General features: G+C 44.6%; 1 protein-coding gene and 2 long non-coding RNA genes across 5 annotated transcripts; 2 read left to right on the plus strand and 1 right to left on the minus strand.

Moving 5' to 3' along the window:
- Positions 1–3,416: 3,416 nt before the first annotated feature.
- LOC307202966 (tropomodulin-3) lies at positions 3,417–53,873 on the minus strand. 2 transcript variants are annotated; one of them, XM_079953444.1, is made up of 10 exons: positions 53,779–53,873; positions 38,446–38,651; positions 36,055–36,211; positions 24,811–24,933; positions 24,322–24,411; positions 21,228–21,358; positions 20,190–20,297; positions 18,819–18,962; positions 13,655–13,799; positions 3,417–7,797 (listed from the first exon to the last, which is right to left on the minus strand). In XM_079953444.1, the coding sequence occupies exons 2-10, from the start codon at positions 38,569–38,571 to the stop codon at positions 7,763–7,765; spliced, it is 1,059 nt and encodes a 352-aa protein (XP_079809570.1). In that variant the 5' UTR covers positions 38,572–38,651; positions 53,779–53,873; the 3' UTR covers positions 3,417–7,762. The 2 variants fall into 2 exon arrangements, with proteins under 2 accessions (XP_079809570.1, XP_079809571.1); XM_079953445.1 differs by lacking the exon at positions 53,779–53,873 and adding an exon at positions 50,795–50,816.
- LOC307203043 lies at positions 21,978–38,451 on the plus strand. Of its 2 annotated transcripts, XR_013833097.1 has the most exons (4): positions 21,978–23,319; positions 23,687–23,768; positions 35,131–35,328; positions 38,358–38,451. It is a non-coding gene; the product is annotated as an uncharacterized lncRNA (long non-coding RNA). The 2 variants fall into 2 exon arrangements; XR_013833098.1 differs by lacking the exon at positions 38,358–38,451 and having other exon boundaries at positions 35,131–35,417.
- LOC307202722 lies at positions 39,058–39,794 on the plus strand. The gene is made up of 2 exons (XR_013832977.1): positions 39,058–39,470; positions 39,680–39,794. It is a non-coding gene; the product is annotated as an uncharacterized lncRNA (long non-coding RNA).
- Positions 53,874–65,887: the final 12,014 nt, after the last annotated feature.

The raw sequence follows: 65,887 nt of genomic DNA on the forward strand, positions 1-65,887 counted from the left end.
CCCTTGGACAAAACAAAGACACCAACCAGGATAACTTGGAGCAAAACAGCAGCCTGTAGGCTTGGCCTTTATTAAACTGTTGCAACAGGGTATTCCCCTCACGTGCAGGAGAGAGGAAAGACCCAGAAGAATAGTGTGCAAAGTCTTATAAAAACTTTTGAAATTCCCCTCCTCTAGGTCTAGCCCACCCCCAGAAACATCATGCATACATTACAGAAAGGAGGGGTTGAGGGAGGAGTTGGTGGTAACTTGAGTGTCTTGTCACCTGGCTGGTTCCTCCTTTCCCCCCTCCCCCTGAGTCACTTCCAGGAATTTCCAGGAGACAAAGGGGAGTTTGCAGTTTCCTGCCCCCTGAGGGAAGATCTGATCAGTGTCCTTTGTTTCAGTCCATGTTGAATCCACTCCCATATGCAGGTTCTTTGTGATCTTGATTGTCTTCTGTCTGGGACCATCAGGGTTGGCATAGCAACTGGGCAGGGCACCTGTGTATGTGCTGGGATGCTGAAGGGATTATGGCTGCCCTGTATCAAACCTGCCCCATTTTGTAGTCCTTCCTTCATGGAGTAAAATAAAAGTGGAACAGTGCAAATCCAATGTATGATTGATTTTCTATTTTTCTATGAATTTATAACAGAAATGTGGCGTGTGTGTGTGTGTGTGTGTGAAGTTTATACAAACAGAATGATTGGGGTGGGGGGGTTCCTGCAACAGTCATGCTGGCCACATGAACCGGAAGCTGTACGCCGGCTCCCTCGGCCAATAAAGCGACATGAGCGCCGCAAACCCAGAGTCAGTCACGACTGGACCTAATGGTCAGGGGTCCCTTTACTCTTTCCTTTACCTAGGTCTATAAATTACCATACAGCATATATTCAACACAAAAAACAGCGGCAATTTGTTGTTGACAAAGGACAGCTGGACATATAAAGGGCCCCATTACCTTCGGTAGCTTAGGGCCTCATCAAACCTAAATCCAGCCCTGTCTGTGCTACCTGAGAACGTGTGAAATATAATTGTTTAATTGCACACTGCACTGGAGAAATGCCTGGGTGTGTATTGCTGAAGCATTTAACATTGGAAAATTCCACTACAGTATACCAAGCTAGAAGAGAGCTCTCTGGGATCTAGCTGGGGTGATCCTTAACTGTAGTTGTTCTCTGCTAGCTTTCATGTGGTGTTTAATTTTAGATTATGTGAAGATATTGCAAATCTGTGGCTTGAAGGCAGTTGCCTATTAGCCTTTCTCTGGACACCACAGAGACAAGGATGTGATAATGAAGCCTCTCAAGAGAGGGTTGCCATCTGTACAGAATTTTCCAGACATATATGGAATACTGCTGTCTCTAGCATTGTCCAGGTGCAAATTTGTAGTTATCTGGGAAAATATGTATGGCAGCCCATGTCGGCAGTGCCAATTTTCCATAAACAACTTTGGGCAAAGCTCAACAACTTTTCTGTCTGGATTTTCACTCTTTGAAATATGGCAACCCTATCTCAAGGAGCTGGATGCAGGCTAATGCAAGCTAAGGGAGAGAGATTTGATTTTTACTCTGATCGTAATTATGTTATGTATATTTAAGAAGAACATATGCTCGAATATGCATTTGCCTTATACAACTTTTAGGACGCATCATTTGTTTTTGTACCTGTTTTTTTAAGAAGTCCTGGTTAGTAAAGCTTTGAATCGTAATTATTTGTTGTTTAGTCGTTTAGTCGTGTCCGACTCTTCGTGACCCCATGGACCAGAGCACGCCACAATTTTTTTCTTCCAAGAGGACTCAGCTTTTATGCATCCATGCTGCACAATATTAATACTTGCAATAGAACCACGCTGCTAGATCAAGCCAATGGCCCATCTATTCCAACATCCTACTATCATGGTGCCAACCAGAAGCCTACAGGCAGCTCACAAGCATGGCCAGCAGGCAAGCACCACCTGTGGTTCCCAGCAACTCAGGGCCTATTCAGAGCTTTATTGCCATTATTATTTATTAAATTTCTATAACGCCCTTCATCTGAGGATCACGGGGTGGTTTATAATATAAAAACACAAAAATATGTAACACAGTAGCAGAGAGCATTAACTCCACTCCCTGCCCCAGTTTAAAAGGCCATACAGTGGTGCCTCGCAAGACGAAAATAATCCGTTCTGCGAGTCTCTTCATCTAGCGGTTTTTTCGTCTTGCGAAGCAAGCCCATTAGCGGCTTAGCGGATTAGCGCTATTAGCGGCTTAGAAAAAGGGGGGGGGGAGTCGGAAAAACTCACAAGACATTTTTGTCTTGCGAAGCAAGCCCATAGGGAAATTCGTCTTGCGAAGTGCCTCCAAAACGGAAAACCCTTTCGTCTAGCGGGTTTTTCGTCTTGCGAGGCATTCGTCTTGCGGGGCACCACTGTATTTCTTCTATTAGTCTTTCTATTAGTCAAAAGTCTGGGAGAAGACCAACAGATGTCTCCAACATCTGGAGGGCAACATGTTGACTGCCCCTACCCTGATGCCTTAAAAACATCTGACCAGTCCTACCATCTTCCCTCTTGTCTGATAGCCCAATGCTACTCACGTGCTTGGTAGCTGTGAATGCAGCCCCATGGAGAAAAAGGAAAGGAAAGCATTGATAGCTGGTTAGAGCATGGCGCTGATAATGTCAAGGTTGTAGGTTTGATCCCAAATGAGACAACTGCATATTCCGGCATTTCAGGGTGTTGGACTTGATGATCCTCAAGGTCCGTTCAAATTCTATGATAAAGAGGGAGTGTATGTCTTCTTTCTGCATGGTGAGGAAGGGGAGTCCCAATGGTTGGTTATGAAAGTTTTCTCTGACTTTATAGATGCCAAATATCTCCCTTAGCAATTTAATAACAAAGCGGTAATGGGGTTGGAATGCAAGATGATCCAAAAGGTCCATGTGCTTCTTTTTTGACCCATCCAATCCCCAACTGAACCAAGTTGGTCACCAGAGTGACATGTACACGAAGCATTTCAGGGTGAGAAAACCACTGCAGTGACTACCGTATTTTTTGCTTTATAAGACTCACTTTTTCCCTCCTAAAAAGGGGGAAATGTGTGTGCGTCTTATGGAGCGAACGCAGGATGCGCAGCTATCCCAGAAGCCAGAACAGCAAGAGGGATTGCTGCTTTCACTGCACAGCGATCCCTCTTGCTGTTCTGGCTTCTGGGATTCAGAATATTTTTTTTCTTGTTTTCCTCCTCCAAAAACTAGGTGAGTCTTATGGTCTGGTGTGTCTTACAGAGTGAAAAATGCGGTACTTGGGAAACACAAAGATGCAGACCATGGACCTCAATTTCTTTCTTTCTTCCTTACTTGGACCTCAGTTTCTGATATAAAGGAATGCCTTCCAAATCACATGAAACAATAAACATACTTAAAGCGGGAGAAAAACCACCTTGTAATAATACTTTGAAAAAATCATTTGGATATTTTTATTACAATAACAGCAGCATACAGCGCTGGCATTCCTATATATTCCCATTCATGTTTTTCCACCCACAGAAACTTTGCCCAAAGATTCGAGAAAGTTTATAGCTTACAAACAGTATTATCTGTATCAAAAATAGTAAGAGAAGATAACATTTGTAAACAGTATTAAGTGGAAACACATTATTTTGTCATATAGTATGAAAACATTCTGTTCAAGATAAGTGGAGCCTAAAGCCAAGGGTTGTTTGTTGTTATTGTTTTTAAAAAAGGGTAAGTGCATATATTTTCAAACATAAAGCAGTCTCTCACCTCAGCAAGAACGATTAGACTAAAAATGCACAAAACCTTCACCTTTTCGGGAAATGGCCCAGTTCTACAGTCATTTCTGAACCATCCTTGCATGTAGACTTTCATGATATGTGCCCTTAACAGTAAGCTTAGTGACCCGGAATGAAGTATGAAAAGTCAGACAATTGCACTGTATTATAGTGCGCAACTCAGAAAGCTTTATGTTCCAAGGAGTAGAAACAGGAATGCATACAGAACTAGAAAGAGTTAAAGTATCCTCAGAAGTCCTATCTCAAAAGGACAATTTGATGGCTTAGAGAAGGTTCCCTGCCTCTTTTCTCTACTCATAGAGAAGATTGCTTGGCATTAAAAGGATGCCTGCTTCTACTCCACTAGGACAATGATCACTGGACTCTCTCAGGCTAGCTACCAGCTCACACAGACCTCTAAATTTAGGTGCTGCTAAATGCTCATATCACCATAATACTGATGGTTCATCTGGGCCAGGGGGAGCCAACGTGATTCTCTCCAGGTGCTTCTTAACTCCTGCCACCTCCAGCTAGGTTGGTCAATGGTCATCTTGGGTGGTCAACAGCCATCAATGGGAGGTGCTGCCCAAAGCATCTACAGGGCACCCCACTGACTGCTCCTGGTCTGAAGCACAAGAGAGCTTCACACTTTACTGCCTTCCTTCATCTTTAATTGAACATTTTCTGATGGTCATCGAGGCACTAATGAACTCTGCACCTGATCTGACAAACCAGCTCAGTTAGTAATACAGAACCCTCCCTGTAACAGAGAAACATTTACTCTGTGTGTGTGTGTGTATGTGTGTTTTGACAACTTTTATATTGTATTAGGCACTACATAAATTGAAAACCATCCACGCCACAACACCTCTGGATCCTAATATGATGTAGGCAAACTCCCATGCAAACCCTATTGAATTGAATGGAGGTCATGCAGTAGCAGTGCTTTCTGCACCCCATCCCTCGAGTTTCAGACAGTGCAATACTGTACAAGTATTTATTATGTTTTGGTCAACTTAGTATAGCACCACTTGTTGAAAAACACCCGTGGAGCATTCCTGCCCAAGCACTGTGGCTCGTGTGAGCCAAGTACCCAAGTAAGTAGAGGGCTGCAGTCTCAATATGCAGACGATTTGAGTTCATTCTTTAAGGGGGAGGGGAACACCTCTTTAAAAAGCCTGCCAGTTTGCAATCTCAACTCTCTTATAAAAAGCCATTCTTGTTTTGTGGCTCTCCATATGTCTGAAGCAGGCTGTTTCGGAAGCCCCCCCCAAAACTAAACTGGGTGTATCAGCCGCCTGGCAGGCTGTAAACCTGACAGGCATTTTGTCAAAAGACAAAAAAATAAGGGGGAGATAAAGCTACTTAATCTTTGATTTTTCACCACAAATCTACACTATCTTCTTAATAGGTGCATTGTATTTACACACTGAAACTTTAAAAATGCATATTTTTATATGGAGGCAACCAGCTTCTCTCTTCCCCCCTCCATTTTTTTCTTGTTGTTGGGACTGTTTTAAAGCTTTGCAAGTGAGAAAAGAGATTTGGATTTGTTTCCCAAAATTGTTTTTAAAAATGCACATTTCTGTTTTACACACCTAAGTGCCAACAGAAACAAACATATTAATATGGTTTCTTTAACGCAGTCTTTTCATACAATGCAAAAACGAACAAAAAACCCCACCTCTGCCCTATAGCACCCTCCAGATAGCATGTACTACAGCTCCCATCAGCCCTTCAGTATTGTGGATGATGGGAGTTTTAGTCCTAACATCTGGAAGACACCTGTTTTAGGATGACTGCCCTACAGAAACACACTTTGGTATTCTCAGTGCACTGACTCGGAAAAACATATCACTGATTTCAACACAACTTCCTTTAAGGTAAAATGTTTGCAGTTATGGTCCATATTCAAAGAGACAATGATGTGAAAAATAGCACATCAGTCCTGCAACTTTAATCAAAATGCTTTCATCCTGGCCTGATGCTCTGCTCTGTGCTGTTTAGTTTTGCACTCAACAAATCAAAGAGCCAAAAGATGTCAGAAAAATGAAGGAAAAACAAGATTGAACCTGGCCAGAGTTGTTTCCAAGTTTTGCTGAAGATAGAACCCTGAATTAAAAAATGAACCTGGAGTATACTCTGTGAATCCTATTCCATATACTACTACTGCTTGTGCTCCATTGACTTTTATCATGGTTTGCACAGGAGAAGCCTGACGGGTTGTGTCCAATATGTATGATTATTCCCTGTACCACATGAAACTGGAGATGTAAGTCAGCAGCAGGCATTAACATAGTGGCATTAAAACGGTCCTTATTTCACAGTGGGAACCAAGCTCAGGTCACAAAACCATCCTGTTAGTTGTAGCTGTTGTAAGGTTAAAAGTATGTGTTGTTATTAACAGATGTTTGAAAACTGTGGGTTTTCCTTGCCAGCTGCACCAGAACTGTGAAAGAATACAAAATTTCCTATGCATATGATGGATGTAGCAGAGTAAGGGCTGGAGCCAGGGTTTGGGGGGGGGGGGCTTAGTAAAATACCACTTGGTATTTTAAGTCAGCGAACCCCTAGTGGCAAGGTTGGACAACTGAGAAGCAGCTATTAAAAAATCCCCACAGCATCTCAGAGCAGTCAATGTATTGCCCCACAGCATCGTGGGAAACTAAAAGTGGTGGCGCCCAACTGGAAGCCATTTTAATTCCTCACGATGCCCAAGTGATGCTCTGTTGGCTGCCCTAGGGCATTATGGGTAATTTAAAATGGTGGCCCATGGGAGGCAAAGTGGGTCCTGCTGAGGTGCTCAGAGGCTGCAAGGCCGCAGCAGCTGTCTGGGGGTGCTGGTAAGTACAGAAAGCCTTAAGTTTCTAAAAACCTGCCATGTCACACTGGTCAGAACCCACAGCCAAAGAGCGTAAAACCTGGTTGCCATGTGTTTTGGCCTATACAAAACAGCATACCAGTGGACTGCTACTTGATACTGTGCTGTGACTCAGCAGCCGTTTGTGTAGGTTTGGCATGCTGCCACTGAAGAGTGTGTGTGTGTGTCTGTGTACACATGCGCGCGCACACACATATATAAACTCACACAGAGAGAGAGATTCCAAGGAATATAACTCAACACGACGCGGATGAAACAAAAACACCAAAAGGTCCATAAATACATCCAGTTCAGACATAACAGAACAAAGGTGCCGAAACGTCTTGTTCTGTAAGTTGACAGAAAAGGAAGCCAACCGAACACCAGATATTGCAAAGGCTGTGGGCTTAAAATATCAATCGCCATTTCTGTCGGCTTCACTTACCTCCAGTGAGGTAAGAGAGTAGAAGCAGCCCTTAAAAGTGGGATAATAATCTCTTATAAAAAGAAGTTTCAAGCTTAAATCTCCATATCAAGAAAGCATTCTACACGGTCAAAGCACGTTAAGAACCGGAGGAGTAACTGCAGCAGCAGTGATTTATCCGCATCACATACAAAGTTGAAGTAAGTGGTCAAAGTCCTTTGTTTTTTCTTGGAAGGGTCTCTTTCTCTCACCCACCCCCACCCCACCCGAAACATTTGTTTTCTAAAAATATGGAGTCCGTATTTTAAATAAGGACTCTGGGTTTCCTGCCTGAAAACTTGCTCCCTGTGGGTTTAAAACTGTTTGCCGATCCTTGACTGCATGTCACGAAGATACTCCGCAGATGCTAGAATTGGTACTTATCTTTGTGGAAGACACACACCCAAGTTCTGAAATGAAAGGCTGTTCAAGAACTGATCTTGGGCAGATGTAGTTACAAGGCTTTGAACATACATGTGTTGGATATCACGCATACAAATATACATTTACAACACAGACACACAAAAACAGAACACCCGACAACAGGAGGAATGGCGATTCCAGTCTTTTCCCTTCTACCCAGGTAAGAAGTAATCTTGAGGTTGCCGAAGAAACCATCTCAGCAGATGCACCTGGAGGAGCTCCAAATTCTCCATGCCACACACATCTGGCAGCCGCTCAGGTTTATTGATGGTCTCCTTCCACTCTTCTTTTGCGAACTGTGCCCACAGAGGTGGGGGAAGAGAAACAAGACATGAGACAACGCTGGTGTAAGGCTATCATGTTTCAGTTACTGGAATGACGTCTATTAACAGCCAAGAACTAGGAGGACTAATTGCAGCATCTGCCATGCACATTAAAAATGGTGGCCATGACTGAATTCTCCTACCCTTTAGCGATCTTTAAAAATTTCCTTTGTTTACTATGGGTTGGATCCAAAGTTCCCTTGAGTGAGCACAAAAGCACTTTTGCTTACACAACTAGTCCCCATTTCACATTCCATCCATCCATCCCTCTCTCTCTCCCAGTGCGCTGCTCCAGGCCACATCCTATGTCATTCCAAAGCATCCATGACTGATGGATGGTCCATTCTCACCATCCAGCAAGCCAAATTTTAAAAGCCCCAGCGAACCTGAAGAACAGCTTGTAATGTGGCAGTGGGTATGCGATGTGGTTAACAAAACCAAACCACATCTGTGCTGCAGTGCATTGGGACTGCGGAGCTGTTGCTGCAATTACTCTTCCTGTGCCTTTTGCCTGCATAGCAAAGATACCTGATGTTATTCAGCACTTTTTAAAACGGGTCTGGAGTCTTTGCTGTACCGGCACAACTACAGAAGCACAGCACCAAAACACAATTCTTAGCAAGCAGGTCATGTTGACCTGAATTGGTAAGAGATTAAAAACACAGCATATTATGGAACAGTTCAAGGAGGTCTTCTACAGCAAACCTTGTTTTGTTCTTTCAAACCAGGCAGGGAAATATTCATTCCAAAACAGTTAATTTGATAAGCCAAAGATTTAACTGGTCAATTCTGCACACACAATTCTCTGGCCTTTTTGTTAGGTTAAGAAAACACGTTAGTCCATCAAGTCAACAGTGGAGAGAGTCCAAACAGTCTTGTAAATATTTTCAGAAGGTTACTGAACATGTATATTAAGCAAGGAGGGGGGGGGGAATGTATCAGCCCTGTATTCTGAAAGGAAACAGTTATTCAAAACTTCTAAGTTTAAATGCACCGAAAACTCATTTTTTGTAAGAATCGGTAACTAAGAAGCTCACTCCATTGGCGCAGGCAGACCGAGGCTTTGAAGAATCCAATTTGCTTTTTCTAGAACCCTCTGGAGTGTAAAACAGCAGCTCAAAGGCACAGACGCACTTATTAATTTAATGAAAATTATATACCACATAAGACATTAACTACATATCTGTGCCTTTTAACTGCAGCTGCTAGTTTGATTCCACAACGTGCAGGCCTAGGGAAAGCAGAAGAAGGTAAAGAGTTGTTGAAGCCTGCTTATACTAGGATCCTCCTGGAGATCCTGCACAGGCAATTCACGTTTTTAAAAGGCCCTTCACTTTAACCAATGCAGAACTCAATGGAGCAGTTGATCCCAGTTGGTTTGCGCAGCTGATTGGTGGAGGCAGCAAGCCTCCTTTACCAATGCACAATTGCGAGTGATGTCATGGGACATCAGGAGAGAGCATTTGTGGGAAACAGCCTCACAGGCCAAAGTGGGACCTGTGCTGGGTTCAGTTAGGTTTGTGGAACAAATGTCTCCCCCGCCCCCGACTTAAAGGCAATGATAAACCATTATCATTGTGTAGCTGGGCCCAAAGAACTAAGGAACAAGGAGCCTCTGAGCACATGGCCCAGTACGTTTTTTAATTTGGTACTGGAAATGAGCCCACAGTCCTTTCACCCAGTGGCGTAGCGTGGGTTGTCAGTACCCGGGGCAAGGCAAGTAATTTGCGCCTCCTAACCCATGGATTTGCGCCCCTTAACCCTAACCCCCAGATGTTGCGCCCGGTGCGGCCGGCCCCCCCCTGCACCCCCCACGCTACGCCACTGCTTTCACCTCAACATCTGATGCCCCTCTCCACCTTTCTTCACTGCAGCGTCTGAACTGGGAAAGAACAAAATGCCCAAAAGATTAGATTATTGGAACACGTTCCACTTCGGAGACGACTTGGAAACCTCCACTGGTCCAGAATGCAGCGGCCAGATAGATTACTGCCAGCAGTTCTGTTCAGATCTTACCTAACGTGTTTTAATACAAGTGCACTGGTTGCCGAGTTTATTTCCAGGTGTTAGTGTTTAAAGCCCTAAACGACTCAGGCCCCCAAATACCTGAAAGACTGCCTCATCTCCTACAGACCGCTTTGGGTGTTAAGATTGACAAAGGAGACCCTATTTTTTTCCCATCCTCAGAAGCTTGGGGCGGAGGCAGCTCGGAAGACGGCCTTCTCCGTGGCAGCCCCAAGGTTGTGAAATTCTCTCCCAAAAAGAGTGCCCCAGGCTTCTCCATTGTACAGCTTTCAGTAAATACCAAACAGGCACTTTCACCCTGGCTTTTGACATATATTTAGGACCCACCTCAATCTGTGCTTGCAAGATGGTTTGAACTGTTTTTAACTTTCTGTTTTAATTGCTGTAACCTGCCCTAAGACCTTAGAGTGAAGGGTGGGTAATAACTACATAATAACAACGTATTTTTGGTGGTGAATATAACATGAATTATGGGAATTACACTAGAACTTAGTCCAATGTTGATTTTATATAACTGGGTCAAAGAGGGTATCCTAAAGGAAGTGAAATCTTTTAATAATAAATTATTTTTTTATATCTTTAAAAGACAGCTGAAGGCAGCCCTGTTTAGGGAGGTTTTTAATATTTAACTCTGTATTGTTTTTAACACTTGATTGGAAGCCGCCCAGAGTGGCTGGGGAAACTCAGCCAGATGGGCGGGGTATAAATAATAAATTATTATTAAATTACAGTGGTGCCTCGCAAGACGAAATTAATTCGTTCCGCGAGCTGCTTCGTCTTGAGATTTTTTCGTCTTACGGAGCGCGGATTCCCCGGGTGTTAACGGCTTTAAGAAAAAGGAAGCAAACGCGCAAGACGTTTTCGTCTTGAGAAGCAAGCCCATAGGGAAATTCGTCTTGCGAAGCACCTTGAAAAACGGAAAACCCTTTCATCTAGCGAGTTTTTCGTCTTGCGAGGCATTCGTCTTGTGGGGCACCACTGTATTATTATTATCAACAACCTTGTTAACAGCAGCACCCAAACGTGTTGACATGCAAGTGGAAAAGTCCACTTGTTACATTTATTTTGTATTTTTCTTTATTCCTCACTCTATGCTTTTGAGCCCAACCAGCTCTGAGCCTGTTCTTTAAAAACAGCGACCCATTATGACACTAGATATTGCAACCCATTGCTGCATGAAACTGCCTCAAGAACAGAATTGTACAGGATTTCATTTATGCCTCCCTAATTAATCATGCTATTAGAAAGGAATTCCAGAGCCTCCACGAAATGAAAAAAAGCATGCAGAAGAGTGTGAGGGAAACATGGAGTAACAGTGCGCACACGAAGAGCTGTTAGGAGACACATACAGAGACAAGGAGAGGTTTTAAGAGAGTTTCTCTTGCAGTGTTCAGTACCCAATTGGGTGTTTGCAATAACCTGTCTCAGAAGCTTCAGGGCTGAAGGGATGAAAGGGCATTTGATGACATTTTTACTCCTATGCGCCAGACTAGGAAAGCAAAATAAAAAAATAAAAAAGCAAGATATAAATAGATGAGAAAAGATAAGACCATCCAACAATGACATATCACAGCTGGAATTTGGGGCAGTGATGGAAAACAGGAAAGTTTAAAATGTGCTGAGCGGCTTTTTGAAAATGAAAGTAAGAAGAGGTCAAGTTATATTTCCTTAAAAGCCTAGATTCTTTTCCTGCAGTGTTGAGGACACCTTTTGCCCTCCATCCCACAGGTACTTTGCATGTACAGTGGTACCTCTGGTTACATACGCTTCAGGTTACATACGCTTCAGGTTACAGACTCCGCTAACCCAGAAATAGTACCTCGGGTGAAGAACTTTGCTTCAGGATGAGAACAGAAATCGTGCTCCGGTGGCGCGGCAGCAGCAGGAGGCCCCACTAGCTAAAGTGGTGCTTCAGGTTAAGAACAGATTCAGGTTAAGAACGGACCTCCGGAATGAATTGAGTACTTAACCCGAGGTACCACTGTACTCTTTCTTAGTAGCTGTTCAAGCAACTCTTAAGCTCAGTCAGTAGAGCATGAGACACTTCATCTCAGTACAGGGTCATGGCTTTGAGTCCCACATTGGGCAAAAAGATTCTTGCATTGCAAAATGCCCTCAGCCAGGTCTCTACCCAACCACCTTCCTATTTACAAACAGCTGGTCAGTTCCGCCTTAGCCTCAGTGCTGCCCTTTGTAGAACTCAACGGGGAAGAGGATGGGGCCAAAACTAGAATGGGGCTGGCTCTCCCTGTCAGTGGCTCAAGCACAACAGACTGTTTGGCCTTTGGCCCTGCCACTCCCAATGGGCAACATCTACTATCAAGGACACTTGTGATTAAACCTGCTTGCTTTCCTCCCCATTCCCTCCAATTCCTCTTCCCTTGGGTTTGTTATAAGTCTCAGGGGAGCCACTCTGGAAAACTTTACAGTTAAATAGCAGCATTTTGTGGGAGGGGGCATTACTTGTTTAGTTCTGTTTTATTATATACAGTGGTACTTCGGTTCTCGAACATAATCCATTCCGGAAAACTGTTTGACTTCCGTAATGTTCAAAAACCAAGGCGCAAAGGGCAGTCTGTAAATTGCATTGAGAAAATTGAAAACAACCAACCCTGGAAGTCAAATACAACAATAATATTTTGTTCGTACAGTAACAAACAGCATTTAAGGCTACATGTAGATAATTCTCACTACATGATTGAAATTTTTTTTTTGTATTATTTTATGCTCTTCTTGTGCTCGTTGTACAAGTAACAAGAACTGTATTATTGTTTGCTAACTGTATTTCTTTTGTTAACTAATAAAGCATTATTTTTTTAAAAAAGAGAGAAAATCGAAAAACACGCAGTAGAAGCCGTTCGACTTCTGAGGTGCGTTTGAAAACGGAAGCATTTACTTCCGGGTTTTCGGTGTTCAGGTTCCGAAACGTTTGTCAACGTTTTGTGTTCTTATTTTGTATTTTTCTGTTGTGAACTGCCTTGGGATCTTTGGATGAAGGGCAGAATATATTGTTGTTGTTGTTGTTGTTGAAGGGCAGAATATATTGTTGTTGTTGTTGTTATCCCTTAACTAAGTAAATCAATGTGGTTGGCCATGATGAGAAACTAGATGCAGGATTCAATAGGCCAGAGGTGGAGAACATTTTGCAGGCAGAAGGCAACATTCCTCAGCAGGCAACCTTCTGAGGACTACACACGAGTAGTATGTGGTGTCCTGAGGCAACTGAAGGATGGAGCAATGCACGTGACTCTTAACCTTTGTTTGGCAGGTTATATTCCAATTACAGTGGTACCTCGGGTTAAGTACTTAATTCGTCTGGAGGTCTGTTCTTAACCTGTAACTGCTTAACCTGAAGCACCACTTTAGCTAATGGGGCCTCCTGCTGCTGCCGCGCCACCAGACCATGATTTCTGTTCTCATCCTGAAGCAAAGTTCTTAATCTGAAGCACTATTTCTGGATTAGCGGAGTCTGTAACCTGAAGCGTATGTAACCCCAGGTACCACTGTATACAAATCCAGCAGTTTCACACCCACCTTCATCCAGGAAAGTAAGAGGCATGATCAGAGTTGAAGGACACTTTCCAGTCAGGCAAAAGCATGAGGAGGCAAGATAAGAGCAACCTAGAGGGCCGCATTTAGTTTGAGGTTCCCCACTCCTGAGACAGGCCTTAGGCCTGATCCAACAAGGCTCTTGAAGAGGAATGTTTTCCTTACAGGCACATTCTTAAAAAAATTATGCCAAGTAGCTGCCACCACGCTCAGTTGTGACAGAGGCCTGCTCACTCTGCGGCAGAAAACGCCTTACCCAAATCGTTGTTTTTCGTAATTGCATCCGCTCCTCTGGCTCGCGGTCCCTGCTGAGTGAAGTGATATCCGAACTTGAGGATCTTTGTGTTCTCCTCGAGCATCTTCACAATCTCCGTTTCTACAGGGGTTCCCAACTGCTGCCTCTGGTGGAATCAGCAAAGCATTAGAAATTTAGCAAACATCGGTCCAGGGTTGTCCAAAATAAAGTCTCCTAAGCACCTTGGGATTTTTAGATCAGTACAGTGGTGCCCCGCAAGACGAATGCCTCGCAAGACGAAAAACCCGCTAGACGAAAGGGTTTTCTGTTTTTCGAGGCACTTCGCAAGATGAATTTCCCTATGGGCTTGCTTCGCAAGACGAAAACGTCTTGCGAGTCTTTTCCCTCCCCCCCCCCTTTTTCTAAGCCGCTAATAGCCGCTTAGCCGCTAAGAGCCGCTTAGCCGCTAAGAGCGCTAATCCGCTAATAGGGATGCTTCGCAAGACAAAAAAACCGCTAGACGAAGAGACTCGCGGAACAGATTATTTTCGTCTTGCGAGGCCCCACTGTAGTGGGAACACTGAGATGGGTGATTTGACCATAAAAGGGTCAGTTAAGAGGAGTTATGTTTCGAATTCAGAAACTATTAAACTTTCAGGCACCAAATTAAACCTCAAGGCCAATCATCTTTTGCTTTCACTAAGAGTCAGATACGGTAAAAATAAAATTATTATTATCATTATTAATGCTTTGATCCTGCACTGGCAGCCTCACAACTGACAGTTAAGAGCTGTTTGGCAGTCAAACAGACTCCCACAAGAGATGGTAGACTCTCCTTCCTAGAAGGTTTTTAAGCAGAGGTTGGCTGGCCATCTGTCATGGATGCATTAGCTGAGATTCCTGGATTACAAGGGTTTGGACTAGATGACCCTTGGGTCCCTTCCAATTCTATCATTCTATGAACTGACACTGCTTGGGAATTTTAAGAAACTAATAAAAACTCCAGTGATTTTAAGAAGTCAGTGCCATTTTGAAAGGCTCGATCTGTCATCTTGATTCAGAATGGTGCTCAGTTTTATCCAAACATAGATGAAAACCAGCTTTCAGAAACCATCATGCGTATTTGGTTACAGTATCTTTAAAAGGTAAAGGTAAAGGTACCCCTGCCCGTACGGGCCAGTCTTGACAGACTCTGGGGTTGTGCGCCCATCTCACTTAAGAGGCCAGGGGCCAGCGCTGTCCGGAGACACTTCCGGGTCACGTGGCCAGCGTGACAAAGCTGCATCTGGCGAGCCAGAGCCGCACACGGAAACGCCGTTTACCTTCCCGCTGATAAGCGGTCCCTATTTATCTACTTGCACCCGGAGGTGCTTTCGAACTGCTAGGTTGGCAGGCGCTGGGACCGAGCAGCGGGAGTGCACCCCGCCGCAGGGATTCGAACCGCCGACCTTTCGATCGGCAAGCCCTAGGCGCTGAGGCTTTAACCCACAGCGCCACCTGCGTCCCATAACAGTATCTTTAGAGGTGTCCAAATGCACAGAGAGAAGACCAGACAAACCATTTTGTAAAATGTAAGATATAAGAGCATATCTAATTAGTTTTTTAAAAATTGTAAGCACAGGACAGATATGGACTATGTGTGTGCAGAGATTGCAAACTGCATGTTAAAAACAATAACCACAACATCCCTATCTCAACTGTCAAAACTAATTTGTTTAATAACTAGTATGTAAGTAGTAGCTAATGTTTTGGTTTTTTAAAAACAGCTATTTTTAGTCTCAGCAATTAAAGTTACAGGGCAATTACTGTCATTGGAAGGTGGCTGTTCAAGACCAACACAGAACTAAGCGAGGGAGAGTTAAATTCATGCTGTAGATTAAAAAAATGTTACAGGTAGGTAGCCGTGTTGGTCTGCTGTAGTCGAAACAAAATAAAAAAAATTCCTTCCAGTAGCACCTTAGAGACCAACTACCGTATTTTTTGCACCATAACACTCACTTTTTTCCTCCTAAAAAGTAAGGGGAAATGTCTGTGCGTGTTATGGAGGGAATGCCTACGGGTGGAATGCCTACGGATTTTCCTCCTCTAAAAACTACGTGCATGTTATGGTCGGGTGCGTGTTATAGAGCGAAAAATACAGTAAGTTTGATCTTGGTATGAGCTTTCGTGTGCATGCACGAAGAATCTGAATAAGTGTGTATGCACATGAAAGCTCATACCAATAACAAACTTAGTTGGTCTCTAAGGTGCTACTGGAAGGAATTTTTTAATTTAAAAAATGCTTCAGGAAAGGATTGATTACTCCAAAGGCATCACTCCTCTGAAGAATAAATTTGCCTAATTTGTCCCACTACAACATTCAGGCTGAAAGGAGACATTTTAAATGTGTAATGCAGCCAACAGACCCTCTCTTTCTTTCTTTTTTTAATTTCTCTTTATTAATTTTCATACACAAATATGTACAGAAAATAGATTCTTCACGGAAAAAAATAATAATAAGAACAACATAACTTAATTATAAGAAAACAAAAACAAAACAAAACAAAACAAAGACAAACATGTAAGTTATTGACTTCCCTCCACCTCAGTTTTGGGTTATGTAATACATTTTCCCCCGCAGTTTTTCTTTAAAACTTTTGTATGTCGAAGGGTTATATTAAGCCTACTGTGATCTTTGGATTTTTAAAATCTACTTCAATATAGGTTATGAATTTATTCCATTCTTTAATAAACTTTGTTTCTTTCTGGTCTCTAATTTTTTGTGTTAATTTTGCCAATCCTGAATATTCAAATAATTTACTTTGCCAATCTCTTACTGTTGGGATATTGGTTGATTTCCAATTTTGGGCAATTAAAATTCTAGCAGCTGTTGTTGCGTACTGGAATAAGGTCTGGTCCTCTTTCTTAATTTCATTGCCAATCATTCCCAGAAGAAAATTTTCAGGTTTTTTAACAAAAGTATATTTAAACATTTTTTTTCAGTTTATTATAAATGAGCTCCCAGAAGTTCTTGATTTTTTCACAAGTCCACCACATGTGGTAAAAACTACCTTCCTTGTTTTTACACCTCCAGCACATTTTATCTCCATTCTTACAGATTTTTCCTAATTTTACAGGGGTGATGTACCATCTGTACATCATTTTTTCCATGTTTTCTCTTAAGGCAACACAAGCAGTGAACTTCATATCTTTATTCCAGAGCTTAATCCAACTATCGTATTCCAAATTATATCCCAGATCTATTGCCCATTTCACCATAACTTCTTTTATTTCCTCGTCCTTAGTATCCCATTCTAATAGTTGATTATACATTTTTGATAAGAGTTTTGAATTTCCTTCCAGTATTTCTATCTGGAATCTTGATTTTTTTTTTTGTTTATCCCAATCTTTTTATCTTCTGTCCACAGTGCATTAATTTGATGGAATTGTAACCAACTCGTTAATTTATCTCCTTCATACGTTTTGATCTGCCAACCTTTTTCTGTTCTCACCAATAAATCTTCATATGTCCATCTCTTACCTTCTATGTTTGTTTTTTTAATTGTTAAAATATCTTTTGGTGACAACTACCAGGGAGTTTTCCTTTCAAGAAGATTTTTATTTCTTTCCCAAACCTCTAGCAGAGGTCCTCTAATGATGTGACTGGAGAATTCTTTATGTACTTTTGCTTTATTATGCCACAAATATGCGTGCCAACCGAATCTGGTGTTAAAGCCTTCTAAATCAAGTAGGTCAGTGTTTTTTATTACAATCCATTCTTTAATCCAACAGAGGCATGAGGCCTCATAATACAGTTTCAAATTCGGTACCGCAAAACCTCCTCTTTCTCTTCTATCTGTAAGCAATTTAAATTTAATTCTAGGCCTTTTCCCCTGCCAAATGAATTTAGATAAAATTTTCTGCCAATCTTTAAATACTTTGTTTCCTCTTATCACCGGAATATTTTGAAATAGAAATAACAACTTTGGAAGTATATTCTTCTTAATTGCGGCCATTCTTCCTGACCATGATAATTTTATTCTGTTCCATATATCTAAATCTTTTTTAATTTCTTTCCAGGTTGTTTCATAATTGTTCATCATTAAATTTATGTTCTTCATAGTTAGCCAAATTCCCAGGTATTTTACTTTTTTTACCGCTTTAATTCCAATTTTAGCCTCTAGCTGGTTTTTCATAACTTCTTCCATGTTCTTCGTCATCATTTTAGTTTTTGATTTGTTTAACTTAAAACCCGATAACTTTCCAAATTCTTCTAACAATTCTATTACCTTATGGACACTTTTTTTTGTGGATCTTCTAATGATACCATCAGATCATCAGCGTATGCTTTCAGTTTGTATTCTTTTTTTCCAATTTTAATTCCACGTATTTCTGGAGTTGTTCTTATCTTATTTGCTATAATTTCTAATATCATTATAAATAAAAGAGGTGATAGAGGGCACCCCTGTCTCGTACCCTTTGAAATTTTGAAATAATCAGTTAAATCATTATTAATAATCAATTTTGCTTTCTGGCTTGAGTAAATAGCTTTTATCCCTTCCAGGAAGGCGCCCTCTATCCCTACTGTTTCTAGACATCTTACAAGGAATTGCCCAGATACATTATCGAAGGCCTTTTCGGCGTCAATAAAAATTAGTGCCGCAGGTATTTCATTCTTGGCCTCTAGATATTCAATGATGTTAATTATATGTCTTATGTTGTCTTTTAATTGTCTATTGGGTAAGAATCCGACTTGATCTGTATGGATAAGGTTTCTTAAACATTTCTTAAGACGGTTGGCCATTACTTCCGCAAATAATTTATAATCATTATTTAATAATGATATTGGTCTGTAGTTTTTCATATCTAATTTATCTGTGTCAGGCTTAGATATTAATGTAATATAGGCTTCCTTCCATGAGTCTGGTATCTTTCCGCCACTTAAGATGTTATTCGCTACTTCGCACAGCACCGGGCCCTCACTTTCAATCTCTTAGCCCTCTGAGTGTTCGGCAGAAGGCCTGAATGCAGAATCCATGCAGTTACAGCTTCCACCAAACAGTGTCATTTGAGAGGTGGACCAATAACTCAACCTTCAGCCTCACCCCCACCAAACTAGATTTATTTATTTTTCACAACAAAGCTTTGGATCCTGGCTAGCTTGCACTTTGACAGTTAACTTTGCATAAGAAGCAGCTGAAGTTACCTGGTTATCAATCTTTATTTCGGTCAGGGTTTCGTTCTCCTTGAGTGCTTCAACCAATGCCAATATGCCCACACCGGTGATGAAGTTGGATTCAATGTTTAGACTCTTCAGTGTTTTGTTCACCCTCAACATATCGGCAAAAGCCTTGAAATACAAAGAGGTGTCAATGATAGCAGCCCATATGGAAAACCAAAGCAGAGTGTGACCATGTCAGGCATGAATGAAAGCCTACACCATAACGGTCAATACCCAAAAGGCGATGAAGGTGACGGTGTCCTGGTTCAAGACTTCCCTCCCACCTACACCTTACAATGCTTTCAGTCTTGCCTCATCCTGCAAACCTGGCTAAATTCTACAGTGCAACGGTATCGCCTAGGCTTCAGAAACTACCGGAATGCCAATCAGAGCCCACCAGACCCTATAAAAACCCAAACATCCAAGTCAATTTCTCAGTTTGAACAACTCATTATTGTGAAAAGCTGCTGAAGAGATTAGTCTTGTTTCATCTCCCCCTCATTATCATTTTATCATTTTTAATTTGTATACCACCTTTCTAACAATACTCAAGGTGGTTTACAAGCTGAAGAAACAAAAAATGTACATCTTATAACAATCTAATGCAATACAAAAATGTGATAATAAAACATAACTTTAAAATAGGCAACCTCCATCAAAAAAGTAACATTCAACAATCATTAGAATAGTATAAAATAATAATATCAACATATAAAAGTTAAACAGAAATCCACTCAACAGTTACAATAATATCTAAACTATAATCAATAAAACAACCCTCTCGTGCCCCTGACCCTTCTGACTATGTCCTCTGGTTCTTGCACCAGAATGAGACCCCTAGTGTCAGCCTTAGTCTGAGCTTATTCAAGGCACGACAGGTTTTGAAAGCATCTCTCCCTCATGCACCACCTTTTAAGGTAAAGGTAAAGGTACCCCTGCCCGTACGGGCCAGTCTTGACAGACTCTGGGGTTGTGCGCCCATCTCACTTAAGAGGCCAGGGGCCAGCGCTGTCCGGAGACACTTCCGGGTCACGTGGCCAGCGTGACATCGCTGCTCTGGTGAGCCAGAGCCGCACACGGAAACGCCGTTTACCTTCCCGCTGGTAAGCGGTCCCTATTTATCTACTTGCACCCGGAGGTGCTTTCGAACTGCTAGGTTGGCAGGCGCTGGGACCGAGCAGCGGGAGCGCACCCCGCCGCAGGGATTCGAACCGCCGACCTTTCGATCGGCAAGTCCTAGGCGCTGAGGCTTTAACCCACAGCGCCACCTGCGTCCCTTTTACCTTAACTCAATTGTTTTGAGTACCTCGTGTCAAGACAACACCCTATATTAGCGAACCCTGGAATCTCACTTACGACAGCAACAGGATCGTTGCTCCGAGTAGCCGCAAGGCTGAAGCTCTTCACGTAAGTATTTGTTTCCAATGCCTTGGCAAATTCTTTCAGTGTTGGAATGGGGATGTTCTTCAATCAAAATTAAAAGAGAATAAGACACAATTAATATTATGATGGCAGTTCCCTCCTTCCTTCAACTTGGGAGCAGTGGGGGCCTCGGTATATTTTCATGAGGGAGGAAAACGAGGGGAGAGGGTGGCAGAAAGAGAGATCTGCACTAAACATTTAAAGCAGTATCATACCACTTTAAACAGTCATGGCTTCCAGCAAGTCATCTTGGGAGCTGTAGTTTTGTTAAGGGTGCTGAGAGTTGTTAGGGGGTTTCTTTTCCTTTCAAAGAGCTAAAATTCCCAAAGTGGTTCACAGTGAATCCAGGGAACTCTGGGAACAGGGGTTTCCTAACAACTCTCAGCAAGGACAGCATGTGTCACTATAAATATCCACAGATCAAAAAAACCAAAATAAAAACAATACAGTTGTACCTCAGATCCCGAATGCCCTGGAACTTGTACGCTTTGGCTCCCAAATGTAGCAAACCAGGAAGTGATTGTTCCAGTTTGCGAATGTTCTTTTGGAACCCAAACATCCGACGAGGATTCCACAGCTTCTGATTGGTTGCAGGAACTTCCTGCAGCCAATCAGAAGCCGCAATTTGGTTTTCGAACGTTTTGGAAGTCAAACAGATTTCCGGAACGGATTCCGTTCGACTTCCAAGGTACGACTGTAATTAAATAACAATTTGCATTGTAGTAAGTTAAGCGCACTATTTGCCATCATAAAACACTGGAGCCACACTGCCATGGACACAGAAATTCCGGTCATTTTGAAAGCTACATTTCTGGACTCCAGGACCAGGCACCTGTACCCCACTAGATGCTGTTGGACTCTCATCAGCCTTGGCCAACGTGTTTGAGTCAGGGATCATGGGAGCTGTAGTCCAGCAACATCTGGAGGGCCACTGGTTTTCCATCCCTGCTGTTCTCTGTATGCTTCAGTTACCTTTATGTTGTTCAAGTTGACTTCAACAAGGCGCGAATCGTTGTCTTTAATCCTTTGCAAACTCTCCTCTACGTTTGTGGGATTTGGTGGCTCATTGAAGACGGGCATGATCTTTTCGCCTTTGACCACATCTGAATCGGGAGACAGGGAATGTGAGAAACACGAACATTGAATTTTTCAATCACACACCCCAAACGGCGCTGGTACTAGTTTTAAAATGCAGGTTCAGGTGTTGCAACATTTTTCTGTCACAGCAAAATGTCAACTACCATCAACAAAATTCCACAGGGAGAATTCCGTAGTATGGAAACACAGGGATAAACCAAAGTACACAACCCATATCTTGAGTTCTTTAAAAAATATATTGCCCATGCCAATGCAGTGCAGAAGGAAACTCAATTCTATTCCAATTCAATTGTAAAAAAAACTAATGGCTAAAATGTTTTGATTTGAAAGACAGTTGCATTGATCTTTTAGTTTACTCCTTGATGGTATCTGATGGGTGCTTATTTTTATATGTTTTATTACAAATATTGTGTGTGTGTTTTAATTTTCCTTCTCTGATTATTTGCAGGAGGTTATTGAGTTGTTCTTGTTTTTATTTTAATTATGTATTTTGTGTTTTTATATTGTGATTTTATCCTGTGAACCGCCCGCCCTGAGACCTGTGGGTATAGGGCGGTATATAATTTTTAATAATAATAATGGAAACCCTTCACTGGAAAACGAAATTCATAACAATGCCCCACCGCTTCCTCAAGATGTCATGTGTTACTGATATTGGGAGAACTTTAAATGAAAAATCTGGAATGATAAAAAGATAAATTACACGTTGTATCCCAATAAATTGTACTTGGAGTAGACCAGCTGAAATTAGGGGGGTCTGGTCTGAATGAGTCCGATACAACCATACAAACAAATTGTTACATCCCTTTATGTGTATTGTGTTGGACCGCCAATGGGCCTGGCGCTCCCCAAAAATCCTTCCTCCAGCAGAAAGGATCCTGAGCAGAGTTCCCTGGGAAGAAGGACTGACTGTTAAATCACACTGAGTTCCATTGCATTGTGGTGGGGAAGCCATGTCTATTTAAAGTGGTATGACACTGCTTTAAATGTATAGTGTTTGGGGGGGAGGGGTGATTGAAAAAAACGCAGTGCTGGTGTGGACTTTTAAAGCCCTAAATGGTCTCAGCCCAGTATACCTGAAGGAGCGTCTCCACCCCCATCGTTCTGCCCAGACACTGAGATCTAGCATGCAGGGCCTTCTGGTGGTTCCCTCATTGCGAGAAGTGAGGTTGCAGGGAACCAGGCAGAGGGCCTTCTCGGTAGTGGCACCCGCCCTGTGGAACGTCCTCCCATCAGATGTCAAGCAATTAAAACAACTATCTAACTTTTAGAAGACATGTGAAGGCTGCCTTGTTTAGGGAAGTTTTTAATGTTTGATGTTTTATTCCAGGCTTTCTCAACCTCAGCCCTCCAGATGTTTTGAGACTACAATTCCCATCATCCCTGACCACTGGTCCTGCTAGCTAGGGATCATGGGAGTTGTAGGCCAACAACATCTGGAGGGCCAAGGTTGAGGAAGCCTGTTTTATTGTGTTTTAATATTCTGTTGGGAGCTGCCCAGAGGGGCTGGGGAAACCCAACCCGATGGGCGGGGTATAAGTAAACTATTCTTATTCTTATTCTTATTCTTGTTCAGTTGCTGGGAATTGTAACTCTGTGAGAGGTAAACTTCAGTGCCCAGAATTCTCTGAGGGAAAGAAGGTGGGTCAGACGCTTGGCGGCTACCTGAGGTTGCCCAGGTGCCATGGGCCTGGCAGAGAGAGCGTTCCTGGAGCCCAGAGCTCATTGGCTCCCGTCCTTGGCCCGGCTCTGACCTCACAACCAGCTGTGGAATCCTGGGGAATGTTTGGTTTCCTAGGAGGCCAGGTGAGTTGTTTAAAAGGATCCCTGGGTCAGTTGAAAGCCAGTTGGATCAGTTAGCAGCCCATAAAGCAGCAATTCTTCTTTTGTGGTCTTGAAAGCTGTTTGACTGACTTTCTGGACCTTTTTGGTTCTGAAGATCTTTGTGCTGCTAGTGGCGTAGAAGGTAAAGTCATGGGAAAGAGGGGAGGCACAGTGACGGAGGAAGGGGGGGTGCCCCAGGTGTCATCACTGGGGGGACGGGACAAAATGATTTTATTTTTTTTAAAGGGCTCACGAAACCTTTTAGGAGTGATGTGGTGGCTTAGGCGCCCGCAGGTTCTGTGCTGCCTGAAACGGGAGCGTGGGACTTGCGTCTGCCTACTGCCTCTCCCTCAGCCGCCTTACAGCTGTGGAATCCTGGGGAATGTTTTATTTCCTAGGAGACCAGGTGAGTTGCTTGAAAGGATCCCTGGCTAAGCTGAAAGCCCAGTCAGTTGGATCAGTTAGCAGCCATTCAGATCACTTCTTCTGTTCTTGTCTTGTCTTGAAAGCTGTTCAGATGGATTGACTGACTTTCTGGACATCTTCGGTTTTGTACCCCCATGGGACAATGTGCCGCTGGTTGCACAGAAGGTAAAGTCATGGGAAAGAGGGGAGACCTCCTGAAGATTTGTGCCCCCACCACATGCCCAGTTTTTAAAGATGCTCCTTGGACCAATGTTGATGTTTTATCACTTTAATTTATTATTATTATTATTATTATTATTATTATTATTAAAATTTTGTTGGGAGCCGCCCAGAGTGGCTGGGGAAACCCAGCCAGATGGGCGGGATATAAATAATAAATTGTTGTTGTTGTGCAGATGAGGCATAAAACTGCAACTAAGCCTCACAGGAATATTATGACGAGAAGAGTCTCTTGGACCTCCTTAACAAAGGCATAAGAAACCCACCAAGTCACCTCTCACAACTGAGTAGCCTTGGGACTCCGAAGGAATCCTATGAAGCTGCTGCCTTGTCCAGGACAAAAGTTTAGGACACTTTAAAATAAAAATGGCACACAAAAATAATCCACCATGCGTCTGCATGTGCTCAATTGCATTAGGAAACCCCAATGCAATCAGCGAGGCTTACTTTCAGTTGAACCCACAATGTTGCATTTCTGGACTTTCAGCATGAAACTCACTTGAGAAACTTTCATTGGCGACACCGTTGCTACTTCCCACAATATCGCAAAACTGAGAGTTGCTTATCAAGTTGTGCATTCCCAGGATAGCTGTTCAGGAGAAAGGAGAAAGAAACAGCAGTTAGGTTTTGCAGCTGGGCCCTTAACGTGACCGAAACATGAATCTGCAGCAGAATTTCCCAAAGACCAAAGTCATTCTTACGACTCCTTGTACAGCGCCACTAATATGCACGCACTGCTTCTGAGATATGGCTCATACCATCATCATCTATGCCAGAGACTGGAACCTGTGGCTCTCCTGATATTGTTGGGACTCCCCACTCCCACCAGCCCCAGCCAACATGGCGGATGGTTAGGGATGATGGGAGTTGTAGTCCAACCATTTGTGGCTTCCCATCCCAGGGAAGAAGCCTTAAGAATACTTGTATGCAGGATCATGCTTTTCGAAAAGCTAAATCAAACTCAACACACACATACACACAAACCAACCTGCAATGTCACATAGTTCAGTGTCTGTAGCACTTGTCAATGCTTCCTCCAGTTCAGGATCAAGACTCACTTTTTCTTCCGTGTAAGACTGTACTGGCTTTGGCTTTGGAATAAATACTTTCCCTGTTCAAAAGAGGAGGACAGCTGTTTTAGGATATTATCGGTGCTCAGCTTTCGACAACCTTGCAGGATTTTGAGATCACATTGCGTGATGATCAGTAGCTTACAAAGTCAATACTCACCAAACCAAACCACATCGCTAAAAGGGTAATGCCTCAGTCCTGTATACCTGGAGTGTCTCCACCCCCATCACTCAGCCCAGACACTGAGATCTAGCATGCAGGGCCTTCTGGTGGTTCCCTAACTGAGAGACGCAAGGTTACAGGGAACCAGGCAGAGGGCCTTCTTGGTAGTGGCGCCCACCCTGTGGAATGCCCTCCCATCAGATGTCAAGGAAATAAACAACTATTTGGCTTTTAGAAGACATATGAAGGCAGCCCTGTATAAGGAAGTTTTTAATGTTTGATGTTTTGCTATGTTTTATATGTGCTGGAAGCCACCCAGAGTGGCTGCGGCGACCCAGTCTGATGGGCAGGATACAAATAACAAAATTATTCTAATGCTTATTATTGAATAAGGTAAAGATAAAGGGACCCCTGACCATTAGGTCCAGTCGTGGCCAACTCTGGGGTTGCGGCGCTCATCTCGCTTTACTTGCCGAGGGAGCCGGCATACAGCTTCCGGGTCACGTGGCCAGCATGACTAAGCCGCTTCTGGCGAACTAGAGCAGCGCACAGAAATGCCGTTTACCTTCCCGCTGGAATGGTACCTATTTATCTACTTGCACTTCGTACTTTCGAACTGCTAGGTTGGCAGGAGCAAGGACTGAGCAACGGGAGCTCACCCTGTTGCGGGGATTTGAACCACCAACCTTCTGATCAGCAACTCCTAGGCTCTGTGGTTTAATCCACAGCGCCATCCGCGTCCCTTGGACAAAAGATCCCTGCATTGCAAGGGGTTGGACTAGATGACCCTCATGGTCTCTTCCAACTCTACAATTCTCTGATTCTAATCACAGCCCCTAATGAGCATATCCAAGCCCTCAGGAACTACCCCAAAGGTACTTCCTTGGATCCTGGCCTAGACCATTATCACCATTACTGTGCATCATAAAGGCTGCATTCCACAACAAACGCGTCAGCCTGTCTGCCAGTTTGATATAGACTGCATTTGCCAAATTGAACATGAAAATTCAGCTATTGCATTTAGACACGAGATCAGTGAGTAGCTCAGTAATCCGACAACATAATTGGCTTCAGTCTTTTGATTGCAATGCATCTGAGCAATTTAAATTGCAGGCAAAAGCTTAAATCAGCATTTGCCAGATGTTCTGTATGGATGCCTGATGGCACCAGGCTGGCACAGCCAGGCTTGATGGGGGCTGATGGGCTGTCAAATTCCAGGACATCAGATTGGGAAAAGCTGTTGGAAATGGTGCTTCAGACATCTCTCTGATGGATGCCTGACAGCAGCACTTGAATTAGTTCTCTGCTAAGGCATTCTGAGTAATTCAGTAGATGGCACTCCTATCCCAATTTGCTGCTTCCTATGAGAGCAAACACTGGAGCTGAATATATGTGTTCAGTATGAGAAAGTTGTGAATCCACATAGATGCCACCAACCTGTACAACAGGAAAACCCAGAGGAGGGGTGGGTAAGCTTTGGCTCGCCAAATGTTGCTGAACTACAACTCCCATCATCCCCAGCAAGCATGGTAGATGGCGATGGGAGTTGTAGTTCAGCAACATCTGGAGGGCCGAAGTTTCCCTACCCTTGAGCTAGAGGATTGAGAGATGTACAGGAACCTAAGAAGAAGCCTTAAGTCAGCTCAAACTAATGCCCATCGAGCCCAATATCGCAGATTCTGACTGACAACAGCTCTCCTGGCAGAAAGGGCCTTCTTTCCCTTCGCTACCTGATCCCCATTACTGTCAAATGAAGCCTTGAACCGTCTGCATGCAAAGCACATATTCTACCAATGAGCTATCAAAACAGGAGCTTCTAACTCCAATTCCCATCAGCCCCAGTTGCCACAGCCAATAGTCAGGGATGATGGGAGTTATGGAGCACTGCACTGTAGCAGACTGGACCATATCTCCAGACCATAGTCTCTGTGTTTCCCCACCATACAGAGAGTGGCAATCCAGGCACGGGATTCCCTTGCTCTGGGACCAATACTTTGCTCTATCCTCTCTTGGCTTTTAGATCCAGGAAAAAGCTGTGATTCTGAGGGCTTCTGCAGACCCTGAAGGAGACTCCAGAAGGTTCTGAAAGCCTCTCTCCACCCCTAGAGACCCTCTTGGGTGTCAAGGTCATCGGAGGGGGCTCTGTCAGTAGTTCCACCACTCCCATAAGTGTGGGGAATGGCGGTATGGGAAAGGGTTTTCCCCTAACTTGTAGAAATCCCTCTTCACAGAAGCATCTTCACTGCATATTCTCCTATACGCTGAAGACACACTTATTTATTTACTTGAGAGTTAAGGTATTTTGTTTTGTGGGACCAATCCTTTTTGATGAATCTATACTTATTATGTTTGATACTTATTCATGTTTTTAATTTGTAGGAAGCAACTCTGTCAGATGGGTGACATACAATTATTATTATTATCATCATCTTCATCATCAGCTTGGTTGGAATTTGACTTTTAAAAATAATTCTAATCTTTTAAAATTACTATATGGTTACCGTGCTGCAACCCATCCTGACACCATATGGAGGGCAGGCCAGAAATCTTATAAGTAAACATAGATAAGTAATTTCTGCTTCTCCTAGCCATTTTACTTGGACCAAGCGCTTTTATTTTACGTTGTGGATTCTGTATATTTTAAAAAACAAGACAGACAACAAGATACAGCAGCCTTTCTCAATCTTGGGTCTGTAGATGTTGTTGGACTACAACTCCCATTATCCCTAGCGTGCAGGACGAGTGGTCAGGAATGATGGGAGTTGTTGTCCAACAACATCTGTGGACCCAAAGTTGAGAAACCCTGGGATACAGGCATAATAATGAAGCAAGAAAGGGGAGCATCTTTTGCTGAAAAGCGAATCTCACCAAACAGTGTCAAGCCTCCCTTTCCAGCTCATCACCATCTGGTTCTGTTTTCCTTGAATTCACTTTCACGTTGTCACAAGTCTTGGCAAGAGCCAACTCTGATCTTCAAGATAAAAGGAAATGAAACAGGGTGGGGGGGAATCAAATATGTCTAGAATCCATCTTAGCAATATTACAAGCAATGGAAGACTGAAGGGTCGGAGTTTTATGGCACAGAAAACTTGGACGTAGATCTGATGGGATGACTCAAGGCCCACTTTTGCCCTGGACTCGTTTTATAGTCTTTAGAGGTCCATGTCGAAACAAATATGACTGATATTGAACTTGATTCTGCAAGGCCTCCAAGACACCAGGTACAATAGGGCCTGTGGGTTGCAGCCTATTAAATCCTACTGAAGGGTAAGCGCATTGAAATCAACGGACAATAGCCAGTTGTGCCCATTAATTGCAATGGGTGTGCTCTGAATAGGCCTGGCAATGGGTTCAATCCTATGAACCAAAAGTGTTCAGGACCAAAATGGGAGACAGAAGATTTATCACAACTAATTGAGAGCTGCTTTCTTCATATACAGTGGCACCTCGGTTTAAGAACTTAATTCGTTCTGGAGGTCTGTTCTTAACCTGAAACTGTTCTTAACCTGAGGTACCACTTTAGCTAATGGGGCTTCCCGCCGCCACCACACGATTTCTGTTCTCATCCTGAAGTAAATTTCTTAACCTGAGGTACTATTTCTTGGTTAGCGGAGTCTGTAACCTGAAGCGTCTGTAACCTGAGGTACCACTGTATAGGGATGATCTCATCAACAATGGAGTATATCATCATCTCCAACTGGTAGACTGGAACACAAAACTGGGCCACTACGCAGCCTATAGTGGCTTGCACCAATGGCAACATCCCTATTTAGTGGTGCGTTGTTGATTTTAATGGGTTGCTGCCTTCTTTTTAAAAAAGATGATAGGAAAACAAGTGCTGAAAAGTAAACACGTACATTTAAAAGCAGACCTCATGCTGCTGGTTGGATATGATAGCACACAGGAACAGGTTGTCTCCTGCCACAGATCTATCCACCTGATGCCCTCCAGATAACAACATAGGATGAGACTACTAGATCAGGCCATTGGTCCACCTAGTTCAGCATCCTGTTCTCACAGCAAGATGCCTTGGGGCAGCCTGCAAGCTGGACATGAATACAACCGCCCTCTGCCTGCCTGCGATTCCCAGTAATTGGCATGGAAAGACATTTGACAATGGAGGAGGTAGAACAGGGGTAGGCAAACTAAGCCCCAGGGGCCAGATCCGGCCCAATCACCTTCTCAATCCGGCCAACGTTCCAGGAATCAGCGTGTTTTTACATGAGTAGAATGTATTTAAAATGCATTTTATTTAAAATGCATCTCTGGGTTATTTGTGGGGCATAGGAATTTGTTCATCCCCCCCGCAAAAAATATATATACAGTGGTACCTCGGGGTAAGAACTTAATTCATTCTGGAGGTCCGTTCTTAACTGGAAACTGTTCTTAACCTGAGGTACCACTTTAGCTAATGGGGCCTCCCGCTGCTGCTGCACCACCGCCGCGCGATTTCTGTTCTCATCCTGAAGCAAAGTTCTTAACCCAAGGTACTATTTCTGGGTTAGCGGAGTCTGTAACCTGAAGCGTCTGTAACCTGAAGTGTCTGTAACCCGAGGTACCACTGTAGTCTGGACCACCACATGGTCTGAGGGACAGTAGACCAGCCCACAGCTGAAAAAGGTTGCTGACCTCTGAGGCAGAACATCATAGCTAGCAGCCGTTGACAGTCTTCCCCTCTAAGAAATTCTCTCACCCTCTTTTGAAGGCTTCCAAGTTGGTGGCCATCACAGCCTCCCATGCTGAGGACTGAATTTGGGACTTTCTGCACACAAGGACATACCACAGAGTTATGAATGCTCCCCAATTATATATAAAGTAAAGGTAAAGGGACCCCAGACCATTAGGTCCAGTCGTGGCTGACTCTGGGGTTGCGGTGCTCATCTTTCTTTACTGGCCGAGGGAGCCGGTGTACAGCTTCCAGGTCATGTGGCCAGCATGACTAAGTCGCTTCTGGCGAACCAGAGCAGTGCATGGAAATGCCGTTTACCTTCCCACCGGAGCGGTACCTATTTATCTACTTGCACTCTGACGTGCTTTCGAACTGCTAGGTTGGCAGGAGCAGGGACCAAGCAACGGGAGATCACCCCGTCACGGGGATTCGAACCGCCGACCTTCTGATCGGCAAGTCCTAGGCTCTGTGGTTTAACCCACAGCGCCACCCAATTATATAGCAAGTCTGAAAATGCTGAAAGCAATGGATATACATTACATGCTCCCTCCTCTCTTTTACTTTTCTCTGCCTGCTATAGCCTTCACAATTGCATTTCTGTTCCTTCTGATTAGCATTATTCATCATGGTATGCAACAGGAAAAGAACCCAGTTATTAAAAACAGAATTGGCTTCACAAAAGAGGCCTCTGAGGCAATCTGCCCAAAACGCACAAGCTGCCACCCCCCTCGGCAACAGGGCAAGCGCGCAACTGGGGGAAAGCACCTCCCTCCTGGTTGGTTTCCAGGGGAAAATCTGCCAGTTCCCGTTCTTGTGCCTTTCCTGTCCATTTGTTTCCATTATTAAACCTAGCACTGCAGAGCTGCACGTTAAGAACTGAGGCAGCTCGGCCGTCTCCCACAGCTCCAAAGCATTCTGGGTTCTGCAAAGGCAGCAACAATACACAGGCGATGAAATCTCTATGAAAAGCACAAAATGGGTACTTGTCCAAAATTCACTGTGAGCACCTAACCTGGATTCCCTTGGCAGACTCTGCAGAACAGCCATAAACGTACTCCTTTGAGAACGGAAAGGAAAGCCCTGCTGGTCCAAGCCTTCAACTCATCTACCTGTAGTTCAACACCGACTCTGAGAGTGGAGGTAGACTATGAATAATAGCATACTTGTGACAGAGGAAGCCTGGACAGCCAGGCAATGGCTGCCTTATTATTTATTGAGTTTATATACCACCCTATAGGGACACGGGTGGCGCTGTGGGTTAAACCACAGAGCCTAGGACTTGCCGATCAGAAGGTCGGCTGTTCGAATCCCCACGATGGGGTGAGCTCCCGTTGCTCGGTCTCTGCTCCTGCCAACCTAGCAGTTCGAAAGCACATCAAAGTGCAAGTAGATAAATAGGTACCGCTCCAGCAGGAAGGTAAACGGCATTTCCGTGCGCTGCTCTGGTTCGCCAGAAGCGGCTTAGTCATGCTGGCCACATGACCAGGAAGCTGTACGCCGGCTCCCTCGGCCAATAAAGCGAGATGAGCGCCGCAACCCCAGGGTCGGTCACAACTGGACCTAATGGTCAGGGGTCCCTTTATCTTTTACCTTTATACCACCCTATACCTGGAGGTCTCGGGGCAGGTCACAGAAAAGATCACAACATACAGTGGTGCCCCGCAAGACGAATGCCTCGCAAGTCGGAAAACTCGCTAGACGAAAGAGTTTTCCGTTTTGGAGGTGCTTCGCAAAACGAATTTCCTATGGGCTTGCTTTGCAAGACGAAAATGTCTTGCGAGTTCCTGCGGGTTCCCCCCCCTTTCCCCCCCTTTTTATAAGCCACTAAGCCGCTTATCCGTTAAGCCGATAAGCCGCTAAAAGCCGCTAAACCGCTAATAGCGCTAATCCGCTAAGCCGTCAATGGGCTTGCTTCGCAAGACGAAAAAACCGCTAGACGAAGAGACTCGCGGAACGGATTCTTTTCGTCTTGCGAGGCACCACTGTATATAATCAGAATAAAAACAACAACCCAATAACACCCCCCGAAGAAAAGAGTCACATTTTAAAAGGGTATAGGATGTCAAACAGATCAACCAAAGGCCTGGTTAAAAAGGAAACTTTTTGCCTGGGGCCTAAAGGTGTGTAATGAAGGCGCCAGGCGAACTTCTCCGGGGAGAGCATTCCACAGACGGGGAGCCACTGCAGAGAAGGCCCTCTTCTCGTGTTGCCACCCTCTGGGCCTCTCAAGGAGGCGGCACATGAAGAAGGGCCTCAGAAGGTGATCTCAGGGTCCAGGTAGGTTCATATGGAAAGAGGCGGTCCTTGAGGTATGGCAGTCTTGAGCCACTGCAGCAGAGCACAGTTTGTGCTATTTCCCTTCCACTGCAGCTCCAGGGGTGCACTTTGGCCAAAGCACACACACAGAAACTTTCTCACACAGCTGTGAAGAACTTTTGAAGTACTCAAAGATAAGGAGTGTGCAACTCCCCACAGACCATTGGCTGTGTTGGCTGAGTCTGACAGAGTGCCCATAACCGACCCAAATTTAAACACTGCTGTGTTCTTCCCTTTTAAACACTGTGATCAATGCCACAGTTTAGCTGCTCCCTTGTGCAATCAACGACAACAAAAAAGACCCTCACACAAATGCAAACTTGGTCTCACTGGAGCTCCCAGCGAGTCTCGTCTTGCGCAGACTCACCCTTGTTTCTGTTCTGAGAAAACTCCCGAGATTCCTTTCCAGGTAATGAGCAAATACGCTCAAAACTCAAGCTCATTGTTCAGTCACAGTGAGGGCAAAACTCTGCACAGCCTTTGGAAACAATGACATAACTATACAGGCAGAGAGCCAAGTGAGAGCTTTTTGAGATTCCTCTTGCCCGACATGCACCAACACAAACGTTGTCGAAAGGACACATCTGCACTTGAGCTTGCAAGGGGCCCAGGAGTGTTTTTGCTGATAATCTGAGAACATTTCATTTAGTTAAGGAGGAGATCACACGGTGGAGTGATTTTTTTTTTTTTTTGGGGGGGGGAGGCACATATCAAAACACTTCCACACCCAAGAGTTTGGCATAACAGTATCAGAAAAGTTATGTGTGCTGAGTATCACTGAAGTGTGTACAAACCCAGGTGGGAAAAATATGGTTTTCCAGGCACTGGCAGACTCCAGCTCTGATACAAAAAACTGAATGGAATCAAGGCTAAGACAAACATGATGCATTTATGTATCAGAAATCATAGAGAGCCGTTGTGGTGCAGTGGTTAGAATGTTGGGCTAGGACCTGGGAGACCAGGGTTCAAGTCCCCATGCAGCCATGACACTCATTGGGTGACCTTGGGCCAGTCACGGCCTCTCAGGGTTGCTGTGGGGATTAACTGAGGAGAGGGAGAACCACCTTGAGCTCCTTGGAGAAAAGGCAGGATATAAACGCAATCAGCTCAATCAATTTATTTCACATACTTGTGCAAGAAAAGAAAAAAGACTGTGCCAAAATCAAACACAACATCTGGTAGCTAATTGAATTACATGGAATTGTAATGCAATAAAATACAACAGATCTAAAATAACAGAGGCAATAGAGAATCATATAGCGTCTAGCACAGTGCATTACATTTGCTACAACAGGCAGAAGAAATGTTAAGTGGTTCTTCATGACCCTCAGCAGTTTTCAACTGGGCTGTGCAGGGTAAAAGTCTAGGAACCCACTGCCTAGATGCTGGCTTTCAACGGACTGGCTTGCAGCTGAGCAATCTTGGGTTGTGAAACAAGGCAATCAATGCAAAATGCACTGCATTTGTGGATGTCCATAGGTGATTTCCATTCTAAAGGTAAAGGGACCTCTGACCATTAGGTCCAGTCGCAGACGACTCTGGGGTTGCAGCGCTTATCTCGCTTTCAGGCCGAGGGAGCCGGCGTTTGTCTGCAGACAGCTTCTGGGTCATGTGGCCAGCATGACTAAGCCGCCTCTGGCGAACCAGAGCAGTGCACAGAAACGCCGTTTACCTTCCCGCCGGAGCGGTACCTATTTAGCTACTTGCACTTTGACGTGCTTTCGAACTGCAAGGTTGGCAGAAGCTGGGACCAAGCAACGGGAGCTCACCCCGTTGCAGGGATTTGAACCGCCGACCTTCTGATCGGCAAGCCCTAGGCTCTGTGGTTTAGACCAAAGCGCCACCTACGTCCCCTGATTTCCATTCTAGTTGAGTCTAAATATACCCTCAGTGATTTGACCAAGGTGGCCCAGGAAGCCAGAAAACCTGGCCAAGTAGACTTCAAACCACAAAGGCTTGGGGTGCTCAGGTAGGTGAAATCAGATGAATCAAATCATGTGGGCAAACGAAGAACGATTTGCAAGCGCTGACAGTCAGCTGCAAAACCACACTTCCTTTACCAGCAGTGATGCAAACTCAAGCCACACAAGCAAAGGGACAGATGATAAGCGGTGCCTTAAACCCAGGGCCAGATTTAGGTTTGATGAGGCCCTGAGCTACTGAAGGTAATGGGGCCCTTTATATGTCCAGCTGTCCTTTGTCAACAACATATTGTCACTGTTTTTTGTGTTGAATATATGCTATATGGTACTTTATGGACCTAATAGGTATCAAAAGCCATTTGCACATAACAAAATGTATTTTATCAAAGTGATTGTTGAACTTATATTTTGGAAATGTATATCCAGGTTTTTCCTCCTTTCCCCCCCCCCCCAAGAGAGTGGGGCCACACGCTATAGCTTGTTTAGCTTATACCTACATCTGGCACTGCTTACACCTGACAGCATATATGGGTGTGGCTTCAGAAAAACAGGCTTCAATTTAGGACTCCCGCTTGGCCCAAGCTCACCACCTCTGAAGTAGGGAATCAATTCCCCAACCCTTCTGGGTCCTCGAGCTGTGTGCTTGCAGCAGACAACGATTGTTTGCATGCCTTCTTGATAGTCACAATGCTTTTTGCCACAAAGCTCCCATTGTTACGTGGATGAAATCTCTATTTTCTTTCCAAATGTCATTCCGCAAAAGAAAGTTTTCTTGCATCAGCCCTCTCCACCAGCAACAGTGGCTCATTGTATGTTCGCCAACAGCTGGGACAGGGTGAGGCTTTCAAGTTTTAGCAACCGCTTGCAACAGGGGCAGGGGAGTGCTCTATTCATTTTGGAGAAGCAGCCCTCTCTGCTTTGATACTGAAAAGCCGCATTTTCCGAGGACCTCAAATTCATGCAGGCAAGTGCACATCCGTGGCCCAGTTCGTACGTGTGAAGGAGTCAACACACACACACACACACTGCTTCCTCTCTGTTACAGAGTAGGTCCTTCGTCTCCATCCTCGGAAGACAGACGGGGCTATAAGGTTTAAACTGGATCTTTAAAAAAGTTTAAAATAACTATTTCTAAAAACAAAACCAAACCCAGAAGCCTTTCTTTTAGGACTTCTAGGTGCCGAAATCCCAAGGGAGCAGAAAGTACTATTTACGTACATGAGTATGGCTGCGCGGATGCTACTAGCCCAGAGATGGAAAGAAGATAAAGTCCCTGCCAGAGAAGGATGGCAGATCAAGTTGATGGACTATGCCGAAATGGCAAAAATGACTGGAAGAATCAGAAATGTAAAGTATCTGAGGGAAGGTAAATTAGTAAGGAAAGATAATAAGAATATATAGAAGATTTGAGAAGATTGTAAATGCAAAGATAAATGTAATCTCAGAATGTAGAGGAAATTGAGAGGGGGCGGAAGGAAGCGGGGGGAGGGACAAAAGAATATTAGGTTTGATTGATGGATATATGGGGGGTGGGGAGGATGTGGTGATGGCTTTGGTTTAGCTATATTGTGATGTAATATGGAAAAACCAATAAAATATTGTATTGGAAAATATAATAATAATAATAATAATAATAATAATAAAGAAATCAGGAAGACCAAAATTTTAATAAGGGGGGGGATTTATAATCTATCTTAAAAACCATTGTAGACAGCTAAAATCGTTAGTAGGATTGGCAAAACACTTGTAGTTTAATGGTGAATTTGGGATATAATGGAGATGCGAAAGTTTTGGATTATTATAAAAGATGCAGGGGGAAGTCCAGGAGATTCTGAGAATTCTTGTTTTTATATTGTATGTTGATATGCGATTGAAAAATTTTAATTTGAAAAACCTAATAAATAAATTCATTTTAAATATATAAATAAATAAACTGGATCTTTACGTACAACTGGGAAGCCAAGCATTACCAGTTACAGCAGAAGCAAGGAGAAAAGTGAAGAAGTAAACTCACACTGGTTAGCTCTCAGGGCGAGTTTGCGCAAACCATTGTGCCCTGTGTGGCGGTGGGGCTGGGGAGAGGCGCCCTTACCTTTCTTTTCTCCCGTGAACGGGACAAAATCTTCAACGTCTTTATGCTCCAGCGCTTGCTTCTCCAGATACGAAAGGAGTTTCTCCCTGTCAAAAGCACCGGAGGGCTTTTTGGACGTCTGGTCCTTTTGCCGGAACCCTGCGGGCAACAGTGCATTCTGCAAAACGAAAACGACAAGGCTTCCACCGCTCTTATTCGTCAAAAAAACAACGAACCGCAGAAGCGGCACATTAAAATACACGCAGGTGTCTTAGGAAGGGGTCGAAAAGGCCAAATCCTCCTGGATCCTGTCTCAGGAGCAGATTCATCACCACCCTCATGTTTCTTTGCATCAGCCCTATCTCCTGGGAAAGGATGAGACTTGCAAGTTTGAGTACAGTTTTAACACAGTGATAATATCTGCATTTATTCATCACATCCTACTTCTGGTGTACGTACTTTTAGACCCCTCCCCGTGCACACACACACACATAAGACTCTCTTCCACTTGGCAGGAACTGGGATACATCCAGATTCTGATATTTATTTATTAAATTTTATTTATACCCCGCCCTCCCCAGCCAAGACTGGGTTCAGGGCGGCTAACATCACATATAAAAACAATTGACCAAAATAAAACTTAAAAACAGGATTAAAGTACAACTTAAAATGCAGCCTCATTTTAGTGGAAGCCCAGATCAAAAACTGTTTGGGGGGAGAAAATGTCAACTCTTCACCAAGACCAAGTATCCAGACTGGTCCTACGTGGGCCAGAAAAAGCCAGGGAAGTCCCCAGATAGGGGTTTCATCACAGAAGGAAAAGGAAAGAGCGGGAAGGGATCAGACTGATTCCAAGTCAAAGGCCAGGTGGAACAACTCTGTCTTACAGGCCCTGCGGAAAGAAATCAGATCCTGCAGGGCCCTGGTCTCATGAGACAGAGCGTTCCACCAGGCCGGAGCCAGTGCTGAAAAGGCCCTGGCCCTGGTTGAGGCTAATCTGACTTCCTTGGGCCCGGGACCTCTAGAGTATTGCTATTTATGGACCTTAAGGTCCTCCGCGGGGTATACCAGGAGAGGCAGTCCTGTAGATACAAGGGTCCTAGGCCGCAATGTGCATACATGTTTAATATTTTGTGCTGGATTTATTCTGAAAAAAAACCTGTTTTTATTTTGGCATTTTTCTACTGAACCAGATCCATTCTGCGGGCACCCTATTTATTGCTCACGGACAGGCCATTTCTGGGTGTGAAAAGAGTGCTACGTGTGGAGAGTGAACCAGAGATGATGTTGCAGCACACAATCTGCTGACTGTTTCCTCTAGAGTCCACACCCGTTAATACTTATAGCTTAAAATCCATTGCGCCTGCACATCCAAGGCACATGCCATTCCAGATGTGGCCATCCAGATGTCGCTGAACTACAACTCTCACCATGCTGTACTTCCGTTTCTCCCAAACTTGTATCTCCAAGCTGTTGTTGGACCACAACTCCCATCATCCCTAGCTGGCAGGACCAGCGGTCAGGGATGATGGGAATTGTAGGACAAAAAATAGCTGGATACCCAAATTGAGGAAACCCTGCTCTACTTCCATTTCTGTATACAGGTTGCTGGGAATCACGAAGAGGGGAGGTCATGGTTGCATTCATGCTCTGCTTAAAGACTTCCCACAGGCATCTGGTTGGCCACTGTGAGATGCTGGACCAGATGACCATTTGAGGGTGGTACACATGGCACTTATCCCTAACCATTGGCCATGCTGCCTGGGGCTGATGGAAGTTGAGAATCCAGCAACAGCCAAGATGCCCCAGGTTCCCCCAGGATTTGCTTTCCATTGAAAAGATGTTTGCGCTCCTGTCACTGGGACTTGCAGTTCGTGCAACAGCACTAACACATGTACTCATTCCATTCAGGCTTCTTGTGCTGTCAAGCCCCTGTTTTTTGCACTCTCTTGCAGCATTAAAGGGAAAGGGTAAAGGGACCCCTGAACATTAGGTCCAGTCGTGGCTGACTCTGGGGTTGCGGCGCTCATCTCGCTTTATTGGCCGAGGGAGCCGGCGTACAGCTTCCGGGTCATGTGGCCAGCATGACTAAGCCACTTCTGGAGAACCAGAGCAGCGCACAGAAACGCCGTTTACCTTCCCACCGGAGCGGTACCTTTTTATCTACTTGCACTTTGACGTGCTTTCAAACTGCTAGGTTGGCAGGAGCAGGGACCGAGCAATGGGAGCTCACCCCGTCACGGGGATTCGATCCACCGACCTTCTGACTGGCAAGTCCTAGGCTCTGTGGTTTAACCCACAGCGCCACCCGCGTCCCCTTGCAGCATTAGCTACCCTGAATGTTTGTACAAGAGAAAGCAGGATAAGCAGTTTTTTAAATAGAGGGAATTGTCCCGCTGACCCAAAACACACCTCTGGATCGAGATCATCCAGGACGGTTTCCAGTTGTTTCAACTCTTCTTCCGATAACTTGCCCAGGATTTCATCCTCATCGAGGTCCTTGTATTTGTCCAAGTCTTTTCGGAAGGGGAGAGCCATCACTTCAGCTTGCGAGGGGACAAGCAGCTTTGTCAAGTGTACGGCAAGGCTGGCGACCTGGGTTTTATTTTTAACCGGAACTGTGGAAAGAGGGACAAAGAACTCATCAACAAGGGCATTTTGCTCTGTAGCGGTGTGTGCAAACAGAAGGCCATTCAAGAGAGTTAGGATGGTGCAGAGCAGCTGTTCCAACTGCAATGGCAGAATATAAACTACAGGCAACGAGCGATTTAGGCATGTCCAAATGGCACACACGAGCTGAACCCGAAAGTAGCCCCCATACATCATAAATACATTAGGAAAAAGGGCGGAACAGGGCAGAACAGGGGCTTGGCAGGCACGGAACCCGGCAGGCTTATGCGCACTCTTATGCCAATGAGCGAGGGAGTCTGGAACATAACCACTGTGCAAAAAGAGCATTGCCTGTATTACTGTTACTAATACCGATTATTATTGTTGTTGTTGTTGTTGTTGTTGTTGCTGCTGCTGCTGCTGCTGCTGCTACTGCACTGGCTGCCAGTGAGATACTGGGGCAAATTCAAGGTGTCAGCACTATTATGAAAAGTCCTAAATGGCTTGAGACCCAAGCACCGTAAAGTGTGCCGCCCCACCACCCAAATATCAACCATCTCAAGTCCTACATTTGGCTGGGGAGGACAACCTGAACAAGGAAATTCAGAGTCAATCAAGGACTTTACAGGAGGTGATGCTGAAGACCTGTTTAGACCTCGGCATCATCATCATCATCATTTAATAAGGTTAATTACCGCCATGTACCCTCCCTCCCAAGTTAGATCTGGACTGCAGCACTAGGAGAGGCAACTGGACCTTTCTTTGTACATCACTGTCCGAACTGAAACCTCTCTACATCCCCCAAGCTGTGAACCAGAAAGATGCTGGTTCAGGCTTGATATCTGCACTTTCTGCTTCGTGGTGCAAACAGAAGCTTGAGAGGGGCAGCGTCAAGCAGCAAAACAAGGCCCAGGGCAGGGGGAGAATCAGGACCTTCATAGTCTGGTGTGCATGCGCGCGCCCCCACCACCTTCTGCACATCAATGCACCTGCTATTAATGCTGCTTGAAAGAGCCAGGGGACACCCAAAACACAGCTCTCTTACAGCATATTACATTTTATTTTAAATCTACACCTCTGCCTCCTCCTGCCTTTTGCCCTTTAATTTCAAATCAGAACTGGGGGGAAATAAAGAGAAATAGTTTTCATCAGCAACATTATTGTTATGGTTATTATTCTTATTCTATTGACACTTGTCCCAAGAATTAAGAAGGTGGGGGTGTCCAATCCCTGCCCAATTACGATGTCGTAATATTTTAAATCCACACACTTTAGAGACATGTATTTAAATGTGCCCATTTGTAAGTATTTTCATATGTTGTTTAGGATCTGTTTGTATTACTGATTGTTCTTTGCCATCCCATGATCCTTTGGGAGGAAGAGCAAGTTATTTTTTAAAAATCTAATAAACCCAAAACTCCACAAACTGATGTTACGTTCATCCTGCTTTGCAGTAAATTTCTTTGAACAGGATGATATACAAGGAAAAGCAGTATACGTATATTGATAAAACGCCAGCAAGAAGTGCACATTTCGCTTGAGAGGCTCATGCATTTTGTATTCAGACATCCATACTCTCGAGTGCAGAAGGTCAAGTGAGAAATGACCCATAGGAAGCTTAAAGGTAAAGTTTGAGATCTGTTGTCTGAGTTTAACTCAGGTCGCATCTCAGATTTCTGTTTAAAATCTAGCGCCTATCTGCATTGCTGGGCATGCATTGCCCAGAAAATGCACAAACCCCTTTCCCCTACTGTATCATACCGCTGCATTTAAGAAGAAGAAGAACAAGAAAACCTTTGGCTTAAGTCAGTAACTGAATACACAACTTTCATTGTTAAAACAACAATGGAAACTCCAGAGACACTATACTAGGCAAAACCAGGGAGGAGATAATTTATCTACTCTTCAAACACTAGTTACAAATCCCAGGACCTTGGAGTCAGCTGCACATACAGAAACTTTGTGAAACCATTTATTAATTTTGTTCACGCTCAAGGTCACCTTCACAGTCTGAATCTGGAACACGCACAAAGGAAACCTTGGCTACATTCAAAGCGGATCACACACAAGCACAGGTGCACGAGTCAGCAAAAATGGCAAAACATTTCCCCCGCTGAGTTGCTTGCGTCCCAGTGCTAGCTACTGGTTCTTTCAGCCTCTCCCAACTCCTGTATGTTTTGGACTTCAACTGTCATCAGTTGCAGCCAGCATGGCCAATGCCCAGGGATGATGGAGGTTGTAGCCCAACATTTGGAGGGGGGCATGTTGGCTGTAAGATGGCAGGCAGGTAGCAGCTGGCTGGGGGCAAACAGAGGTTGGTGGGGCAGTGACCCCTTTTGTCCAAATGGACCAGTCTCTACTGCTAACCAAGGGAGGGAAGAGATGAACTACTCCCCAGAGACAGCTCAGTCGCTAGAGCATCTTAATCTCAGGATCATGGGCCACACTGGGCAAAAGATTTCTGCATGGCAGGAGGTTGGACTAGATGACTCTGGAGGCCCCTTCCCATTCTACACGTCTATGATCCTAGAAACCTTTATAGGGAGAGGTGGGGAGATCTATGGCCCTCCCAATGCTGCCGGTCTATTTCAACCATCATGGGCCTTGCTGGCTGCGGCTGATGGAAGCACTCATGGGATAACTGGTTCTCCATGTCTGCCTTATGACAAGGATGGCCAGCTGAGAACTTGGGGTTAGATGTGGCCTCCAAAACACATCTGGGGGAATGTTCCTCAGGTCAGTAGTAGACAATTCAGCCAGGTTCTTATATAGCCCTCAATAACTTTTTCATAAAATGTGTTGCCTATTTGAAATAAACAAACCACTTGTTCTTTTCTGCACCAGGTTCACACATCTTTTTCTACTACAACCCTTTTCTCACTGCAGCTGAAACAAGGAGTGGTTTCTTGCATGCCACAGAGTAGGAGTAGCCACTTCTCTTTCCCTTCCACTGTTTTCCTTTGCAACCCAAAGAGTCAATTCAGCTATCAAGAGCAAACACACATTATCATAGTTTCCCTTATGTGCCAAGATGGATCCCTTTGTTTTGGGGTGACTTTGGGAGAATGCAGAATTCAAGCCATTCGGAAACAGGATCCTAAACTAAAGGAAGGGGATCTTAAGCCACCAGACAAGGAGACTTCATTTGGAAAGCATATTCCTTCCATCTATTACAGGATGTGGGGAATCTCTGGCCTGCCAGGCGCTGCTGAACTACAACTCCCATCCTCCCTGGCCATTGGTCATGCTTGATGGTGCTGTTGCAACATCTGGTAGGCCAAAGGCTCGCCACCACCATAGATAAGTTACCCAATTTGACTTCACTTGACTTTTTTTAAAAAACAACACAACACACCTGCTATAAATAACCTCCAGCTTCAATAAAAGCTGCCTACCTTCTTTTTATTCCTGTTTTTCACCTACAAAAGAACCTGTGCATTTAGCCTAAGGATGGAGATGGATCTGGGCAACAGCTAGCAAATGAGTGGACACAACTAACTAAGACCCATTCAATCAAACCTTTATTGCATTAGCATACAGCCATAGCAGGATAAAACAAAAATGCTATAGACAAGCAACCAAACAAAATTCAAAGTGATATTACTGGGGTTATGACATTTAAATTACCCTAAGACAATAATGTAAAGACCGGGAAGCTAGAACGCGGATGTATATAAAGCATAAAATGGCCCCAAAATAGGCTCGGCACATTAGGTTAAAAAGGTAATGAGAGAATTAAAACAGGTCCAGGTCTAGGACACACTATCCAGTCAGAGTAGACCTGAGTTTCAAGGCCTGCACTATAAAGATTGCCACCCCACATGAAACTTGGGGATTTGCGTCCACAAGAAGCGATTTCAAACAGTCTTCCTTAGATGTAATGATGGACGGGATCAAGCGGAGGAGCTTAGTTCTTATTAGCTCATAAATAGGGCAGTAGAAAAAGAAATGTATGAAGTCCTCTACTTCATTCATTGTGCATGGACATAGACGCTGAGTAATAGGGGTCTTAGAATATATCCCCTGCAGGAAGGCCGTGGGTATAGAATGGAAACGGGCCATGGTCAACGCTCTTCTCAAATTGGGCTCAGTCAGGTCTATCAAGTAGTTGGCAAGTGATCTTAACCACTTTCACTTTAGGGACCCATTCATTTCAGTGGGTCTGCTCCAAGTAGGACTTAGTTTGGGTACAACACCTATATGTTCAAAGATGGTGGATCAAGCACTGTGTGTTTCTCCTCCCCAGACATCCCAGGTACAACCTGAAACTTACACAGCATTTAATAGTGCTGTGGGCAAGACTCCATTGATCTAACCCCACCCATTTTAATTACTCTTGATTAAGAGTCCTGGAGAACTCAAAAGCTTGCAAATAATTCTGTGGCATTTTGATTGGCCAAATGAAGGCATTGCCCTAATGTGAATTTGGGAGGATTTCATCATTTTATCACTTCGCTCTTATTTGATTACACAGTTTCCCTTCCATCCTGCTCACTCAAGTCCAAAGCTGCTTTCTTAGTCGATTTCCTTAGAGCTCGGCTTACAGATTTCTTTAAACGTCATTGTTTACTTTATAGGAAGTGCCTAACTATTTGATCTTGGCAATATGTCAACCACTGGGCCATGTTCTCTTTGACTCCAGGGATCAAATGTCGGAGCTTTCATTTGCTTGCTCCAAAACGTAAGATTTCATATCAACATATCATACATAAAGTAAATATCAAAAACTGCGTCGGTTGCCGGTAAATTCCTTATATTTTGAGAAGGGGGTAGGAAATATCAAGATTGTGACATCTGCTTGCAAGTCAAAGACCAGTTAAGAACGTAAGCCAACGATCAGCATTAACCTAACATCTATGTTACAGACATGTGCTTACTCACATCCTGCTATTTTTCCATTAGCAGCAAAAATAAAACACTGCTACGTCCAACTTCTATACAAAGTGAAAGTCGGCAGCTTTCTAAAAAGGTGTCAGGTATGCAAACAAGAATTTGAGTGCCGCTGGCATACAAACAGGTCTGAATCAGAGACAGCTGTTCAGTGGGAAGCAGAGGTCTGGGCATGGAGAAACAGCTGTGAGCATGGCCAGTCAAAGCAAAGTGATAATTGCTCAGGCAACATCCTAGCCTGAACAGGAAGCTGTCATAGCATTTCCTGTTAAGGAGAGCCAATGGCCAGTGTGGTTGGGCAGAGTCACTCCAGCAGCTGATAACAATAACAATAACAATAACAATAACAATAACAATAACAATAACAATAACAACAATAATAATTTATTTATACCCTGCCAATCTGGCTGGGTTACCTCAGCCACTCTGGGCGGCTTCCAAGCGAACATTAAAAACTTCCCTAAACAGGGCCACCTTCAGTAGTCTTTTTAAAGTAAAATAGTTGCTTATTATTGCCTTGACATCTGCTGGGAGGGCGTTCCACAGGGCAGGCGCCACTACCGAGACGGCCCCCTGCCTGGTTCCCTGTAACCTCACTTCTCGCAGCGAGGGAACCGCCAGAAGGCCCTCTGAGCTGGACCTCAGTGTCCCGGCAGAACGATGGGGGTGGAGATGCTCATTCAGGTATACAGTACCAAGGCCATTTAGGGCTTTAAAGGTAAGCACCAACACTTTGAATTGTGCTTGGAAATGTACTGGGAGCCAATGAAGATCTTTCAGGACCGGTGTTATATGGTCTCGGCGGCCGCTCCCAGTCACCAGTCTAGCTGCCGCATTCTGGATTAGTTGTAGTTTCCGAGTCACCTTCAAAGGTAGCCCCACGTAGAGCGCATTGGAGTAGTCCAAGCGGAAGATAACCAAAGCATGCACCACTCTGGTGAGGCAGTCCGTGGGCAGATGGGGTCTCAGCCTGCGTAGATAGAGCTGGTAAACAGCTGCCCTGGACACAGATTTGACCTGTGCCTCCATGGACAGCTGTGAGTCCAAAATGACTCCCAGGCTGCGTACCTGGTCCTTCAGGGGCACAGTTACCCCATTCAGGACCAGGGAGTCCTTCACCCCCGCCCGCGTGTTATATATATAAAAATGCAAGATTAAAAGTCAATTAAAACAATTTACAAGAACATCCAACCAAGTTAAGGCACTGGTAAGTTCCATCTGATAACAGGAACTTATTTGTCCATCTCACTCTGCATTGTCTACATCACGGGTAGGCAACCTAAGGCCCGGGGGCCGGATCCAGCCCAATCGCCTTCTAAATCCGGCCAACGGACAGTCTGGGAATCAGCGTGTTTTTACATGAGTAGAATGTGTCCTTTTATTTAAAATGCATCTCTGGGTTATTTGTGGGTCATAGGAATTTGTTCACCCCCCCCCCAAATCTAGTCCTGCCCCCCACAAGGTCTGAGAGACAGTGGACCAGTCCCCTGCTGAAAAAGTTTGCTGACCCCTGGTCTAGACTGACAGGCAGCAGTTGCCTCCAGATTTCTGGGACTTTCTGCATGCAAAGCAGATGCACTAACCACTGGGCCGCAGTTGTTCTCCACGAGCGTTGCAACACTATGGTAATGGTGCTATTGCAACACCTCTGTCATTTTTTTGGGGGGGGGGGGCGAACAGCTTAGAAAGCATTTATTAAAAAACCTGAAGCATTTTTATTAGGGATTGTAGGGAAAGATCTGCCAAAAAAGCTGAAAAACATCTTCATGTATGTGACAACGGCCGCGAGAGTTTTAATAGAACAAGGATGGAAGACTGAAGAAACCCCAACTAAATAATCATGGCAAGAAAAATTGATGGACTATGCAGAACTGGCAAATCTGACATATAAGTTCCGGGACAAGGATAACTGTGACTTTAAAGATAAATGGGAACCCTTTACAAAGTATTTGAAGACGCAAGAAAGCGAACTGGACTCCTTGGCTGGTTTTGAATAAACATTCACAAACTTTTTATTGATAATAATCAGCTAAATAGCTTGAGGATTTATACAACTGTGTAACATGCAGAAAATAGCAATTTTTTGAGAAATCAAAGACTGGAACTGAGGGAAGTCGGGGTGGGGTGGGGTGGGGGGGTCTGTGGGGGGAGGGAGGGGAAATGGGGGGGGAATAAGGATGATATGTTTTTGGATAATATGTTTTGTTTAAATTTTGAATAAAAAAGTTATTTAAAAAAAAGGAAAGCAAACACAAGTTCCTTCTCCCATCAGAGGAAGGGCCTCTCCCCAGCTCCCAAACCCCCATTCCAATGTGAGCCAGCATCTTAAAAGGGAAATGGCTTCCTGCAGCTAATGACCACATCACTGCTGGCTGCCAAGCTGCCTATCCATCTGCCAAGTCAACACTATGCTCTGTTTTTGTTCCTTCTCCCAGCGTAGTGCAAATCTGTTTATAATCAGACCAGACCACAATACTCTGGGAGGAGAAGGGAACCTTTTCCAATACAAGTGCTGGGGACTAGAGACAAACAGCCAACATTTTTTTTAAATTTATTTAAAGGAAGATTGGCACAAAGGCCTATTTATTTTCTCTTATCAAGCATTGGTACAGCTGGCCAGACTGTCACAGGAGGACCTGAGCTCGATCACAATCTTACACCTGCATCGTTCTATTCCAAAGAATCACTAAACATCCCAAAGTGAGTAATGGTCCCCATTGTGTTTTTTTATATATATATATCTGGAAACAGGTGGAATAACAGCATCCCTTGTGCTACAATGAGATCTGGTCATCAGTGCTGCCATCATTTTTGCTCCCTCATGCGCCTCTGTCTGTCAGCATCCCCCATCCTATGAGATGCCCATTTGAAGCAGTTTGAATACACTGCAGACGCTAGACTGGTTCAGGATCCATGTCACACTGAGATGCAGCCAACAGCACCCCCCAAGAAAACCCTCATCAGGTGATGCTATGCTTACAAGTTCTCTTGCAGAACTTAGGGCTCCTCTGCACTATAAGCAGTACAGTGGTACCTCAGGTTAAGGACTTAATTTGTTCCGGAGGTCCATTCTTAACCTGAAACTGTTCTTAACCTGAAACACCACTTTAGCTAATGAGGCCTCCCGCTGCTACTGCGCTGCCGCCACACGATTTCTGTTCTCATCCTGAAGCAAAGTTCTTAACCTGAGGTACTATTTCTGGGTTAGCGGAATCTGTAACCTGAAGCATCTGTAACCCGAGGTACCACTGTATTAGTCACGGCTTCCCCACCCCCAAGAAACCAGGGACCTACATTTAGCAGGAAAGGGACGGACTGTTAAAGCAGTCTAGAAATTGTACCTCTGTGATAGTGAAAGAGGTGACCTTTCAGCAGCCTTAGTAAACTACACTTTCCCAGGAAGCAGCTCTGTGATCTTTCCAAATCCTACAGTACTATCTGTACCAGTCTTGATTTTTTTTTTTAAATGTACTTTTAGCATCAGTGACTTCATTGTTAAAACATTATGGGAAGCAATTCATCAATGAAAATGCTAATAATAATGACCAAGTATGCCAGGATTCGAACCTAGGGCCCCTGGCGTGAAAAGCATGTGATCCACCTGTGGATTTTCATCCAAAAGCTGAAGACACCAGAGATTCAAATGGCGGCCTGCGAGTATAGCACATTCAAGGACAGGATCACACTTCAAAACGACCTTGACAGATTAGAGAACTGGGCCAAAACAAACAAGATGAATTTTAATAGGGAGAAATGTAAAGTATTGCACTTGGGCAAAAAAAATGAGAGGCACAAATACAAGATGGGTGACACCTGGCTTGAGAGCAGTACATGTGAAAAGGATCTAGGAGTCTTGGTTGACCACAAACTTGACATGAGCCAACAGTGTGACGCGGCAGCTAAAAAAGCCAATGCAATTCTGGGCTGCATCAATAGGAGTATAGCATCTAGATCAAGGGAAGTAATAGTGCCACTGTATTCTGCTCTGGTCAGACCTCACCTGAGTACTGTGTCCAGTTCTGGGCACCACAGTTCAAGAAGGACACTGACAAACTGGAACGTGTCCAGAGGGCAACCAAAATGGTCAAAGGCCTGGAAACGATGCCTTATGAGGAACGGCTAAGGGAGCTGGGCATGTTTAGCCTGGAGAAGAGGAGGTTAAGGGGTGATATGATAGCCATGTTCAAATATATAAAAGGATGTCACATAGAGGAGGGAGAAAGGTTGTTTTCTGCTGCTCCAGAGAAGCGGACACGGAGCAATGGATCCAAACTACAAGAAAGAAGATTCCACCTAAACATTAGGAAGAACTTCCTGACAGTAAGAGCTGTTTGACAGTGGAATCTGCTGCCAAGGAGTGTGGTGGAGTCTCCTTCTTTGGAGGTCTTTAAGCAGAGGCTTGACAACCATATGTCAGGAGTGCTCTGATGGTGTTTCCTGCTTGGCAGGGGGTTGGACTCGATGGCCCTTGTGGTCTCTTCCAACTCTATGATTCTATGATTCTAAGTTTTTCCTCTGCAACGATGAGGGATAGAAACTTGCTTTAGATAAACATATTTGCCTTACACCAGGCCTGAGTCATTAGTCCATCTAACTCATGTAGAGTGAACTTTGACTGGCAGCAGTGTTCCAGAGTTTCTCGGTCCCCTGCCTGCTAACTTGAGAGCTATCTACCTGCAGCAACGGAAATGCTATTTGTCCTGAATTAAGACCTAAATGTTTTAGCAGAGGCATGCAAAATACATGCACTGGGGACCCCTTGACCTCATGCACTAACAAGGCTACAAAGAGGTTACTGGAGACGAGTGACCTGCAAAGTTACAGAGTCCTAATTGTTTTCTCTTTTGAAGGCGGGCAGGGCTTCCAAATTTACTGAGGATCTTTGCAAAACAAAGCCCCATTGCTGAAGTTTTAAAATAGAAAATGACATCAGAGGCAAATAAACAAGAGCTGGTTTGGAACTAAGAAGCCTTAAAACATTGTCCTTATTTTTGGTCCGCCTCTTATTCCAATCAGCCTCTGGATGAACCTCAACAGGAGAAGGGAGGGTCTTTTGTAGGCAAAGTTTATCAGTTTTCCACCATCCATCACAGGCTTGAAAGGGTTCCAGCTGCTTAAGGGAGACCAATTCCAACCTTCTCACCAAAGAACCCTCACATTGGCAGCAGCGTTAACTCTTCACCAGCCGGGAAAACAGTTCGGACATCCCTGCTCCAGTTGTGCCACAAAAATCTGCCTTATGGATTCAGCAAAAACGTTCTCCTGTTCAGTCTTCCAGCCAGCCTGCAATCCCCTTCCCAGGACACTCCATTGCATCTTCCCACCGACCCACAGTGGTTTTCCATTTCCTCTCTCTAACCACAGTCTGCCAGCATTCTTTCGCGACTCTCTATTCCAGACACGGACACATTTTGTACCCTCCCCTGCCCCTCCCCAGGTCCAAGAAGCTGGTCTACGCTGGCTGGGGCAATCAAAAGTTGTAGTCCGGCAACACTGGAAGGCCCGGAGATGGCCTAATCCTGTTGTGGTGTAATTGTTCTCTGCTCAGTTTTGGTTTGCGCAGGCTAGGAATGGGAAACGCTTTTCAACCTGGGGGCCATGTTCTCTTCTGGGGGACGCTTGCCAGTGGTGGTTGGGGGCTCAGGCAAAAGTAGGTGGAAGAAGAAATTTTATCTTAGTACAGCTGGCTAGTTTCTATGCACAGCCACCCATCAGAAGGCATTATCAGGTACAGAACTGATATTCGGATGGAAATGACACAGGAAATGGATTGGGACGCAAACGCAGATTATAAAGTGACTGAAATACTATGTGTTAATATATCAACACAGGTAAAAAAACACCCAGCTTTTCTTTTGGAGAAGGAGGTAAAAGAATAAAGAGGGAAGGTTTTATAATGGTGAAGGCAGTAACTGGAGAATCTTCTTTACACTTTCGTAAACGAACTGGACAGCACTGGGTGGAAGGTTGAAAAAACAACTTCCAATAAAGAAAGGAACAATCGAATAACCTAGATTGAGCATTTGACGATTTGGAAGAAATATTGCATGCACAACTGACAGATGGCTCTAGCTGGACGTCTTTTCTTTTCCCCTCTATTTTTCTCTCCCTTGGTAGTTGTTTGTTTGTTTGTTCTTGTTGTTGTTGTCTCTCTCGTATTTTGGTAAGAACTGTATACAGATAAAGGAGAAGTAGTTTGAGGACTGCGTGTGAGAGGCGGGTAAGGGGAGATCTCACAGGGTGGGAGGCTGTGACAAGAGAGGGGTGACCCCAGGTTAGAGCTGGGAAGAGCACACCTTCCTCTGTAGGGTACGAAAGTTAAGATATAGGGGTGAAAGGATTTTGTAGTTTCTTTTTCCATTTCTTCTTTCCTTGGTTTATTTTCTTTAATTTTTTGTAGATTGGTTTGTTCTTTTTAACTGTACTGAGGAAACTTCAATAATAAAATAAAGTGAAGTATTATCAGGGTTCAGATAATACTTGTGGCCCATGGGCCTTAGGTTGCCAACTCCTGGTCACGAGGGCCAGGCTGAAAGGGCTCGAGGGCCACATTTGGTCCCTGAACTTGAGGTGACACATCCGTGGTGTGCACTGAGCTATCGGTAGATTGGGGGAGAGTGTAAGCCTGGTTTCTGGTTGATCATTGTTTCCTCTCAACTCAGCAATTCTAGGTATCCCAAGCCAGATTTATTTATTTATTAATTTGTATTTTGGCCTGAACCGATTTTTCCTTCTTCCCTTTCCTCCAGCAGCGACAACTTCTCCTCACATCTGGTTTTGCTATCAGATTTCCCAAGCATGCACCACTCAAAAAAAGTCTCGTGAGGGACACATCCAGCATCACGAGGACTAAGGTTGGGGTGCTTTGCCTGCCACCCCGTTCTCTTCCCACTGTTTGTTTATCTTTAAAAGAAGACAGACAATCGCTCTGGTTGTTTCCACAACCGTCCCACTGCTGAACTTTATATCCCTGAGGCCAAAGCAAACAAACTGGTCTAGGAGATGCCCCAAGCATTATGGAAACATTTCGAGTATGTACACATTTACATAGCAAACAGAGCCTAGAGACAGAAGGGAGCCCTGCCATTCAAAGTACCATTTCTAGAAGCCAAACATATCTTTCAAATGCTCTTATTTCCTGTTTCTACTCAGCTACGCCACTCAGCACCGGAAGAGTGACGGCGCACACCTAACATTTTATTAGGCACACCACATCAGGTGAGCATTCCTGAGTCGAGACACCTTTGGGGGGGGCACATACCTGTGCAGCTTTTTAAAAAGCCCCATGGAAGGTAAAACGGCTCGTTTGAAACCGTAGCACAATAATACAAGCAGAAGAAAAGAATAAGTAGGAGATCTAGAGGTTGTATCGAACCAAGTTATGCTCATGGTACACCCAGTGAAATTCCTGGATGTAAGTTAGTCATCTGCTTAAACAGAAGTTAGTCATGTTCATTAACTTTGGTCCCATCTGTACAATACAGTGGTGCCCCGCAAGACGAACGCCTCACAAGACGGAAAACTCGCTAGACGAAAGAGTTTTCCGTTTTGGAGGCACTTCGCAAAACGAATTTCCTATAGGTTTGCTTCACAAGACGAAAATGTCTTGCGAGTTCCTGCGGGGGTTTTTTCCTCCCCCCCTTTTTTCTAAGCCGCTAAGCCACTTATCCGCTTATCCGCTAAAAGCCGCTAAGCGCGCTAATCCGCTAAGCCGTCAATGGGCTTGCTTCGCAAGACGAAAAAACCGCTAGACGAAGAGACTCGCGGAACGGATTATTTTCGTCTTGCGAGGCACCACTGTACACTTGAAACAGTGTCACAGCACTTCAAATTTAGTTTGTCAAAGGTGCTGAGAGTTAGGAGACTCCTTTTCCCCTCAAGGAGCTACAATCCCCAGAGTTCCCTGGGAAGAGGGACAGACTGTTAAACCCCTCAGAGTTACAGCTCTGTGAGGAGAATCCGGGTCTCCTAGCCGCTCTCATCACCCATAACAAACTACAGTTCCCAAGGCTGGAGGAAGCCATGACTGTTTCAAGTAGCATGATACTGCTTTAAATGTTTAGTGCGGATGGGGTCTGGACTAGCATTGGATATAACCCCAACTTCTGAAAGCAACACCTTACAAATATGGGAATACTTCAATAGACACTGTTGACATTCTTTGAACTCTTCTAGTCCGCTAAACGGATGCCAATGACAACTCCATCAGCAAAGCTTGAGACTCTTAAACTCAGGGTTGCGAGTTCAAGGTGCAGCTTGGGCAAAAGGAGCCTGCATTGCAGGAGATGACCCACAAGGTCCCTTCCAACTCCAGAATTTTGTGATTCTATAATTCTAGGACGTTTGTTTGTTTGTTTGTTTAACTGCTACTGTGATAGACCAGTCTTTTACTTAAGAATTGGCCCGATAGCCATAGGCTTGGATTGTTTATTTGCTGTATTTTTCAGTCGCCTCATGCAAGGAGCCTCTAGCCTTCCTCAGCCTGGTGACCTGCTTGAGAAAGGTCTGATGCCATCGAGGCATACATGATGGGTTTCCACGGCACATTCCCCTTTAAGACCACCTGACCATATTTCAAAGAAACATTCTTTACGCAGATTATCATGGAACATTGGTACTATTTTCATTTCTAGCACCCTACTCTCCCGAAAGCATTTTCAACGGCATGCCAGCACAAAGCCAATCCAAACATTCAGACAGGCATGTAGGACAGCCCTCCTTCACCCAATGGGAAATGAAATAAAAATAAAAATAATGTACTTCTCTGAGAGGGGCAGGGGCAACTCCTTGCCTTTAACCTCACACCTCCAGATGGGCATGTCAATCCACACCTACGGATGTGCCCAGAAAATTTGGTGAGATCCCAATAACCATTATAGGGTGGTGATATAGGAGCATCAGTTGCACAAGGTGTTCCAAAACAAGGCTATGCAGACACCGCACCTTTAAAGCACAATCTGAGCACATGCTTTCCCTTAAAGGATTCTGGGCCCTGTAGTTTACCCCTCGCAGAATTGCAGTTCCCAGCAGCCCTTTGCGAACTACAGTGCCCAGAATTCTTCGAGGGAAAGAATGTGTTTCAAAGATAAAGTGTGAGTCACTTCCTAGCTCCTACATTACCACCTCAGCCGGCACTGGGGAAGCAGGAAGGGCATTAAGGTTAGTAAGTCCAGAGTCTAAATTAAAAGTTGCTCACTCTGGATCTCAGTGAGAAAGGATTCCCTTTCCATTCACCCTGCACACCCAGAACAGATGTAAAGCAAAGAGCGATCTTTTGTTGCATGCAACAGGAATGGAAAACACCGAAAAGCAAAAGAGGACTCGCTTGTACCAAGATGTTGGGCGTAGTACAAAATGTTGCACAGCGAAGGGGAGGCAGGCACCATGGCAAAACAAGGCTCACTCTCACCTGCCATTAAACTCTTGGCCATTTTTAATCAGCTGTGGACCAAAAGCGACACATATGCCCTCTTTATGGGAAAATCATATTGGTGACAAAAACAACACGTTCTGCATGCTGCAGCCCTGAGCAGAAAAGCCCAAGGTGGGATGGGGAGACAAAAGCATCCAACAGAACACCAAACCCCACTTGCAAAACATTTCCCCCCTCAGAGAGAGAGAAAGAGAGAGAGAGAGAGAGAGGAAGGAAGTTTCCCTGAGTTGGGGAGCCGGCATGTAGTCAGAGAGGGAGGAGATCCTTGCAGAGAAGGCGGGGGGGGGGTGGATAAGATTCACGATGCGACAAGGGGTGGAGTTGAGCTTCCTGGGTGTGCGTTTGTCAAGTTTGCAGAGGAAAAGAGCTGTGGGGCAGGGAGGCACGGGGGAAGAACTGAAGCGGGTGTGGAAGTGGAGTGACTCCAGATCCTGCTCCGCGTTGCTGGATCTGCAGAGCAACTGCTCCCCCAAAAGAGAGCTTCAACTGACTCTTTGTCCTTGTGCATGCCATCCTTTTAAAGAATCAATAATAATAATAATAATAAGCCAAGCCTGCTTTCCCACAACGGCAGCTAGCTCCCTCCTCTTTCCGCCTCGCCTAGAGCTCTGCAGTTGGAAGGGGTCCCCCGCGGTCATCTAGTCCAACCCCGGCAAGGCAGGAATCTTTCCCCCCAACTTTTCCCAAAGTGCGGCCAAAGTGACAGAAGTCCCCTCCAGATGCAAGGGCCTCACCCGGACCCGGCTAATTCCACCACGCCCTTCCCGCCCCGACCACCACCACCCCCCCCCCGTCGCCCCCGGACGACTCACCCAGCCAGGCGGCGAACTTCTCCCAACCTTTTCGAAGAAGGAGAGGAAACGTACAAGGCTGCGGCTGCCGAGTCTCCGCCCGGCCACTGCGCCTGCGCGCCCCGCCCAGGACGGTCTCCGAGGAGGCGCTCGCGTGGGATCATGGGAGGCGTAGTCCGCCATTGATTTGGGCTGTAGTCCGGAAGCCTCTCGCTGGAGGGATGGAGCGGGAGGAGAGAAGCCCGGGTGTGACGCCGCCGCCGCCCCATCTTCGGTTGCGCACACAGACCTGGGATTCCCCCAAAGAAGGAATCAGAGAGAGTTGGAAGGGACCACGGGGGTCATCTAGTCCAACCCCCTTCGATGCAGGAATATTTTGCCCAACGTGGGGCTCGAACCCCCGACCCTGACATTAAGGGTCTTGCGCTCCACCGAATGAATTACCCTCAGCATTCCACTTCTTTGTTGTTGTTGTTTAGTCGTTTAGTCGTGTCCGACTCTTCGTGACCCCATGGACCAGAGAACGCCAGGCACTCCTGTCCTCCACTGCCCCCCGCAGCTTGGTCAGACTCATGCTGGTAACCTCGAAAACACTATCCAACCATCTCGTCCTCTGTCGCCCCCTTCTCCTTGTGCCCTCCATCTTTCCCCACATCAGGGTCTTCTCCAGGGAGTCTTCTCTTCTCATGAGGTGGCCAAAGTACTGGAGCCTCAGCTTCACAATCTGTCCTTCCAGTGAGCACTCAGGGCTGATTTCCTTCAGAATGGAGAGGTTTGATCTTCTTGCAGTCCATGGGACTCTCAAGAGTCTCCTCCAGCACCATAATTCAAAAGCATCAATTCTTCGGCGATCAGCCTTCTTTATGGTCCAGCTCTCACTTCCATACATCACTACTGGGAAAACCATAGCTTTAACTATACGGACCTTTGTTGGCAAGGTGATGTCTCTACTTCTCAAGATGCTGTCTAGGCCTGTCATTGTCCTTCTCCCAAGAAGCAGGCGTCTTTTAATTTCGTGGCTGCTGTCACCATCTGCAGTGATCATGGAGCCCAAGAAAGTAAAATCTCTCACTGCCTCCATTTCTTCCCCTTCTATTTGCCAGGAGGTGATGGGACCAGTAGCCATGATCTTCCACTTCTGAGAGCCATTAATATAATATAATATAATTAAAATATAATATAATATAATATAATAATATAATATATTTGCCTGCTTGCTTGAGCCATTTAAAATAAACCACTAAAGCGGATTCATAAAATAATTTATATACAGTGGTACCTCAGGTTACATACGCTTCAGGTTACATACCCTTCAGGTTACAGACTCTGCTAACCCAGATATAGTGCTTCAGGTTAAGAACTTTGCTTCAGGATAAGAACAGAAATCGGGCTCAGGCGGTGCGGCAGCAGCAGGAGGCCCCATTAGCTAAAGTGGTGCTTCAGGTTAAGAACAGACCTCCAGAACGAATTAAGTACTTAACCCGAGGTACCACTGTACAGTGGACACTCGGGTTGCGAACGTGATCCATGCAGGATGCACGTTCGCAACCTGCAGCGTTTGCAACCCGCAGCTACGTGTCTGCGCACACACGGGTTGCGATTTGACGCTTCTGCGCATGCGCAAAGCGCAATTTAGCACTTCTGTGCATGCACGACCACCGAAACTCGGAAGTAACCCGTTCTGGTACTTCTGGGTTTTGGCGGTCTGTGACCTGAAAAAACACAACCTGAAGCGTCTCTAACCCGAGGTATGACTGTACTTAATGATAATAATACTGACATTTTGTCTGCAGATTTTGAGTGCCTGTGTTTATTGTTATTTTTAAAATAAATTGTTTCATGAAATTGTTTAGAGGGGGGTGTATTCTTCACCAACACTGGGAAGGTGTTGGTGTAACCTGGTCAGTTCAAAATAAATAACAGCAGCAGCAACAATGTCAACCAATATATGAAAAAAACACACACAATACGTTTGTATAAAACAATATAAATAAAACAGTTTAAAAGCTTAAAACTAGATGGGAGAGAAAATACTGCCTAAAGCAGAAATTAAAAAGTAGTATGCAAAACATCGACATGCTCCAGATGATGTATCTTATTTTCCATAATTTGGATCCAAGACTCAACCTTCAAGCATCCACGTCTCACCTAGGGTACTGCAGACATTCCCATTCCTGTTCTTACCCAGAGAGGCCTTATGGACACTCTTATCATGGGCACTCACTCTACCCAGAGGCCAGCAATTTCTTTTCCACATTCTCCTACCAATTCATCCAGGCGTGTGTGTGTGTGTGTGTGTGTGTGTGTAAACAAAGGTTTTTTGAGTGGCAGGGATGGGGGGGTAAGACCCTTGCCCTTGTAACCTACAAAGCAGTGACTTTTTAAAAAAACTTTTATTTTGCTTTAAACAGGTACATTTAAATATAGGGTGACTTTTACAGCCCTTTCTCCGAATTAAAGTTCATAGAATCAGAATTGTAGAGTTGGAAGGAGACCATGCAAGTCATTTAGTCCCAACTCTTGCAGTGAAGGAAACTTACCTAACCTAGAGCTCAAACTCATGAGCCTGAGATTAAGTGTCTCATGCTCTACTGACTATCTGAGCTGACATAAGGGGAACAGGGGAGAAACATACATTTCAAAGTGCATGTTTCTTAAAGAAAAATAAATAGTTTCTAATGATCAAGTGGGCTTCAGATATTGGGAAAACCATTAACTTTACAGCATGGGAAGAAGAACTATGGAGAAAGAACTGGAAATTTACAGCCTGTGAAGTATTGAGGGAAAACCTAATCAAGATGTTTTATAGATGGTACTTAACACCTACCAAAATAGCTAAAATGTATAAGAGAAAAACAAATCTGTGCTGGAGGTGTGGTAAAACAGAGGGGGCACTTATACATGTTTGGTGGACCTGTGAAAAAATCAAAAGCTTCTCGAACACAATGTATGACGAGCTTAAAAAAATATACAGTATAACTATGAAAAATACAGAAGCTTTTTTACTAGGGATAACGGACACAGGCATAGCAAGAGAAGATCTGAAAACATTCCTCTATGCCACAGGAGCAGCAAGGATCCTAATTGCTAAAAACTGGAAAAAAGAAACTGTGCCAACAAAAAAGGAATGGCAAGATAAACTGTTAGAGTATACTGAACTGGGTAGATTAACAGAGGCAATTAGAGATCACACTAGACAAGAGTTTCAAAAAGAATGGGGGAAATGCAGAGAATACTTCACAAAATAGTGACCTAAAATACATACCTGGACTTGTTTCGATTAATGTCTGCAGGAGACTTTGTGGATATTTAAGTTATAATTAGAAAAATCTTAATAATTATTCATAAAGGACACAGTTTATAAGAAGTAAATAAGGAGGCCAGATACAGGATAAAGGAAGTCTTTTATTTGGTTGTTTGTATTGTTGTATGTTATGTTCGGGACGCAGGTGGCGCTGTGGGTAAAAGCCTCAGCGCCTAGGGCTTACCGATCGAAAGGTCGGCGGTTCGAATCCCTGCGGCGGGGTGCGCTCCCGTCGTTCGGTCCGAGCGCCTGCCAACCTAGCAGTTCGAAAGCACCCTCGGGTGCAAGTAGATAAATAGGGACCGCTTACTAGCGGGAAGGTAAACGGCGTTTCCGTGTGCGGCTCTCGCTCTGGCTCTGGCTCTGGCCAGAGCAGCGATGTCACGCTGGCCACGTGACCCGGAAGTGTCTCCGGACAGCGCTGGCCCCTGGCCTCTTAAGTGAGATGGGCGCACAACCCCAGAGTCTGTCAAGACTGGCCCGTACGGGCAGGGGTACCTTTACCTTTACCTTTTACCTATGTTATGTTCACTGTATGTTATGTTTACGTTTAATGTGTATTGGGGGGTGGGGGGGTTGTGTTATGTTGTAAATAAAATTCCAATAAAAATTTAAAATTAAAAAAAGAAAAGAAAAGAAAAATAAATAGTTTCAGCTTAGTAATCATAAGGTAAAGGGTAAAGGGACCCCTGACCATTAGGTCCAGTTGTGACCGACTCTGGGGTTGTGGTGCTCATCTCGCTTTATTGGCCGAGGGAGCCGGCGTACAACTTCCGGGTCATGTGGCCAGCATGACAAAGCCGCTTCTGGCGAACCAGAGCAGCGAACGGAAACGCCGTTTACCTTCCCGCCGGAGCGGTACCTATTTATCTACTTGCACTTTGACGTGCTTTTGAACTGCTAGGTTGGCAGGAGCAGGGACTGAGCAACGGGAGCTCACCCCATCGCGGGGATTCGAACCGCTGACCTTCTGATCGGCAAGTCCTAGACTCTGTGGTTTAACCCACAGCTCCACCTGCGTCCCGGGTTAGTACTCAAACTATTCTCTAAAAAGAAGCAAGCCATCATCCCCCGCCTTTGCTTAGCCTTGCAAGTTAGAAGCAGAAATTTTGGAACTTGTGTAGCAAAGCAATAAAGCAGCACCTTCGACTTAACAGTCAGAAATGCTTCTGCCACTGAATGCCACTGAAATGCCAGGTCTTCTGTATCCACCCAGAGCACTGCCAACTTCAGTTCACACCACCACCATCCACGACAGTGGACAAAAACAGGATCATCGTTTTTACTACCTCTCTCAAACCAGGTTCAGTTTTGAGCAACCACTCACCTTAGCACATGAATCAATCTGTTTATAGTGTTGGCAGGAATAGAGAGAGTTTGCCCAGAGATGGAAGGCCTTTGATATCATTTGCCATCAAAGCACAGGATGATCAGGAAGGCACACCTGAAAGACTTGATCAAGGATGCATAAAGGAAAGGATTTGGTCCCGAACTGATGTACTACTAAGAACTGCATAATGCAGGGGAGAGTCTATTACATTTTTGATAGAGAATGGTGCCCAGAATAAGCAGAAGGACCACATGGGAAACAGAGTTCTGCATACCTAAGTGGTCCATTGTCAAGACAGCAGGGCACAACCTATTTTGCCCTAGGTATTAACATGGGGTAGAAAAACCTTAATAACTTTCAAACTGCTAATCAGAACTTCATCAGGCCAATGAAAAGGTCATGTCGACTACAAGCCTGAATAAAATGCATCAGTGGTCCCCCCCCCAAATTAGAAATAAATAAATGATAAAGGTAAAAAAGGTAAAGGGCCCCTGACAGTTAAATCCAGTTGCAGATGACTCTGGGGTTGCAGCGCTCATCTCGCTTTACAGGCCGAGAGAGCCGGCGTTTGTCTGCAGACAGTTTTTCCGGGTTATGTGGCCAGCATGACTGAGCCGCTTCTGGCGCAACAGAACACCAAAACCAGAGCAGCGCACGGAAACGTCGTTTACCTTCCCGCCAGAGCAGTACCTATTTATCTACTTGCACTTTTTTTGGGGGGGGGCATGCTTTCAAAATGCTAGGTTGGCAGGAGCTGGGACAGAGCAATGGGAGCTCACCCCATTGCAGGGATTTGAACCGCCGACCTTCAGATCGGCAAGCCCAAGAGACTCTGTGGTTTAGACCACAGTGCCACCCACGTCTCCTAAATAAATGATGTGCTTTCTTAATAGGGAAAACAAAGCCAAACTGTCACTTGTCGCTTCGGTGGCAATTATTATCGGATCAGTTTGGAATCCGGCACTTTCTCAGACCTCATGTGAACATTGGGTAGTTCACATACGCCGCATTTCGTGTCATTAGCCCAACAAATGTCGTTTTTGTAAGCTGCAGAATCTTACAAGGCTTTTCCATGACGTAGCCTTGCTTTTACCGTTTGCCTTAACTACACTTGTGGTCCATTGTCATTTCCCCACTTCTTCGGGGTTCGGGATGGGAGAGTCCCACACGAAAGACAATGCTATCTTAGAGCTCTTTGTTCCATCCCATGAAAAGCACCCTCTGTGCTAAACCGGGAGTTTTCTGCTACTGATCTGCTTGAGTTGTATAATGGCTGTGACAGTTTCCTCTGAGTGTGATAGGCGGGAAGGGGGGTGGCGCTGAGAGATGCCACCAAGCCAAGTTGAGTACTTCTGGCACCCTGCCCATGGTTTGGATGAAGAGAGGCTTTTGTATGCTCAAGAGTATGCCTGCCATTGAGCAGAGGTCTATTATAATTCTGCAGTGCTCCTTAGAAGGCGAGTCTTTTCCCAAACTTGCAACTACATGCTTGAGCAAGAGAGATTTTAAAAAATATATATAGTAATAGTAAAACTTCCTTTTCAGAGGAGTAGCCTAACTTCTGACATCTACCATGAAATAGAAATTTAAATTGTACCAGCTCTCGGGGAAACGCAAAACGTTTAAAACACACACAGAAGAGATGAGCAGTTGCTTATGTCTTTAAGAAATATAAAGAGAAAGAAAGATGAACAAAGACAGAAAGAAGCTCTTTTTGCAGAAACTCAAGTAAAGAGCCCAATGAAACATTGCAAGAGGGAATCTGTGATTTGTTAATTAGAACAAGCGGGACCTGCTGCAACAAAACGCAGCGGTGCACAGTGTTCCTGTTCACATTCCAGCCAGCAAGTCACACCTCTTTCCAGAATACTCCATTCCACCATTTATTTATTTACTATATTTATAGCCCACCATTCCTCCATAGAGCTCAAGGTGGAGTACATGTTTCCACCCCTCATTTTTTCCAATACTTTTAATTATCAACTCATATTTGTGCAGGTTTAACGGATGAATAAAGTAGCATAGGATTAACTGACTAAGATTTCTGTAAATGGGGGGGGGGGAGTCCACATTGACCCAATAAATTGTTTGATTGACACAATAAGTGTGTGCAGCAGCAGCAGCAGTCCTATCCCATCCTTGCCATTGCTTCCAATATCTCTGGGCCATTTTCCTCTCTAGAAGGACAGAAGTGTTTACTCCACAGAGCTGTGACAGCATCCCCTTACCTGGGCTACTGCTCTCAGGTGTAGTGGAGGATGCAATTCTATCACAAAGTTGAAGAGTCAGCTGTCAATCCAGTAGGCTTCTATTTATGGCAGTTGGTGGGGAGGAACGACCTCATCCTTGGCCTCCACATGTCTTGAACTAGCCCTGTTTGTCTAACCTGGAGCTACCGTCATAGAATGGCTTGAGCTTGGGAGAGGAAAAGAGAAAAAAATAATATGCCTTGGCAGATATAGGTCTACAGCTTCCTCATATGTCACTGAGCATTCATCCTGATTTGCTTGCACAAAGCTTATGCAGAGGTTAGACTACGCCTGGTCTTTGCTGAGCATTCATCCCAATTTATTTGTGGGAACTTATACAACAAAGAACATTCATCCCGATTTGCCTGTGTGGTGTTTAGATGTCTTCCTGTTAATCATTAGCTCATCCTTCATGTTTGAATTCATTTCCCCAGTGTGGTGTAGTGGTTAAGAGCAGTAGACTTGTAATCTGGTGAACTGGGTTCGCATCTCCGCTCCTCCACATGCAGCTGCTGGGTGACCTTGGGCCAGTCACACTTCTCTGAAGTCTCTCAGCCTCACTCAACCTCACAGAGTGTTTGTTGTGGGGGAGGAAGGGAAAGGAGAATGTTAGCCGCTTTGAGATTCCTTAGGGTAGTGATAAAGCGGGATATCAAATTTAAACTCTTCTTCTTCTTCTTCTTCTTCTTCTTCTTCTTCTTCTTCTTCTTCTTCTTCTTCTTCCCCATCTCTTTCCTAATGGCAAAAAGTCTGTTTCTTTTTAAAGATGGACTTGTTAAACTACGGCAATCAACAGAGTGTTTTGATCCACTAATTGTGCAAACCTACATTTGTTGGAGTACACTTGCACCCTTCCTGTGAAGAATTATTATTATTATTATTATTTATTATATCACAGGGTATTTTACAATATACAAGTACAGAAAATACATACCATAGTAACAAAACAAAAAAACCCCCACAATAACCCCATCTCCAGTTTAAAAGGCCATCGATGGTTTAATTAGCCGAAGGCCTGGGAGAAATAAAATATCAACCAAACAATGTTAAAAATACTTCAATGGCTTTGCTAGGTGAACAGATGCACAATCACGAACTGAATTTTGGTGCCGTTTCAGTAGCAGGAATAAGGTGCACTTTAAGAGTGCATTTTTGAGTGGGGAGCCAGCCTCAGACATGCATGCCCTTTGATGAATGCATATGTTCACGGGTGGTGACAGAAATGAGCTAAGCATCTTGGGATGACATGTTCCAATAGCATCCTCATAATTAAGTCATCTATATTGTGTCACTGCAAAGAGGCACACTGTTTAATTAAATGAGCGCATGGTTCATTATACATCAATGATAGGGGAAGATTTCTTTGATGCTTACCAGACTGGCTTTTCTGGTGGTTCCAGCTTAGGAATCAAGATTGCTGCTTATGGTTACGTTCCTTTTTAATAAGTGCTTCCTCATGAACCTTGAAGGATGGTGCTCTGCTATAATTAGAACTCGTGATCGAGATAATTTCTAAGATTGCCCCCAAGGAAAGGCTGGGACAGACAGGTGTGTCCTTCAGGGAGGAAGAGAGAGGCAGTCCCCACCCTTCAGTCTCTGAGTTAGGATATTACTATTCCTCCAGAAGGACCCAGTTCTCTGGTTATGATGAGATAATAAAAAAATTAACCCCCAAAAATACTCTGAGGCAGGGGAAATCTACAGTGAAGGCAGTGAAGGTCCTGTGTGAGTGCCTGGAAGCGGTTGGAGGATGGATGGCGGCTAACAGATTGAGGTTGAATCCTGACAAGACAGAAGTACTGTTTTTGGGGGACAGGGGCCGGGCGGGTGTGGGGACTCCCTGGTTCTGAATGGGGTAACTGTGCCCCTGAAGGACCAGGTGTGCAGCCTGGGAGTCATTTTGGACTCACAGCTGTCCATGGAGGCGCAGGTTAATTCTGTGTCCAGGGTGGCTGTCTTCCAGCTCCACCTGGTACGCAGGCTGAGACCCTCCCTGCCTGCAGACTGTCTCGCCAGAGTGGTGCATGCTCTAGTTATCTCCCGCTTGGAGTACTGCAATGCGCTCTACGTGGAGCTACCTTTGAAGGTGACCCAAAAACTGCAATTAATCCAAGATGTGGCAGCTAGACTGGTGACTGGGAGTGGCCGCCGGGACCACATAACACCGGTCCTGAGAGATCTGCATTGGCTCCCAGTACGTTTCCGAGCACAATTCAAAGTGCTGGCGCTGACCTTTAAAGCCCTAAACGGCCTTGGTCCTGTATAACTGAAGGAGCGTCTCCACATTCATCATTCAGCCCGGACACTGTGATCCAGCTCTGAGGGCCTTCTGGCGGTTCCCTCACTGCGAGAAGTGAGGTTACAGGGAACCAGACAGAGGGCCTTCTTGGTAGTGGCGCCTGCCCTGTGGAACGCCCTCCCTTCAGATGTGAAGGAAATAAGCAGCTATCTTCTCTTTAAAAGACATCTGAAGGCAGCCTTGTTTAGGGAAGTTTTTAATATTTAATGCTGTATTGTTTTTAACACTTGATTAGAAGCTGCCCAGAGTGGCTGGGGAAACTCAGCCAGATGGGCGGGGTATAAATAATAAATTATTATTATTATTACAGTGCTTTATGAGAATTTAAGCTTGAATGCATGCAAGTGTGTGTTATAACCTTACTTGTAAGTAATCTGCCCCACTCCCACTCGAGACCACTCTTCTGGAAGCTAGGAGGACTGAGGTCTACCTACATGATCCAAGCTTAGGGTTCCTTATGCCCAGTCAAGGATCTGCTAAACATTCTGTTTTAAAACTCAAAGATAGGTTCGCCCATTAGGAACCATCGCCCCCCTGCAAAAACCCACAGTTGGGCAATACTTTGATATTGGGGCTAACCAGAATGTCACAAAAGAGTGAGCAAGCTTTCTGAGTTTTCTGTAACTCTTGCCAGGCAACAAACCAAGGGATTGGGGGGAAGGGAACAGCAACAAAAATTAGGCTGGATGTTGTATGCATGAGGTCTGGATTTTGACTTACTGTAGGGGAAGAGCCATAGCTTAGCGGTCGAGCATCTGCTCTGCACACAGAAGGCGCCAGGTTCAATCCCTAGAATTGTAGAATTGGGACCCAAAGGGTCATCTAGTCCAACCCCCTCCCGTGCAGGAATGCCCTGGCAGCTCCAAGTAGGGCTGGCAATTTCCCAATGTGACCTTCAGCCCAAATCATGATGGGCTGAATGAGAGCCATGCCTCATCCTCCTGAACACCCGATTCAACCTCGAACTTGTGTGCCAGAATTCAGGTTGGGCACATGCCTCTGAGCATATGCAGAATGTCGTTCCACTAACCACAGAAAAATAATCCCCAGCTGAAAGGCTACAAATAGGTGTAGAGGAAAAGAACGGTGGAAATGGAGGCATCCTGACCTGTTAACCCAAAGTGAAATAACATGAGGAAATCAGATTCTGTTACGTGTTGCAGTAAATCTATGTTTTATTATTTCAAAAGTTTATGTTGTGGTTTATAGCATTGTTTTGATTTTGAATTACATATGGGGGGGGGGGGAGGTACCATAATCTTTTCAGAGCTTGGGGCCTCTAAAGGCCTTAATCTGGCCCTGGACTAATGGCCAGGGGTGATGGGAGTTGGTGACCACCAACATGCTGAGTTCACAAAGTTGGCTGCCCCTGGGCTAGATTGTCAAGATTAGGAGCTAGGAGGCAAGGGTTCAAATCCCTTCTCAGCCAGGGAAGGCCACCAGGTGACTGTGGGCCATTGACCTTAACCTACCTCACAAGGTGTTTTTATATTGTTATAAGGATGAAACGGAGAGACGGGAGGAAGCCTGTACACTCCTTGGAGCAAAAGGTGTCATGCAAATGAAGTAAATAAATATACTGCTGCAATGACTAGATGACTCTTTGGGTCCCTTCCAATCCTATGATTTTTCTATACGACTAAAACAAACATTAAAAAACCCATTAGGTGCGCTTCCCCAGCCCATCAGGCATTTAGAGGTAGCAGTGTGGACACCCACACCCACACTGCCTCTGATTCAGCTGCCAAAGGCACAGGAGAGCGAGCCGGACAAAGTTGGCCACCTCATTGGAATGAAGTAATGTGGTTTTAGCAGAAATGATATAAAGGATTAAGTAAAAATGGATTGTTAATTGGTGAAAGAACAGAACGTAAAATTATAGTATATTAAGATAAATCATTAGGATAGAAATAAAGATGGAAAGGATTTGCTGAAATATCTAATTGAATTAGAATACAAAAAAGGGAGGTGTGAGGAGGTCAAGGAAATAAGCAAAGGAAAGAAAGTTATGTAAAGGATTGATTTGTGTTTTTTTTAAAATTATCTGCATTTTTTTCTGTTTTTTCCCCCTTTGTTCTTGTATGTTCTTTATTTTTTCTTTTTGTAACCTTTAAAATCTCAATAAAAATCTATTGGGGAAAAAAAATGTTGGCCACCTCAACCTATCTCACAGAGTGAAGTAGACAGGCGAACTAATGCCAGTGTGCAGTGGAAGAAGCAAAGATCACCAGTGTCGAAGCAATGATTATTCAACCTCAACTTCATTGGACTGGTCATGTTGTGCGGATACCTGATTACCGTCTTCCAAAGCAACTACAGTGGTACCTCAGGTTAAGAACTTAATTCGTTCTGGAGGTCTGTTCTTAACCTGAAACTGTTCTTAACCTGAGGTACCACTTTAGCTAATGGGGCCTTCCGCTGCCGCCACACCGCCGGAGCACAATTTCTGCTCTCATCCTGAAGCAAAGTTCTTAACTCGAGGTACTATTTCTGGGTTAGCGGAGTCTGTAACCTGAAGCATCTGTAACCCAAGGTACACTGTGCTCTATTCCAAACTTAAAAATGGAAAGCGTAATGGTGGTGGTCAACAAAAGAGGTTCAAAGACTCTCTCCAGGCAAATCTAAAAAAAAATGTAGCATAACACCGACAACTGGGAAACACTGGCCTGCGAGCGCTCCAGTTGGAGAACAGCGTTTATCAAAGGTGACGCGGGTTTTGAACACTCAAACTCAGGATGAAAGGGAGAAACATGCTAAGAGGAAGGCATATTTGGCAAACTCTCACTATGATCAACTCCTGCCCAGAAATTTATGTCCACACTGTGGAAGGACGTGTGGATCGAGAATTGGCCTCCACAGTCACTTATGGACTCATTGTTAAAACTGTGTTTATGGAAGACAATCTTACTCGGCTATGAGTGATCGCCAAAGAAGCTGTGAGGGTGAAA

This window comes from Podarcis cretensis, assembly GCF_951804945.1.
Source record: "Podarcis cretensis genome assembly, chromosome: 14".
Taxonomy (NCBI): domain Eukaryota; kingdom Metazoa; phylum Chordata; class Lepidosauria; order Squamata; family Lacertidae; genus Podarcis; species Podarcis cretensis.

What these genes read in the sequence shown, in the direction of transcription:
- LOC307202966 (XM_079953444.1), bottom strand. Translation starts at nt 38,571, where the DNA reads ATGGCTCTCCCCTTCCGAAAAGACTTGGACAAATACAAGGACCTCGAT. An exon ending in AAATAAAGATTGATAACCAG is followed by an intron (nt 13,800 to 18,818) that starts GTAACTTCAGCT and finishes TGATTCCACCAG; the next exon opens with AGGCAGCAGTTGGGAACCCC. An exon ending in TACGAAAAACAACGATTTGG is followed by an intron (nt 7,798 to 13,654) that starts GTAAGGCGTTTT and finishes CTGTGGGCACAG; the next exon opens with TTCGCAAAAGAAGAGTGGAA.